The 60,948-nt window shown below is 38.0% G+C and overlaps 2 protein-coding genes and 1 non-coding gene across 3 annotated transcripts; 2 read left to right on the top strand and 1 right to left on the bottom strand.

Moving 5' to 3' along the window:
- Positions 1 to 3,009: 3,009 nt before the first annotated feature.
- On the bottom strand, positions 3,010 to 22,869 carry LOC106078771 (MOXD1 homolog 1-like). Its single transcript, XM_056042377.1, has 12 exons — positions 22,723 to 22,869; positions 17,600 to 17,798; positions 17,368 to 17,497; positions 16,116 to 16,217; positions 15,782 to 15,958; positions 13,715 to 13,881; positions 11,356 to 11,494; positions 9,191 to 9,298; positions 8,307 to 8,403; positions 6,516 to 6,679; positions 4,795 to 4,967; positions 3,010 to 3,489 (listed from the first exon to the last, which is right to left on the bottom strand). Exons 1-12 carry the CDS (start codon positions 22,755 to 22,757, stop codon positions 3,313 to 3,315), a joined length of 1,668 nt encoding a protein of 555 aa, XP_055898352.1. The 5' UTR covers positions 22,758 to 22,869; the 3' UTR covers positions 3,010 to 3,312.
- Positions 22,870 to 27,671: 4,802 nt separating this feature from the next.
- LOC106078772 (MOXD1 homolog 1-like) lies at positions 27,672 to 46,714 on the top strand. Its single transcript, XM_056041987.1, has 12 exons — positions 27,672 to 27,917; positions 29,488 to 29,671; positions 32,687 to 32,816; positions 34,461 to 34,562; positions 35,152 to 35,328; positions 36,857 to 37,017; positions 37,101 to 37,239; positions 40,075 to 40,182; positions 41,430 to 41,526; positions 44,194 to 44,357; positions 44,774 to 44,936; positions 45,521 to 46,714. Exons 1-12 carry the CDS (start codon positions 27,895 to 27,897, stop codon positions 45,816 to 45,818), a joined length of 1,746 nt encoding a protein of 581 aa, XP_055897962.1. The 5' UTR covers positions 27,672 to 27,894; the 3' UTR covers positions 45,819 to 46,714.
- Positions 46,715 to 60,431: 13,717 nt separating this feature from the next.
- Positions 60,432 to 60,540, top strand: LOC129928454 (U6 spliceosomal RNA). The gene has a single exon (XR_008779996.1). It is a non-coding gene; the product is annotated as a U6 spliceosomal RNA (small nuclear RNA).
- The last annotated feature ends 408 nt before the right edge of the window (positions 60,541 to 60,948 follow it).

Genomic DNA, 60,948 nt, shown 5'->3' with positions numbered 1-60,948 from the left:
CGTAACAATGAAAGGAAACAATTTCTACGCAACCTTCATCATGCCAGGTGAAATGCTCGCTTGACCCGTGACCTCCGTGGCGCCGCTTGAGCCAAGGCCATCTTCAATCACGAGGTCGCGCTTCACAAGTGGGTGAAAGGCGGTGTAGACGCGTCACTGGTCAGCACATTAACACGGCCAGCCCGTAACGTCTTGCCATCAGAATGCCTAGTTACGCTGTTGTCCCCAGCCCCCACCCCCATTTTTAACAAGAAATAAGCAAAATTATATTTTAAAAAATATTGGGTAAGAATTTTAGGAGAGTAGACAAAATTTTAGGATAATTCTAGCAATTTTTATTAGAATTTTAGGAGACTTTTCATTTTTTAGGAGATTTTAGGAGCGCTATGTCTACGAACCCTGGTTGTTACATTAGGCCTAAAACGTTGTTTTTTTTTTTTCATAAATGGTTTTATGTTTGTTTACTTTCTAGTTCAAACATCCCGAAGGACGACAGGATATGGAAACGGGCAGGGTTTACTTTGAACCCGGGACCATCGATAAATCTGAATAACAGTCCAGCGCTTAAACCGCACGACCAGGCAGCCATCCTGATTCTTCCTAAACTCTACGTCACATAGGCAATTAGATCTATTAATCTTGTTTGGCAAAGCAATTATAAGATCTACTGTTTGGATAGGCAATAAATGAATTATATCTAGATCTAGTCTAGATCTGTAGTCTTTGTAGCTTGAACTCTAATTTCTGATTGCCTATAAAAGCTTGGTAAAAAAAAATATCTTGATACAACTTCAGTCGATTCACATTGCATTTATAGAGCTATAATCATCCAAAATCTAGAAATGGTAAAAACTCTTTACTTTTTACAATACACTCATTACATTTTATTTTTTCAGATGAAAATGCAAATACAGAGCAGGCTACATCTTATCTTCACATTTTAAATTTTGCAGATAAGATATGCAGAGTAAATTCTAGCACTCTAAAGGGGCATACAGATGACCCCAACTACCATCTAATATAGCAACAGGCAAAATATATAAATAAAAACGGCATGTTAAGAACTACAGTTAAGATGTCAACAAGTTTTTTTTCCTTCTTTAAGGCAAGTGTTACTTACTATAATTAAACTATTTTAAAGTTAATTTAATTTTTCTTTCAACATATCCATAGTACAGTACAGGAAAAATGAAACTACTAATAAAACTCAGCAAAGCAAGTAATCCTCCTTTTTTCGTTAATATTAATATTAGACTAACCTATAAAGATGTCTGCCAGTGAGACATGAGAACCATAGGCATTAATAAAAGTATGTGGGAGAAGATAGCCCAAGATTGGACAGCATGGAGACAGACTGTGTGTGATTGTGCAAACCCCGAAGAGAGAATAAGAAATAAAGTTGCAGCCTTAGTCACTAAAGAAAAAGAAAACAGCACTATCAGCCAGCCCTAAAAGATATGCACTTGCATGTACAAACTGTGGCAAACTCTGCCGCTTCAGAATTATCTTGATCATTCAAACAGATTCTGCCCCATCTCAAGACGTAATTAAAAAAACCAGTGACTCATCTGGGTGCATCCGTTGTCTTACGAGACAGAAGGAGACATATACTATTGAAAATCAATTATATGGCTATTGGACAATAATTCAGTTTTAGATTAACAATTCAACATATGAAAAAAATTAAAGTTTTTCTTTCAGACCTTGCAATCTATAGGACAGATGAGGTTAACGAGGGTGTTATGTGACCAGTACAACGACAACCGCCTTTACTTTTCCCCAACTATTGTCAGGTACCCATTAGATTTAAAAAATCCCAGTCTTTACCAGGATTCAAAATTAGCACCTTACAGTTCAGAAGCCATAAGCGCTTTATCGCTCAGCTGCCATGCCACGCAATATTAATAAAATTTGTTTATAATTTCTATGGTATATTGTTTTGTATTTATAGAGACCACGTCCTCATTAGCACAAATTAAAATGCCCCCCCCCCACCCGAGGGTTATGTTTGGGGGGAAGAGGGGTATATACAGTAGTACCCCATTCCACCTTAAGTAATCAGCCAACAAACCAGAGCGGTGAAGTTATATAAAAATGGGTTAAAATAACACACATATTTAAAAAAAAAATTTTAAACTGATTTCTGCAAAAAAAATGAAACCGCCCGCCTAAGTGATTAGTTGGCCAACATAGCAAAGTGAGGGGGTGGGGTGTGGGTGGCAATAAAATAGAGAAATGGGCAAAAATATAAATAATTTATATATATATATATATATATATATATATATATAATTAAGAAAAGTATATAGTGTATTCAACAATTCGCCCTCCCAGCTGGGGAGGAAAGGGGGGGGGGGGGGTCGATTATTTGAGCTAGATCTACCAGGTGATTTGATATTCAATTATTATTATTATTATTATAACTTTTATATAGCGCTACTTTCATGCTTATAGCATGCTCAGAGCGCTTAGGTCCAATCTCATTTGTGGATCAGTGGGAGGGAGGGGGTATCTAGGAGTTGGTTGTGCTGCCTTTAGTCAACTCTGCCCGAGTCGGGTGTCGAACCCTTCTGGTAGCCAATCCAAGCCAAGTTCAAGCGCACTTGGCCTCTCGACCCGGCGCCTTCGACATTCACGGAGGTCACGCTCGACCACGCTTCCCACTGTCTTGTTTACTTTCTTCTGTTCATTAGAAAAAAAAAAGGCTTCGCTAGTTGAACTAGAATGACGAATGTATAGTGCAGAGTCCTATAGTTTAAAGTGGGCAACCATTAGATTTTACCAAACTACTACTAGGCTAATGACGACGAGGTGCTGCCCTTGCTGTCACGAAGCATTGCGATACCAGGTATTTAACATGGTGTGAAGACTCTTCTGTGACATACAAAACTCAAACTCCTATTTCATAACTGTATCAATTTTAATTACACACACACACAAAAATTGAAATAAGACAATCTTTTTTAAACAGCATTGACTTTTGCACAAAATATATATATATACTTAAAAATAAAACTATCCATATGAAGTAGTTGGCCAATATCGGCTTCATTATCACTATCAATATTCATTATGCATATCGACATTATAATGGTATTTATTTTTTCTTCAAAAAAAACCCACACAAAAAAAGAAAGAAGTAACTTATACCAATGTTATGAGTTGTGATTAGAGTCACTTTTTTCCCCTACTTTTTCATTATTCAACAGAGCTCACTGCCCATCACACCCTTTAAAGCATTTTTTTTAAAGTCCACATTTTCTCCACATTTTTTTAAAACAGTATCTGTAATGGGAAGAGAAGGTACCAAGATCAACATTCACATTGCTTGGGGCATGTCTCTGTCCCTGGTTGACGTATGTCTTCGTCTTGACAAGAATTGTAGCGCACTAAAAACTGAAGCCCTTGTTGTGTCCTACTGAAAACCATGTTGATCAGTTTGACAATTTCACCTTTCATGCATGGATGTTGCGCAATATCCCGGCGCACCTGTGGGGCACATGTTCATGTTGTTAAGTTAAAAGATGAGGATACATTATTTAAAACTAGTTCAATTGTTACAGTAACAATGGTTTAAACAGTCAACACTTTATGATAGTCTAAAATTTTAAAATCAAAGGTTACAGTAGAATGAGACAACATATGTACCGGAAGCTCAAAATTAGAACCAGTGAAATCTGCCCTTGTAGAGTGTCACCAAACAATACTGACCATGTCCTCCAAAACTGCATTCATTACCAAGAGGCCCGAGCAAGACACTGGTCTGGCCCCAAATAGAAAGAAAATTATATGAAGAGCTCCGTGATTTGGAAACCACTGCGCAGTTCATCTCATATATTGGTCTAGTCATCTGAACACTTCAACATAACAATGAGAACAAAAGAAGAAGAAAAGGTTACTGACATAGACATATATATATGTCTATGGCTACTGATTTCTGGCAGGAAAAGCCACCAAAAGTTGTGTTTTCTATCAGTCCGGCAATCATATTAGGATTTAACAAATTAAACCCATTTTCTACAACATCGTATTCATACTTGCAAGAAGTCTAAAGAAAGATAACCCTTTTGTTGTAAAAAAATAATTAATTATGGCATCAATTACTTTTAACATTTTATATAGGTCTGTGTTACATATAGATGCATTTATTTTTAAAAAAGGAGATAAAGTCCCATGCACGCCCATACATTATGCTTACTAGAGTCTTTGAAAGATTGCAGCCAATAGGGAAATACAATATTTTTGTCTTTTATGACGTGTACATTTTAATTTGAATTTATCAACTGAGACTAATTAAAAAGAATTAATAAAAAAGTAACAGTAGGCCTATATGTACTTTTAGGTGAAGCATCTACTTAGCCAATCATCTTAAAAATTTTTTTTACTTTCGTACTATAAAACCTAATATGCATTAATATCAGGTCTGGCTTTCAATAATTAATGGCCCTAGATGAAGTGACTTAGGTAGATCTGAATGAAATAAAGACACAAATTGAAAAGAAGCAGCGAAAATAATACAACTTCGCAATTACTAATTTTTTAATTTTCTTCAGACTTTGCGCAGCCTGAACATGCCGTATAAACATTGTGCTGGTATGTATAAATTACGATATTATTTGTTGTTGATCTTTTGTGAAAAGTACTTGAAATTAAGTTACGTAATAAAGAGAACCTTTAAAAAGATATACCTTTGTTAAAGATGAAGTATTTATTAATTCATTGTGATTATTAATATATATATATATATCATCAACGGGTTGTTCAACATTCGTTTTATGTATCGAGCCTACTTACCTGCTGACATTCGGGTCTACAAAAACCGTCCAGACTACAATTAGCCATCAAGCTTTCCACGAAGTAGGTGATGTTTGGACCTTTCAGGCTGGTAAAAGATAACCAGTCACAGCCTTCACACGGCTTGCCCGCCATCCTGTCACAGGCATTTAAAGGGCCAACTTGCATGCAGTCTGGCGATACAAAACATTTCTATTTATGAGAAACAGAAACTGAAATGTTTATTAACAATATTGTTGAACAGTTTGACATTTCTTTAGTTTCTGGAAACATATTGGGGATTTTTAATCATGGAGACATAATTCATAAATAGGAATTTGGAAGTATTGATAAGCAAGGTATGTTAATAAATCATATACCAATTTGAATCATATTTCTAAGTTCGTATGTTTATAAAAAAAACTTAACATAAGCATATGCAAAATTGGAGGTGCGGTGGCTGAGCGGTGAACCATGGGTCCCGGGTTCGAAACCTGCTGAAGATTGGGATTTTTTAATTTCAGGATCTTTGGTGACCTCTGAGTCCACCCAGCTCTAATGTGTACCTGACATAAGTTGGGGAAAAGTAAAGGCGGTTGGTCATTGTGCTGGCCACACGACACCCTTGTTAACCGTAGGCCACAGAAACCCTATAGGTCACTAGGTCTGAAAGTGGAACTTTACTTTTTACTTTACTTTTGTAGCACTAAGTAATTTTTCAAATTAAAATTTTGTTGGAAATAGTGATCTTTCAATGTGGCATCCTTGATACAAAATTTTGCACAATTATTTCTTGTTCCTGACAAAACAATAATCAGTAAAAAAAATAAATTACTAATTTGTTAATTAATTATTGGTACCGGTGGATAATTGTTTTGTTTGGTATTGAACAAGTTAAAGAAATTGTAATTAGCAAATTAGCCGATACTTTGAATTAATGTCCTTTATACTTTGTGTAGAGAATTAGGTCATCGCGTAAAAGTTCGAAACTAACAATGGATAGATAGCTCTGAAACCTATGTTCAGAAAGCACTTCGATGGGACAACGGCGAGTGTATTGGCTTGAGAAGGATTGAGCCGTGACCTCCGTATGTCGAAGGCGCCGATTGAGCCCCTTTCTTCTTTCCCCTCCCCTCCCCAACTGGTCCAGACAAGTGATTTGACCATAGCACATTGAGGAAGCTAAATGGATAAAATTGCGCTAAACAAAAATTGGCAAAATATTTCTTATCGCACAGATTTATTATTGCTAATCTAGATCAATTACAAATGTAATTACATGACTGGTCCAAACTAATTCATACAATTAGGCCTACGCTTAATTATAAGCTTAATTTCTTTTTTTTCTAGCACATATCCAGAGCGCTATGGTCTAGTCGCTTTCTTCGAGCAGTTGGGAGAGGGTGTATCTGGGAGAAGGTGTCCGTGCTGCCCCCATTGATAGGTAGCCAAGCGGTTTTTAACACTTCGACCCGTGAGGTGCGTGCTGGACATTTAAAATGCGCCTTCAAGCCGAGACCATTTGTTATAGAAGGCCTGATCACTGACCTGCAATGTCACAACCTGTGGGCAGTTTAGATAAATAAGCACGTTGCCACATCATAGACATGTAACGTGGCATTGAGCTATTGGCTTAAACTAGCCACAGGTTGTGACGTTGCAGGTCAGTGTTCAGACTTTCTATAACGATTTGGTGTCGTTGAAGCCAACAAAAAATGGACACAACTGATCTAAGTTCTTACTGTTCGCTTTGATGGCTTTAGCTGGATAGACTGTTAGAAACATGACGCACATCTCCTCTTGTGTGGACTCTCCAAAATACACATATTTGCTGGACGAGACAGAGTTGTAGACACACGTGGCCTTGAGCTCATCTCCTGGAAGTACCTGAATGGGTGGATTGTGTCTGGCGACACACAAAGACTCACAATTTATTTAATTTTCTATAACTTTTAGCAATACATAGATTAGTATCTCCTCTACTTTGTAGCCACGAAAGGGGGAAATGCATCTATTAGATTTGTGTAGTCTGTCTGTAGTCTGTCTGTCCCGTACATGTCTACTTTGTATGAAGTGAAGGTAGGAATGTAGCTGTTGATAGATTGTAGTTCTGATCATGACTTTTAAACCTGCATCGCTTACCAAAACAGATGACATGAGCCTCTGAGTTTGTGCTATCTTGTTGACACATTTGAGGGCTATGGTGTGTTTCATAATTATCTCTTTGTTATGGCGTGTGTGTATGTGTTTCTGTGGTAACGGTGAGAAAAAGATGTGGTTGGCGGCCATGCAGTGTGAATGATGCAAAATAAGCAGAATTATCGTAAGCTGTCTTAGGGTACGCCAGACGAGTCCAGGATGCCAGAGTGTAAAGAAGTGTTTTTGTATTTCAAGTTTAATACGTTAAAATGTAATACACCTGCAGAGGTTTAGTTGTCTACCAGCAGTTTAGTGCTACAAGTCAATGACCGGCAACAACACCTTTCATAACAAACTTTACTTGAAACAGACATCTTACTAAGAGTGATTGTATTTGTTAATTTTGACTTAAGAAAGGACTTTGCCTTTTTCTTTTTTAATATACTCTTTATTAAAGTCAATTTCTGTTTTCTTTACACAATAAAATTTGCATTTACAAACAAATATAAAGTAAGTTTATTTATATGGGTCAGAGACTTGATGAGCTACAAATAGTAGGCCTACAATTTGCAAGAATGACAAGTTACATGCACTCGCAAACAAATGATTGTGATATATAATTGATGTTTGATGGTCCAAAAAATATCTCTAACCATAGTATATGGGAATCAACCCTGCAAACATCAATAGTGGAAAAAAAAATGTTACAAATTGGACATACCAAGCAAAATAGAACTGAAAATATTTCAAATCGGGCTTTGGATTGGAAACTACAGGTTGGTAGACCAAAGCAAACATGGAAAAGGTCAGTAGAACAAGTGAAGATGGAAGGACGGACAAGGACCGAGGGGAACTGTCCTGAACAGAATGTAATGGGGAAGTAGGCCGCATGTTGCGGCAGCAAGTATAATATAAAGTCTTTCTTAAAGTGTTGATATAGAGATCTGTACGGAGAGCTGTGTGCAGTAAAGCGCTCCAAGGGAGATCAATACAAGCGCTACAAAGACACTCTCAAGAGCTCCTTCAAGGAATGCGATATCGACATTCACGGCTGGGAAGCACGAGCTCTCGATCGCTCCTCATGGCGTGAAACTGTGAGCTTCGGAGTCTCAAGATTTGAAGCAAGAAGAGTGGCCAGGGTGAAAGAGCGTCGAACCAACAAAAAGCTGAGAGAAGAAGCACGTCCATCTGCAACTGACCACACTTACCCATGCCACGTATGCGGCCGGCTTTTCAAAGCGAGAATTGGACTTTACAGTCATCAGTCCATAGGAAATGAGAAATGTGCTCATCTTCGACCATGAAGGAGGAGCTACATAATATAAAGTCTTTCTTAAAGTATTGATATAGAGATCTAGTTAAGTCTTTAGGCCAAGTTTTACACGCACACTTACACATGTGTTGTAGGGCTGTCATAGCTGTAATATGGGTCATAGGTTAGATCTGTCACCTTCGTTCCATTCCTGAACACTTCAACTTTACCGATTCTACCTAAGAACAGAGACATAAGAGAAAGAGATTTTTTTTTTTTTTCAGAGCTCTTTGGTTAAGGAAAAACTAGAATTTTTGAAAACTTTTAATCTCATTCTCTCTCTTGCTCTCTCTCTATCTCTCTCTCTCTCTCACACACACACACATACACACACACACAGTTAGTGCACACATTAAGCACAAAAAGAAAAATATTTGATATTTGTTTTTGGTCCCTAATTACCAAAGGAACGATACTCTAACAAATTGTTCTACATTTTCTTGAAACCTTCTTAATACATTTTTACAGTATACACATTCAAGATCGATTATTTAAAAAAAAAAGTTTTAAATAAGAACATTGGGTTCTGGTCGAGTTTTCTCTTAAATATAAGAGTAGGGTACAGCTATCTGATTACAGTTTCTATTAATAACCTGAATACAACGTGTTGTGAAAGAATTGAACACCATAACAAATTAATTTTAAATTTATAAATGTTCTTCTTGTAGCTGATAAAGAAAATGTTCCTAGTGTGGGACTGGGACTATAGACTTACCTATATAACATGCATATCTTAATATGCACTCCACTTTTTAAAATGAATGATTGAGTGTGACCTGATGTAGACTGACCTAAAATAGTGCATGTGATTCATACCAGTGACAGTATGTATGCCCAGATATAGACTAACCCAAATAGTGCATGTGATTCAGACCAGTGACAGTATGTATGCCCAGATATTGACTAACCCAAATAGTGCATGTGATTCATACCAGTGACAGCATGTATGCCCAGATATTGACTTACCCAAATAGTGCATGTGATTCAGACCAGTGACGATGTTGATTGGTCTGTAGAAGATCTCTGAGGTACAGCTTCCAGGACAAATACCTTGATGGACTACATTGGTCTCACCTTCAAGAAAGATAACCCAAAACACAATTATACATTTATATTTTGACAACTTTCTTTTCCCACATTCCTGTGCTAAGTCGCTTGAGTGCCCTGGCCTGGTTCAACACATCTCTCCATTCAGGTCTCCTGTGCTAAGTCGCTTGAGTGCCCTGACCTGGTTCAACACATCTCTCCATTCAGGTCTCCTGTGCTAAGTCGCTTGAGTGCCCTGGCCTGGTTCAACACATCTCTCCATTCAAGTCTCCTGTGCTAAGTCGCTTGAGTACCCTGGCCTGGTTCAACACATCTCTCCATTCAGGTCTCCTGTGCTAAGTCGCTTGAGTGCCCTGGCCTGGTTCAACACATCTCTCCATTCAGGTCACCTGTGCTAAGTCGCTTGAGTGCCCTGGCCTGGTTCAACACATCTCTCCATTCAAGTCTCCTGTGCTATTCGTCTTCAAGCACGAACCCTAAGTTGTTGTATGTCTGCTCTACTTCTTCAATCCATCGTATTCGTGGCCTGCCTTTTGGTTTTTTGCGGTATACAATTTTCGTTCCTTTTTTCTGACATTCTTCCAAGATGACATGCCCCATTTAATCTGTTCTGACATTCTTTCAAGATGACATGCCCCATTTATCTTGTCTTTTTGAAATAACTATATAACTATAGAGGGCAAGGGAGGACTGGGTGTCTAAATCGTCCCGGGCATTTCTATACCATCTAGCCCATAAATTAATTATCATTTGATGGGTATTCAATTATAGGCAAAATCATTATGTTTGAGTATCGATAAATGCATAGAGTGAGCTCTATATTTTATAAAGCCTTAAGTTTCTCATTAATCGCTCAGTGTGTAGCCCCTAAAAGGATGAAGCCCACTACTAGAAACACTGTCTACGGATGTAGACAATTACATTATTTCGGAAAATTTGTTACATTCAATTAGTATTACACTGTTGAGAGATGTCTTTTAAAAACAATGTTCAAAAGACCCATGTTATAAAATAATATTTTAAAACCTTTAACAATTTAATACATAGCGCCATCCATGTAGCCCTTTCGGTGGCCCTACCGGCTTTATTGGGTACGGCCCATATTGGCCTGAAAGCCTTTACAGCCAGTCCGCCCCTGATAGAGGGGAAGTTGAACATTAAAATGTTGAAAGTGCGGAAACACAGTGGAAACGATAGAGCATCTAAAGGCAGGATGGTCAACTAGGTCAGAATTGGCCACCTAGATCGCCATAACCAAAGTGTAAAACTAATTCACCAACGCGTGATCTTGACACATAATCTCAATGAGACAAATACTTTTTCATACCGGCACTTTAAGTACTCACCATAAAAGATTAAATAACTACCTGCTGTACTGGGATAGACCTGTAGGGCTACTAACAGATAGGGCAGTGGACTTCAATCGACCACATCGACAGTTTATTGATAAACATGAAAAATGTGCAATAATGCCGGACAATGCAGTGCTGCTATCCCATAATGCTAAGAAAAAAAAATCCCACGAAAATGTCAAAAGAATAAAATATATAAGGTTAGTTTTGAACAATGTTTCCAAAACGTTTTCCTTAACACTTCGCTTATTTTTTAAGGCTAAATTAATTAATCTGGTGGTCTACTAGTTAATTATTCCATTAGTTCATGGAACATCTATTCAGGCCTCGTGGAACACTTGGGTTCCGGGAAATAGAGTTTGGGACTTAGAGATTAAATGACGTTCCTAATTGTGATATCAGCCGTAGGCTTGGTGACAAATGACCTCGCGGATCTCATCATAACATTTCTTTAAACATTCTCATTGCCTGTCAGAGGGCGGTACTGCTGCAGACCTGCCATATGATCAGAAAATTTTTCTGCAAACACCCCTAAGGGGTCTACAATGAAATTTGTTTCTTTCGTATATGGTCTCACTCCCACACCGTCCGAACATTTGAAACATGTTTTATAATAATAATAATAATAATAATAATAATAATAATAACTAATAATAGTAATAATAATATAATAATAATAATAGTAATAATAATAATAATTAGCAAAGGTTTAAAAATGTGGAAACAAATTACCTGGAGGTATTTCTAGAATCATTTGACCAACCATGAACATAGCGAGGTCTGAAATATTTGTATTAGCAGGTTGATAATAGATCCGCAGTCCACTGGAGTCTGTGTAGTTCTGCACAAGTCTTGGGTTATTCCAATGTATCTTAAAATTACAAGAGAGACAACTCGTTTTCATTAATATAGATGAAGAAATAAAATTGAGTTCCTTCCCTAGAAACACTAAAATAAGCTATAATAAATAAATGGAAATAGACTATACCCAGGGCCGTTGCTACCTATTGTGCAATGTGTGCCTTGAACGCAGGCGGCCGAATCATTATTCCAAGATTCCTTTTTTTTTTATTTTTGGTTTTATAATAACAAAAATTACTTAAATATTTTAATTTTAACGATTTCATTTTCCTTTGAAAGCTTGAAATAAAAAAAGGGGGGGGGGGGAAACGATATTCGTACAATAAGAAGTTATTTTGGAAACTTTAAAAACAAAACAAAAAAAAAAAAAAAAAAAAAAACGCCGCGCGAGGAGCACTCACGAATGTACCATTAGTGCCGACTCTCTCTTGGCCTTGAATTTTCGCGGGTTGTTTGTAATATTTGTTTAGAGTCAAATAGCCCGCCCTGTAAGTAGATTGTAAACCATTGTCACTTTTATTTGAAATGGCTGTTGGTTGAGAGTAAAATATTTTGTGGCTGATTATAGAGCGTAGATGTAGATCTACATCATCTTCATTAAGTTCATTTGTGTTCTAGTTTAAATTACATTTTAATTCTCTTCTTTTCGTAGTAAAATCAGTTAAAAACGGAATCTGTTATAAATATTTAATATTAGAACGTCTTAATATTTAATTATAATTAACGGTATTTGTATTTTTAGAGTTTTATTTTAAATTGTGCAAGTTTTCCATATTGGATGATTATTTATATTATTCTGTTTTGAATTATTGATCATATGTATCTTTAATGCAGCGTTTCTAAGACTTTGGGTCCCCCATGGAAAGGGGGGGGGGAAAGCTACTTCCTGGCAAAAAGGGGTGTTTAAAAGTGGGTGTGTTTCCTAGGCAACGGTAAGAAGAGGTTAAGCAATTAATTGGTGGTTATGCATGTTGGTCTCCTTCAGCCGTAGAACGACTATGGTTCCTCTCGCACACTTCATGTGGCTGTGGAGCCCTATTTGGGAGAGACACTCCCGTCCACAAATATCGCAGGTTAAGGTGGCTTTTGCTTCGGTGGTAGAGGAGCTGGCCATTTTTCGTATTGTACGTTTTTCTTCCTGAGCTGAGACCCAAGTTCTTTCACTGTCCATAGCTTTCTTGGTCACTGTCTTTCTCCATCTGATGCGGTCTAGAGCTATGTCTTCCCAATGGTCAGTATTGATGTTCACTGATTTGAGGTCCCGTTTTATTACATCTATGTAACGGAGGTGGGGGCGACCAGTTTTTCTTGAGCCAGTTGCGAGTTGACCATAGAGGATGACTTTCGGGATGCGTTTGTCCTCCATACGGCGAACATGTCCAAGCCAACGCATGCGGCGTTGTCTGAGGGCTGTAAAGATGCTGGGAATACCTGAACGCGCAAGGATCTCAGTATTGCACACTTTTTCTTTCCATGTGATTTTCAAGATCTTACGGAGACATCGCAAATGGAATGAGTTTAGTTTTCTCTCTTGCTTTGCGTAGGTGGTCCATGATTCACAGCCATACAGCAGTGTACTCATAACGCATGCCTAATATTAATATGGCCCTCGAATTTTTTTTTTATTAGGATGAATAGTGCGTTCAATATTAGCTTTTTTTTAAAATTCTCTCTTCTAACTAAGAAAAAATAGCCAGAATATGCCTAGCGCCGAGTCCCACCCAGAATCAGACCCCTTGCCGACTTGAACGAAAACCTGCCGCATTTTCAATTCTATCTTCAGGAAGAAACTTAACACTATTTCGGAAAAAAAAAACTTGTCAAAGTGGCCGTATATAGCTGAATCATTTTAGTAAAACTTCATTACCTAAATTTTGATTCTATACATAGTCTTAAAAATATAAATGAAACCTAAAAATTGTCTTATAATGAAGACTAGGTTTCTTTTCTTTTTCATTACATTGTTTAAAAAAAAATGCAAAATTAAAATAAAAAATAAAACATCTTAGAGGGCATGGAGATAAGACAACGATGCGAATATGTAAAGAAAACGGAATGGTACCAAAATAGATTTAAATCAAAGAGCGCTTTTGGTACAGTGTTCAGCTCAGTCTTAATTAATATTTATTTAAAAAAAAAAAGAAAGAGGGCGGGGCGGCATTTTTAAACACACAACCTTCGCGGCGGCCCTGTCTCTACCCGTTATATATTTATACTACAGTATTTTTACCTGCATCAATGCTCGTTGGTAGGACGTGTTGCCCATACGATAGCCAACAGTTTCTGGGAGACACATCCCTGGCGAACCCACAGTCCACGCGCCGATGATGTCATAGCAGCCCAAGCTCTCGGCATTCATACCACAGGTGGTAGGTTGACTGAAACGAAGTGGGCTTTCTGATCAGACCAAAAAAAAAAAAGAAGACATTTTAAAGTTTTGTAATATGTAGGTCTTAAAAATATCCACTCTACAATGGTATTTTAAATACTCATTGAATGTTTGATTCATGCTATTTTATGTATAGTATTATAATAATCTTTATTACAATTGAGAAATTGTATGTTACGATTCTGTCTTACACATAGTAATACATTATAAACGCAAAACAATTATACGATGGCACACAATGTATACTTTTATACCACAGTTTCTCTTATACATGTTTTTTTTAATGCTTGATGCGTGTTATTGCTTGCAATATGTGCAACACTTCACAGCCTCAATACTTCACAGCCTCAATACTTCACAGTCTCAATACTTCACAGCCTCAATACTTCACAGCCTCAACACTTCACAGCCTCAATACTTCACAGCCTCAATACTTCACAGCCTCAATACTTCACAGCCTCAATACTTCACAGCCTCAATATTTCACAGCCTTAATACTTCACAGCCTCAATACTTCACAGCCTCAATACTTCATCCTCAATATTTCACAGCCTCAATACTTACCAGCCTCGATGTGGTGTTCATTTGGAACAGCGTTAGAGGAGACCATTAGGCCAATAGGGAAGCAAAAGAGAACCCCCCCCCCCCCCCCCCCCCCCGTTTAGTTGCCTAAGGACTGAGTCCATTGCACTAGCTGGGATGGAAGAGAGTTCAACGACCGTATCACTATTTACACACCGTTCCTCAAAGGGCGTCTTATGGAATACACATGCACGGGTTATGTGGTACAGAGAAGAAATATGCAGAGGTTGCCTCGGTGTGCTCGTCCTTCAGCCTCGCCTCTAATCCGAACATTTTGGGATACGAGCCATCATAATAAGGATGTACAAATTTACACCTGCTAGGATCTTCCCCAGACAGAACAGTTTGTTCCAACAGGCATCTGGAAGGGAGCATCCGTGGCCCAAGAGTTCCAGGAGCCTTCGACTAAACACTTTATGCAATTATAAAGAAGAGGAAAGTCTAGTACGTATCATTTTTGAAATGTTAGGTAGAGTCTACATGTTATTGCATGTTTGGTATATATTAGTTTGTGGGATTTTTTTGGGTACATGCTATATTTTGTCTTTTCCTGACAATAGTTGGGGAAAAATAAAGGCAGTTGGTCGTTATGATGGCCACATGACACCCTCATTAACCGAGGGCCATAGAAACATCATCAGCCCCATTGATCGCAAGGCCTGAGAGGGGAACTTTACATACTGAACATGTTATGTCATGTTTTAAGCATATTGTTACGACCCTATTGGCGGCGCAAAAGGGTTAACTATAGGCTCAGCTGACACACACGTGAATCACTCAGGTCAGGGGGGCCATGGACAAGGGACAGTACTACGATTACACAATTACACGCAAATATGACCAATGTTATGGTCATGTGATCGAAAGCCTGCGGTACGAGTGACACAGTGTGTAAGAAAGCGGCAGTTCAAGACCGGAGAGCGTTGAGACCAGGACTGTTAGTCTGCCATGAAGTCGGTCCTGGTCGAGTCCTCAAGTGTTATGTACGAGTCCAGGAAGAAATTGAGACAGTAGAGTTGTGTACGGTGATGTACAATGTAACATTTTAGTTGTTGATGTGTTGCTATTTGTGTCGTATTGGCTGTCTTCTACTTATTTACTCATTATTAAAGTACCAGATTATTGTGGAGCTCTTGTTGTCAGGTTCTTGATGTGTTGATGTGTTGTGTTGTGTTTAGCAGTGTTTACAGAAGGCCTGATTAGGAGAGAATCGTAACAATATTATGTTTGATACATGGCATCGAATGTTCTGTACATGTTTTCAAATATTTGTTACAAAGTCAATGATCGTGTCCCACAAGAAAAAAAAACAAGCCTGGTACCTACTCGAGTTACATCCATACAGCAAGATGTGGTGCATTACGTCTCTATTGTCGATGACTGGTTCATAAGCAATGATGTGGTAGTCCTGGTCTCTGGGCAGGTCAAAGCTCATACAATAGTAGCTCGTTTCCTTGGCAGGTATCGCATTCTTCGGGAATCTGAGAGTCAAGTTTTGAACACCTGTAAATAAGAAGAGTCAAATCAACCAAGACTTTATTAATGAAATTTATGCATTCGAGGATTTTGATATTTTAAAAATGCTCTTGGAAATCTTAAAAGAAACAAATAAAAGACTTAACACAAGTTGTTTCAAAATGTAAAAAAAAAAAAAAATTACCTTCCACTTTAATGCGGCTACAGTTTTCGAATTCTTGCAGGTGACAGTCTACAAAGTTATTTTGTCCTTGACATTGGGGAGAGCCTATTGGTTCACATACACCTGGAAAAAATCTATCAATACATTGTCTGGTCTCTAAATTAAGATATCAAGATGTTTTCTCCCTTAGTTAGACTGCAATCTACTCAATGCATTGATTTCCAAGTGGTATGTTTTCTCCATTTAGCTAGTTAAGTCATTTGTCAGACTCTTATATAGCCAATGCATTGATTTCCAAGTGGTATGTTTTCTCCATTTAGCTAGTTAAGTCATTTGTCAGACTCTTATATAGTCAATGCATTGATTTCCAAGTGGTATGTTTTCTCCATTTAGCTAGTTAAGTCATTTGTCAGACTCTTATATAGTCAATGCATTGGTTTCCAAGTGGTATGTTTTCTCCATTTAGCTAGTTAAGTCATTTGTCAGACTCTTATATAGTCAATGCATTGATTTCCAAGTGGTATGTTTTCTCCATTTAGCTAGTTAAGTCATTTGTCAGACTCTTATATAGTCAATGCATTGGTTTCCAAGTGGTATGTTTTCTCCATTTAGCTAGTTAAGTCATTTGTCAGACTCTTATATAGTCAATGCATTGGTTTCCAAGTGGTATGTTTTCTCCATTTAGCTAGTTAAGTCATTTGTCAGACTCTTATATAGTCAATGCATTGGTTTCCAAGTGGTATGTTTTCTCCATTTAGCTAGTTAAGTCATTTGTCAGACTCTTATATAGTCAATGCATTGGTTTCCAAGTGGTATGTTTTCTCCATTTAGCTAGTTAAGTCATTTGTCAGACTCTTATATAGTCAATGCATTGGTTTCCAAGTGGTATGTTTTCTCCATTTAGCTAGTTAAGTCATTTGTCAGACTCTTATATAGTCAATGCATTGGTTTCCAAGTGGTATGTTTTCTCCATTTAGCTAGTTAAGTCATTTGTCAGACTCTTATATAGTCAATGCATTGGTTTTCCAGTGGTATGTTTTCTCCATTTAGCTAGTTAAGTCATTTGTCAGACTCTTATATAGCCAATGCATTGGTTTCCAAGTGGTATGTTTTCTCCATTTAGCTAGTTAAGTCATTTGTCAGACTCTTATATAGTCAATGCATTGGTTTTCCAGTGGTATTATTACAATAAATGCAACTGACACCTAGTTATAAAGATTAACTAGTTAAACAATAAAAGGATGTTAAAACTTTTCCAAGACAACATTGTCACCTGGATGGGTTATATCCATTATGCTAGCAGGAATTTGTCCTTTGGTCCATATGCAAGATGGGTCCCCCAACTCCTGGCCATTAGTTCTACCATCGCCATCAGAATCTTGAATGCATAGATCATGGGTCCACTGTTTCAATTAAAGTCAGAATAAAATAATCGCAAAAAAAAAAGTAAGATCCATAACTCTAAGTATAATTACGTGCATGATCATTAAAACAGAGTGCTCTACCTTGTATCCAGCTTTTTGAAACGCTTCCCCAAAAGGATTTCTTGGTCCTCCACCATAAGGGTTAAGGTGACCCAGGCCTGGCCATCGATAGTTCACTTTACATGGGTGGGGTACATTGTCACCGTTTGGTAGCTCCAGTTGGTAGAAGGAGTAACATGATGTCAGACTGCTCACCCACAGTAGCACCAGGAGCCGTAGCCTGTCATCAAGACACAAACATTGAAAACAAAACACGACTACACAACAGAAATAGTATGGTAGCAATTGTTTAGCTATTTGATAAGTAAAATTAAAAACTGTTGACTTTTGATAGTAGGAGGCGCCGTGGCTGAGCGGTAAAGCGCTTGGCTTCCGAGTCTGGGGTCCCTTTTAATTTCGGGATCTTTGAGCGCCTCTCACCACCCAGCTCTAATGGGTACCTGACATTAGTTGGAGAAAAGTAAAGGAGCTTGGTCGTTGTGCTGGCCACATGACATCTTTTTATAAAGTATGCTATAGAAACAGATGATTCTTACATCATCTGCCCTATAGACCACAAGGTCTGAAAGGGGAATTTTTGATAGTCCGACGTTTACGGGATTGTCGGATTACAAAAAGTTAGCTGTTTTTCAAAGAACTTCACTTTAGGTGTCCAGAGAATGTTATGATATCATAAGATGTTCTGCAAACCTGTAAAGAGTAAAGCAAGAGACAAAAAAAAAAAAAAAAGGAAAAAAATTAAAATTTAAGCCTAATGACATTCTAAAAGTATACGTTTTACAGAATACAGTATAAACTTGAATTTAGGTCGGCGCCGGGTCGGATTACTGAATGTGTCGGACTATCCAGATTCAACCGTGCTCTACACATCTCATAGTAGTGTGTTAAACCCAGATCAACTTAAATATAATAAAGTATAAGCACCAAAAGTCAAATCGAGTTGACGTTTTAAAAGAGAGAAATAAAACAAAAAAGCAAAAAATTATCGTCTGCACGAACTAGAAGCAGATTTATAGAAACATGTATTCGTTTATAACCATCTAGCTAATACATCTAGCCAATACATCTAGCCAATACATCTAGCCAATACATCTAGTCAATACATCTAGCCAATACATCTAGTCAATACATCTAGCCAATACATCTAGTCAATACATCTAGCCAATACATCTAGCCAATACATCGAGCCAATACATCTAGCCAATACATCTAGCCAATACATCTAGCCAATACATCTAGCCAATACATCTAGCCAATACATCTAGCCAATACATCGAGCCAATACATCGAGCCAATACATCTAGCCAATACATCTAGCCAATACATCGAGCCAATACATCTAGCCAATACATCGAGCCAATACATCTAGCCAATACATCTAGCCAATACATCGAGCCAATACATCGAGCCAATACATCTAGCCAATACATCGAGCCAATACATCTAGCCAATACATCTAGCCAATACATCTAGCCAATACATCGAGCCAATACATCAAGCCAATACATCTAGCCAATACATCGAGCCAATACATCTAGCCAATACATCTAGCCAATACATCTAGCCAATACATCTAGCCAATACATCTAGCCAATACATCGAGCCAATACATCTAGCCAATACATCTAGCCAATACATCAAGGCAATACATCGAGCCAATACATCGAGCCAATACATCTAGCCAATACATCTAGCCAATACATCTAGCCAATACATCGAGCCAATACATCTAGCCAATACATCTAGCCAATACATCTAGCCAATACATCTAGCCAATACATCTAGCCAATACATCTAGCCAATACATCAAGGCAATACATCGAGCCAATACATCGAGCCAATACATCAAGGCAATACATCGAGCCAATACATCGAGCCAATACATCTAGCCAATACATCTAGCCAATACATCTAGCCAATACATCTAGCCAATACATCTAGCCAATACATCTAGCCAATACATCTAGCCAATACATCTAGCCAATACATCTAGCCAATACATCTAGCCAATACATCTAGCCAATACATCAAGGCAATACATCGAGCCAATACATCGAGCCAATACATCAAGCCAATACATCGAGCCAATACATCTAGCCAATACATCGAGCCAATACATCGAGCCAATACATCGAGCCAATACATCGAGCCAATACATCTAGCCAATACATCTAGCCAATACATCTAGCCAATACATCTAGCCAATACATCTAGCCAATACATCTAGCCAATACATCGAGCCAATACATCTAGCCAATACATCTAGCCAATACATCGAGCCAATACATCGAGCCAATACATCTAGCCAATACATCGAGCCAATACATCTAGCCAATACATCGAGCCAATACATCGAGCCAATACATCGAGCCAATACATCGAGCCAATACATCTAGCCAATACATCTAGCCAATACATCTAGCCAATACATCGAGCCAATACATCGAGCCAATACATCTAGCCAATACATCGAGCCAATACATCGAGCCAATACATCTAGCCAATACATCGAGCCAATACATCTAGCCAATACATCTAGCCAATACATCTAGCCAATACATCTAGCCAATACATCTAGCCAATACATCTAGCCAATACATCTAGCCAATACATCGAGCCAATACATCGAGCCAATACATCTAGCCAATACATCTAGCCAATACATCTAGCCAATACATCGAGCCAATACATCTAGCCAATACATCTAGCCAATACATCGAGCCAATACATCGAGCCAATACATCGAGCCAATACATCTAGCCAATACATCGAGCCAATACATCTAGCCAATACATCGAGCCAATACATCTAGCCAATACATCTAGCCAATACATCTAGCCAATACATCGAGCCAATACATCGAGCCAATACATCGAGCCAATACATCTAGCCAAAACATCTAGCCAATACATCTAGCCAATACATCTAGCCAATACATCGAGCCAATACATCGAGCCAATACATCTAGCCAATACATCTAGCCAATACATCTAGCCAATACATCTAGCCAATACATCTAGCCAATACATCTAGCCAATACATCGAGCCAATACATCTAGCCAATACATCTAGCCAATACATCGAGCCAATACATCTAGCCAATACATCGAGCCATACATCTAGCCAATACATCTAGCCAATACATCTAGTCAATACATCTAGTCAATACATCTAGCCAATACATCTAGCCAATACATCTAGCCAATACATCTAGCCAATACATCTAGCCAATACATCTAGCCAATACATCTAGCCAATACATCGAGCCAATACATCTAGCCAATACATCGAGCCAATACATCGAGCCAATACATCTAGCCAATACATCGAGCCAATACATCGAGCCAATACATCGAGCCAATACATCTAGCCAATACATCTAGCCAATACATCTAGCCAATACATCTAGCCAATACATCTAGCCAATACATCGAGCCAATACATCTAGCCAATACATCTAGCCAATACATCTAGCCAATACATCGAGCCAATACATCTAGCCAATACATCTAGCCAATACATCTAGCCAATACATCTAGCCAATACATCGAGCCAATACATCTAGCCAATACATCTAGCCAATACATCGAGCCAATACATCGAGCCAATACATCTAGCCAATACATCGAGCCAATACATCTAGCCAATACATCTAGCCAATACATCGAGCCAATACATCTAGCCAATACATCGAGCCAATACATCGAGCCAATACATCTAGCCAATACATCGAGCCAATACATCTAGCCAATACATCTAGCCAATACATCTAGCCAATACATCGAGCCAATACATCGAGCCAATACATCTAGCCAATACATCGAGCCAATACATCTAGCCAATACATCGAGCCAATACATCGAGCCAATACATCGAGCCAATACATCTAGCCAATACATCTAGCCAATACATCTAGCCAATACATCTAGCCAATACATCTAGCCAATACATCTAGCCAATACATCTAGCCAATACATCTAGCCAATACATCTAGCCAATACATCGAGCCAATACATCGAGCCAATACATCTAGCCAATACATCTAGCCAATACATCGAGCCAATACATCGAGCCAATACATCTAGCCAATACATCGAGCCAATACATCGAGCCAATACATCTAGCCAATACATCTAGCCAATACATCTAGCCAATACATCTAGCCAATACATCGAGCCAATACATCTAGCCAATACATCTAGCCAATACATCGAGCCAATACATCGAGCCAATACATCTAGCCAATACATCGAGCCAATACATCGAGCCAATACATCTAGCCAATACATCTAGCCAATACATCTAGCCAATACATCGAGCCAATACATCTAGCCAATACATCGAGCCAATACATCTAGCCAATACATCTAGCCAATACATCGAGCCAATACATCTAGCCAATACATCTAGCCAATACATCTAGCCAATACATCGAGCCAATACATCGAGCCAATACATCTAGCCAATACATCTAGCCAATACATCGAGCCAATACATCTAGCCAATACATCGAGCCAATACATCGAGCCAATACATCGAGCCAATACATCTAGCCAATACATCTAGCCAATACATCGAGCCAATACATCGAGCCAATACATCGAGCCAATACATCTAGCCAATACATCTAGCCAATACATCTAGCCAATACATCGAGCCAATACATCTAGCCAATACATCTAGCCAATACATCTAGCCAATACATCGAGCCAGTACATCTAGCCAATACATCTAGCCAATACATCTAGCCAATACATCTAGCCAATACATCTAGCCAATACATCTAGCCAATACATCGAGCCAATACATCGAGCCAATACATCTAGCCAATAGGTCAGTTGTTCTGAAAGTAGGTCTAAGGACTAGTTTTTAATAAATGTCTGATGGAAATATCTGATACCAAAGGGAATAAAATAAAAAAGCCCTTACAGTTTCTTACTATTAAAACAGCGTACAATCTACACGTAATTAGTTTAATTTGCTTAGTTTGACAACTTCCTGAAAAAGTTAAGCAATGTTTTTTTTTTTTTAAAGAAACGTGTAGCTGTTTTTAATTTTAACCTCTCTACCATAAAAGTCACAGCGTTTACTCAATGCATACTTAACTAAAAACGTATCATAGTAATCTGTTCTACTATACATACAGCAGATAGTCCAGGAAGGCACAATCCATTACCATGATTCAATTTGTATCAACTGATGAACCAATTGATTTGTTAACCGAACAGGTATTTTGTCACGTGATGAGGGAACAAGATTGATATATAGGTTTTGTTTCTGCAATAAAAAAAAAATATATATTTAGAATCGTGTTTGCGTCTGTTTATTGTAACTTATGGTCGAGGCAATCGCTAGACATTTCTTAGGGACAAAAATGATTTCAAACATAATTGAAGCGAATGAGTTTCTAAACACGCAACTCTTACAAACACGGCTTGTTTTTCAAAGGCTTAGATTGTATGGGAAAGAACTCCTGTCAGGCAGCTTTGTGTTGTTACATTATTCAAAGGCGGCACTCGAGTTTTAAAGCATGCAGTGGGGTCATTCCAAGGGGGGCGGGATGTCAGCAGACATAAACAAATAAAACAACTCGTATTAAAAACAAAGTATCAAAACTGAGGGGTGTCTGGTCCTCTCATATTTCCGCCGCTGATATTTGTTAACCTTTCTGTAGACTTGACCAAAGATATATAATTATGTTTATAATGTATGTGCAGATTCTATTCAGGCTTGTGCGTTGGCAATACAATGCTACATACTGAATGTAACAAAGAGCCATTTGAGCTGGATTGAAGTCCCGGACATAGCTTTCCGCTAAATCTCTTTTATTTCATAGACCTCTGGAGTCGATGTGTGGATACTAGAAAAGGGTGGGGTGGGGGATATGTTAGCACAACTGGGATCTGTTTTAGTCGTCTTAACCCATTCACCTCCATGATGATTCCTAAAAGCATTACAAATAGAAAGCTGGGAAAACTTAGCCTAGAAAATTTACAGTACAATAAAATAAAGCAAAATGTAGCCTAACATTATATGAACAATAATATATATATATATATATATTTGAAATACTATCCTGTGTTTTCATCCACTATTTACAAATTTACCAATTACCAATTTACAGAGGCAAGTTAATTAACGTTATAGAAAGTGTTCTCAAATAATTTCGAATCATGTATATAGATCTAGTTAACGGACTTGATAGATGGTTGCCTGGCCGTGCGGTATGCGCACTGGACTGTCGTTCGGTCGTCTAGATGGGTCCAGGGTTCATACACTGCTCGTTGCCACCCTCCGCCGTCCTGCGGGAGGTTTGGACAAGAAAGAAATTGACAAGAAAGAAAGAAGCCAGAGGTAGAAAGTCGGTTTTCCCACGAAAAACTATTTGTCATTCTGACGTCACTGTAACATGTTACAGTTTCATAGACAGCTTTTTTTTTTTTTTTTTTTCAAAGCACAACGAAATATTTCAGTTTGACAAATGTTGACATTCTGTGTAGACTCCGAGGACCGATTTAGTAGACTATCATTTTGTCACTTTTTTTTTTACACACACACGCAAGCAAATCTTGAATGTTTGAAATGCATCCGAGCCATTCCGAGGAATGGACGGGCCATATCATTGACTGAGATTTCAGTCAGGGCGAAAGACTGAGAGGGATGAAGAGAGACGGTCGACAGATCATCTGTGTTCCCCCGACTGTCTAACAGACTAAGAAGGTGATAATTAATTTTACATTTGTTGTACAAAGCTCGTGTCACTAGTTAACTGATGGCACCTTTATGTACTTTGGTGAATGTAGTGAATACTGAGCGATGTGAAGAAATTTGGGGCGATATAGTGTAACCAAGAGAAACAAGACAAAATAAAAAATAATGTATAAAAAAAGAAAACAAAGCTTATATTAAGTGTAATTGTATCAATTAGTTTGGAACATTCATATAAATAATTCTAAAATATTTTTGCCAATTGTTTTTGTTTAGCGCTACTTCATGCTTTTAGCTTTCTCAATACACTAAGATTCTAATCACATGTCTGGACCAGTTGGGGGGGGGGGGCGAGGAGGGGAGAAAGAACGGAATATTTGGGCGAAAGTTATTAAAGTATAACTTGAACTCAAACTCGAGGGATCTAGTCCATACACTAACCACTGTGCCGGCGAACTGCTAATGAAAAATAGAAAGTTTTATAGCTATCTTTTATTAGTTTCAAACTTTAAGCTACTAGTTAAGTCTGGTTAATTTTGTTTATTGATTCTTAAGCTGTTAGGTACAAGATTTGATTTGATTTGATTTTGATTTTAGGCACATCGGCACAATTTAGGCCATGTCGTGCCTGCAGTCCCTTAAGGACTACTCTCTCTATAACCGTGCAAAATTTCCACTCGATCCAAGATAGGGTGTGGGAGAAACATTTTTACCAGACAGACAGACGGACAGAGTGAGTTGATAAAAGCTTTGTAAAAACGTAAGAAGGTGAAATGATGACGTTTGCTTATCAAATACTTCCGTGTTCTGCACACCGGATACACCAAAGAGCTTGCTATTTATAGATTTGCCCCAACGAATGAAAATCAATATGAAACTTATGCAAATCAAAATGAATGCGTTGAAAAAAAAAAGTCTTAGAAACTTCCCATGATAGGCAGGCAATGAAATTCCAATAGGGAAGAAGAGGAAATCGTGTCTCGTATTCTTTTTGACAGCCCCAGACTTGCTGATATTTGTCTCGACAGGTCTGGGAAGCCACATATTCTTGACCAGTAGACATACGTGCATCAGGCACAACAGCATGGCTTTTAAAAGAGATGATTTGAGCCAGAGAAGCCCTCACTCTAATGAAGTTTGAAGATAATGATGATAATGATGATGATGATGATGATGAAAGTGATGATGATGATGATGGTGATGGTGATATTGATGCTGATGATGGTGATGATAATAATGATGAAGACGATGATGACTATGATGATGATGATGATAATGTTCATGATGATAATGTTCATGATAATAATGATGACAAAAATGATGATGATGATGATAATGATGACGATGATGATGATGGTGAGGATGATGATAATGATGGCGATGATAATAGTGATGATGATAATGATAATAATGATGATGATGATGATGATGATGCTGGTGATGATGATAATGATGACGATAATAGTGATGATGATAATGATAATGATGATGATGATGATGATGATGCTGGTGATGATGATAATGATGACGATGATGATGATTATAATGATGACGATGATGATTATGATGATGAAGATGATGATGATGGTGCTGCTGCTGACGATGATGATAGCACTGCTTTAGACTTTAGTATAAAATTCTGAAAAATAGATTAGTATTCAGGAATATTTTTTTAATGTTGACATATAGACACACGAATGTATAAGTAACCACACATCACAAAGGCAACCGGTTAGTACTGTAGTGCTCCTTGGTTCAAGTATGTATGTATAAATATTCAGATGCTTCATTGGTATGCATTGCGGGTAATATATTCCTCCTATGTCACGTGATTTAGCAGCTAGACTAACTCTTACAGAAGAGAGTTAACACTTGAACTGGGCCTCAGAGAACAAAATGTGTAGGTCAGGTTACGTTGGGCAAACACTTCGACCCATCCCGGACCATTCTGATTTGCAGGCGTTTTGTTGACTTTTCTTTCTACTTAATGGAGTCTCGTGAGGAGATTTACCATGGCCATGACTCCACATTACAAATAATACAAACCCGACTATTTGCTGCAGTCAGAGGTGTCAAGGTAGAAGTCTTTCTACCACAGGCTAAGTCAAGAGAAAAAAATACATTTCAAGGTGAAACAAGCTAAAAAAGACTTAATATATATAGATAAGAGCTAAGTGAAGCCAATCCAACCCGTGACATAATCTAATAACTTAATAAAGGGTGAGAGGCTTATTTTGAAGGTGTAAGAGGCTGATGTTAAAGTGATAAGAGGCTGATGTTAAAGTGATAAGAGGCTGATGTTAAAGTGATAAGAGACTGATGTTAAAGTGATAAGACGCTCATTTTAAAGAGATAAGACGCTCATGTTAAAGTGATAAGAGACTGATATTAAAGTGATAAGAGTCTGATGTTAGAATAAGAGGCTGATGTTAAAGTGATAAGAGTATGATGTGAGAGTGATAAGAGGCTGATGTTAGAATAAGAGGCTGATGTTAAAGTGATAAGAGTATGATGTGAGAGTGATAAGAGACTAATACTAAAGCGATGAGAGGCTGATGTTAAAGTGATAAGAGCCTGATGTTAAAGTGATAAGAGACTGATACTAAAGCGATGAGAGGCTGATGTAAAAGTGATAAGAGGCTGATGTTAGAATAAGAGGCTGATGTAAAAATGATAAGAGGCTGATGTTAAAGTGATAAGAGGCTGATGATAGAATAAGACGCTGATGTTAAAGTGATAAGAGGCTGATGTTAAAGTGATAAGAGACTTATGGTAAGTGATAAAAGGCTGATGTTGAAGCGAGGCCGATGTTAAAGTGATCAGAGGCTGATGTTAAAATAAGATGTCAAAATAAGAGGCTTATGTTAAAGGTAAAAGAGGCTTATGTAAAAGTGATAAGACGCTGAAGTTAAAGTAATAAGAGGCTGATATTAAAGTGATAAGAGGCTGATGATAAAGTGATTATTTTACAATGGTATTCGTGTATGTGCCTTTTTTAAAGACCATGGCCTACTGATGACTTAGCGGTTTAATACTTAGTGGAACTAGTTCCAACTAGATCTAGTTTCATTGCTTACCGTACGTTAGGATTGAAAGATTCTTTCCCCTGAAATCTAAATCTTTTTGCCCCGTGAGTGCCTAGGACAAAAGAAGTCCATGAAGTCTAGAGTCAATAAAGGGGAAACGTAACGACTGTCCAATAATAGAGCTGCCCTATGATGTTAGTTTACACAGAACAAAAGGAACACTCTACAATATAATCTAGTCTTAAAAGTCTCCCAATTAAAAGATAGATCCCGAAACAGGTAGATTAAAATCTTGGCCCACATTTAATGTACTTAAAAAAAAAACTTATGGTGGGAGGGGGAACTATTCAAGAGTCTTCAGTAGCCTTCCAGCAGCAAGTCATGCGGAAACGGAATGGTTACTGCCCCTACAATTTTCTGAAAGGTAACTCGCGACAAACTCAAGTCATTTGGACAACGTTGTTATGTCCGTTTGATACTAATCAATTACTAGTGTGCTGAGTTACTTCTTTCTACTTTTAACAATAGTGAATTTAGTCACTTCTTACTACTTCCACACTTTGGACACGATAAAAGAAGACTATGTTTCTGAGGTCTTTTTTCGGGTGAGTAACACCAGTTATCTATGAAATAGTGAATGTCACTCACAGTTTTAAACAGTATTTTGTTTTTAAATACTAGTTTAACAATTTATTCCACCTAATTAGCCGTGACAATTCGATAATCCTTACGTTAGTAATAAACAAAATTAAATATAAAATTTTGTTTTCAATGCTTATGTTATCAGCAGAGAGCGAGATCCTGGCATTTTTAGAAATATTTTTACCATTCCGTACTTTGCCTTGGCATTCTGTTAGGCAATGTAGAAAACGCCTTATTTTTATCTAGAAATAAAATATAGATAAATGAAAAGAAAAACAAAATGAAAACAGTATGGCTTTAGATAAAAAAAAATAGCCTACAAAGCTTAATGTTCAGATTATCAAATAATTTTTGTGTAAAGTTTACTTTTCCCCAACTAATGTCAGGTATCCATTAGAGTTGGGTGAACTTAGAGACGCCCTAAAATTCCGAAAGTAAAAATTATAGTCTTCACCAGGATTCGAACCCGGACCTCCCAGTTCGAAAGCCAACCGCTTACCGCTCTGCCTCCGCAACGATTTATATTTTAAAATACATTAATTACTTTTATAACACATCAATTTGTTAATCATTTAGTACCAATTAATTCATTTTGTTTTATCTAGCAGAAAGGAAGCTAAACCCTGTAATTGTCAGATAAATGACAGTAATTAGCGGTTCTTTCCCCCAAGAAAAGCTCCGCTGTTTAAAGTAATTTTTTTTAAATTTTGCTTCTTCTTTGTCTTTGTCCTGGTTCTGAACACCGGATAGGATGAAGGCTTGTGCTGGGAACTCGCTCTAAAGTGTTCACAAAATACGACATGATGTTTGATATGCAATGAGAATATTTAATCTCAATGTCGCGATACAAGTTCTAGTATTTGACTAAATGTTATTCCGACATTTTATCTTAAACACTGATAACCTGAGCGGTAAAGCGCTTGACTTCCGAACCGGGGTCCCGGATTCGAATCCAGGTGAAGACTGGAATTTTTAGTTTCGTAGTCTTAAGGATGCCTCTGAGTCCACCCAGCTCTAATGGGTACCTGACATTAGTTAGGCAAAAGTAAAGGGCGTTGGTTGTTGTGCTGGCCACCGTGGGTCATTGAAACAGTTGACCTTTACATCATCTGCCCCATAGATCATAAGGTCTGAAAAAGGAACTTTACTTTTTCTTTACTTTGTTAACCATAAGCCCTATGAGAGTCGTATAACGTGACAAACATTACAGGCATCAACAATGAAATTTAAGCATGATCTAATTCGTCATAATAACATATCATTATTTTCTTCTATCTATTATACAACACAATAGGGACATTTTAACTAGTTTAATAAAGTTGTACACAGCATATACACAAAGACAGTCTTAATTAAATGAACTATACACAACACAACTGTTCAGATTACTGGCGAATAGAAATATTATTCCAAGAAAGTTATGTCACTTTCTAGTATGTTAACTTTGGTTGTAAGCAAGCTTTTGTTTTGCAATGGTTAATCTCGTTCTTAAAATAAATATTAACCCGGTCATTTCACTGTATCTTATTTCAGCCTGTTGATGCTGGTACCTGTATCCAACGCCTATTCAGGTTATCAGGAGCTTATACCCAACGCCAACAATGTGCAGCATCCATGTATTCCAAACTACAGGTGGCCTGGCGTCGGACACGAGAACAGAAATGGAGGAGGCACGAGAAACATCTTCGGACAGGATTTCGCAAACGCTGGTCACCAGGTGTCATTACTTTGTCATATGTTTCATTTTACTGCATCTTTAGATTTTCATCTATAGTGGATAACTGTTTATAGCAAGTCGTTGCTGTATCTGGTGTGCAGGATATGTATCGGGTTATATTGAAGACTTCAGTGTGGCCCCCCCCCCCCGTTGAAACGTCTGTTAGGGGAAACGGGTGGGCTAACAGGGATAGAGCACTGCCTCCAGTCGGCTTGCACAGAACGTTCTAGAGAACATGCAATGCACGTGGGGAGGATGTGAGGAAGGCTCACTAACCAGTCCCATCCGTCACACCGTTCCCCAGCGGGAGTCATACGCGAGGTGATGGCATTCCCATTGGGTAGTGGCGGTACCTTATAGGAACACGAAGGAACCCCTCGTGTACTCGGCCTCCAGCCTTCGCATGGTTGGTGGAACCCATGACGTTATCTCGAGGAGTCGTGTATCACTATATCGGATGTGATTAAATGATCATTAATTGATGGGGCCAAACGTAGCCTCTGGATACAATTCTTCCCATTGGTCAAAGGGTCAGATCAACGAGGTGCACAGAATATAGAAAGTGTTGATGAGCAATGCGCTTTAAATTGTAGGAATGCTTATTCTAATGCCTAAACTATCAATATATAAGAACTATTAAAGATTCTCTCTACGACGGTATTGCAACGTAGGTAATATTTAAAAACCAATTGGTAATCAACTAGCGGTAAAAAAGCAGAGCTGATAGGAAATCAACTGCCACTTCTGAGATATCTAGTCGGCAGGAGTGTGTCTAGTTGGCAGGAGGGATCTTTTAAATTACCATCATTACCATTGTTTATTATATCTATTTTTTTTTCATAATATTACCTAATCATCTTCTTATCTTCTTCTCATTTCCTTGCATCATTCTCTAAGTTCCCCAACAGTTCACCATATTGCTTTCCCTTTTTAAAAAAAAGAAATTACTAATACTTACTTAAAAAACTAATTCTAAACAAAGAGAAGATTATTGAGAATCAAGTTTATTGTGAACATCTCTGATAAATCAATAAACAAATCCTTTCAGTTCCTATATGCATTTATACTCTATACATATAACAAAAACATATCAGGACCATTTGTCTCATTGACTCAACTGACACAATGTAAACATATCAGGAATATTTATTTTATTAACATGATGCAAACTTATTTCTACTTATACTATGCAATGCACATTTAACTCGACAATATATCTTTTTGGGGGGCGCAGTGGCTGAGTAGTTAATCGCCGGGCTTCCGTACCTGTAGTCAGGGGTTCGAAACTCTGTGAAGGCTGGGACCTTGAATTTCAGGATTCATAGGGCGCTCCTGAGTCCCGAGGTCTGAGTCGCAACTGTAATGGGTTTAGTTGGGGAAAGCAAATGCGGTTGGTCATTGCGCTGGCCTCATGACACCCTGCTCGTTAACCGTTGGCCAAAGAAACGGATGACCCCAACATCATCTGCCCTATAATTGGCAAGGTCTGAAAGGGAAACCTGACTTTACTCCTGCTTTATTGACACTATCTGCATATATTAAGACCATCCATCGTATTGAGATGATGTAAAAATGTTAAGACTATTGATTTTATGGACATGGCGTAAACACAAATATTAGGACAAGTTATTTAATGGACATGATGCATATCATGTCGTTTTTTGTGAACAATTCAGATTGAGTTCCCAGCGCAAGCCTTTATCCCATGTTCAGAACCAGGACAAAGAAATACAATAATAATAATCTTGTCTTTGAGTGCGAAGACTACATAATTAAGTTATATTACAACCGTCACAGCTTGTACAGACGAATACGTTGAAAGCAGGGGGTCATTTAGAAAACAATGGTCTCTTGGTAGTCCGACACCTTATAAACCAGGGGTTCTCTACCTGTGGGTCGCGACCCCTTTGGGGGTCGATTGACGATTAGCCAGGGGTCGCCTAAGACCATCGAAAATGTGGATTGTTTTTGTCTACTCTTCTATTGCTGCATGTGTGTGTGTGGGGAGGGGGGTCGCGGCAAACTGGTCGAGGGGGGTCGCGGCAAAGTGGGGGATTGTAAAAAAGGGGTCGGCGAGCATAAAAGGTTGAGAACCGCTGTTTTAAACCGACACATTCAGTAATCTGACACGGCGCTGACGAAAATTCACGAAATTAATTCACACGTATACTCTTTAGTATGTAGGTAGGCATACAATGTAATTTACTACAGTAGACTAAAATATGATTTTTAAAATATTTTCTTATATCAATTTTTTAAAATAATTTTTCGTCTAGTTTAGAAGCATTACCCCACCGGCTACGCCTTCGATTCTTTCCAAATCGACTAAATGTTTTTTTTTAGGACGTAATATCCTTTTATTTTTTTAAAACTTGGATGGCTGCCTTAAGTATAGGCAAACCAGGCAGCTGTATAGGGCCTCCGATTGGTGGGGGCTTCGCACAGGACTTAAATAATTTTTTTTTCTATGTCTACTACAATAGCTGTAAGTCGCAACTATAATTCAAGGGTTATTCACAAATGTTTAATTCTACTTGTTAGACTACATATGTTACAAGACCATTGTTGCTCCCTTATGGTGAAATGTCGAAACATTATTTCTAGTCTACTGATCATGAATCGCCCATGCAACCCATTCGTGCTATTGCTGCTCTATGAAGTTAACTTTGTTGATTTAGAGATACAGGAAGTTTTCTAATTGATTGCATATTTTTGTTCTTAATTTTCTGTTTTTCTATTTCATTAGGAGCCACCTTATTTCTTTTACCTAAGGTCTAAAATAACCTAAAGCCTGCCCTGTATTGAGATATGTAGATATGCGCTCTGGACTGTCGATAATATTGTCCATAATTCAAATCTTGTCCACTAGCGAGGATGTAATAATCAATTCTAAAGGAACAGACAAAACTTCACTGAATAAGAAACTTTAGAGTCTGATTAAACTTTTATGGTTAGATTTGTTTTTCTTTTTTGAAAATGGTAGAATTGATCAATAACATTTCCATCGATTTCCAGTGGACTAGATCCTTGTGCCTTCAAGACTCTGATGGGGATGGAAGAACCAATGGCGAAGAGCTCGGTGACCCGTCATGTGTTTGGTCAGAAGGTCAAGTGCCATCGCGAACATTTAACATCACACATCCAGGTACTAACAGTTGATTGAACACACACACCCAGATAATTGTGTAGATTGTAGATGTTCAAACACTTAGGAAATCGTGACCTATAAGAGGTGAATCTGCTAGCGATGACATTATCGTGACCTATAAGAGGTAAATGCTTGTACTTATGACATTGTGATCTATAAGAGGTAAATACTTGTTTTGATGACATTGTGATATATAAGAGGTAAGCACTGCATGCGATGACAGATTGACAGATTATCGTTAGCTAGAAGAGGTAAGTGCTGTTGACAATGAATGATAGTCGTAAGCAAGAAGAGCTAATTGCTGCTAGCGATAACAGATAGATCTGAGCTAGAAGAGGTAATTGCTGCTAGCGATGACATATAGTCGTGAGCAAGAAGAGCTAATTGCTACTAGCGATAACAGATAGTCCTGAGCTAGAAGAGGTAATTGCTGCTAGCGATGACATATAGTCGTGAGCAAGAAGAGGTAATTGCTGCTAGCGATGACAGATAGTCCTGAGCTAGAAGAGATAATTGCTGCTAGCGATGACAGATAGTCCTGAGCTAGAAGAGGTAATTGCTGCTGTCATCATAAGGCTGGTGAGTCTCTGGTGCTTGCGAGGAAACATGAATAACTCTACTACATTTTTTTTTTGCACAGAATTCCAGCAATAGTTGCTTTTTATCTTATTTATTTTCTGCTCCTTCTTTTTCAATTCTTTTGCATTTTGATTCCAATCATCACATTGCTACACTGTTCAAGATAATAATTGTAATTTATGAAGGACTTCGTAGTGGGACAACTTGAGATCATGCGACAACTCCACCAAGCATGTTATGTCAGACACGGACATGCCATCTATAGGACTTAAAACGTCGTTGTTTGTCCCTCTTTAGATTCATCTGAATATATTCACTATATATACACTAACGTTGATCACTCTAACAAATAAAGGCCTTAAGTTTCTCGTTTATCTTTTAGTATGTATAAGGAACTGACGTCTACTAAAAGCACTTTTAGACGGATGTGACAATGCTTTTGATTAGTTTAAGACTTTAAAAAGTGTATTAGATTTTTTTTTAAAATCACGACGCAGCTAAAGAGAATATTTTAAAATCTTAACACAATTTACTGGCATTCATGAAGCCCTTTCGGTGGCCCTACTACCGGCCCAATAGGGTACCAGCCCTAATGCTCATATAGCCAGTCCGACGTCCGAGCCTGCCATCAACTCAAGAAAGCTGGAAGAGACATTAAATAGAGCAGTGAAGGTAGCCAGCCAAGGTTAACAAGCCCCACCTGTCCTAAGCTTACTAGTTGAGGCGCCAGTGTTCGATAAGTGATTACAGTTCCGCCGAACCCAATATATCAGATACATGTAAAGGTCAGTAGTTGGACTGGTCAGAGGCTTAACGCAATCCATTGGAAACATTTTATAAGTAATGAAGTGCTTATTTCAATTAACGTTTTCTGCAATAACAACTTTACTGAACCAAATAAGGTTTACAATTTATACAAGACTCCAAAAAGTCTAAACCAATTCGTGACGCTTTTACGCTGTACATGTAACCTTTACTTTGAAGACGTCAACAACTCAATCCCATCCCAGAAACCCAAAAAAGAACCCAATGTAAGCACTTTATTGTTTCGTCTGTCTCCAGGTGTGTGTGAGCCATTGACAGATGCCAAGTGTCTTGGGAAGAATACATTTGTTTCATGTCAGCTAGAAAGTTTTGATAACTGCAACGTAATAAAAAACACAGGTATCTAGGAAGCAATGAGACTTACGTAACGTAGAGTCTATTGTCTGGATTTTCTATTCCCCTTCACCTGTCCCTTAGTCTGTTGGACCGTTGGGGTACCACACAAGAACTGTCAACCGTCTTTCTCCATTCCTCTGTCCTTCGCCTTGGATAGAATTTCATTCACTACCAGGTCTTTCCAATCTTTGATTTTTTGTCTTCGATTTCTCTGTCTTCCTCTTCTTCTTCCCGGTACTGTTCCCTGAAGGAAGGTCTTTGCGAGACATGAGGACTTTGTGATGTGGCCATAGAGTTTGAGTTTACGGTTTTTGACAGTGGTTAGCAGATCATCGTCTGGTTCAATTGCTGTATTAATCCTGTTTCTAATTTCATCATTTGTGATGCGGGGTGGTGGGACTTTCTTTTAAAATAGTCTAAAACTTTGTCTTTTTCTTTGCTTACCTATGTTTTCTCTATAGTTAAGCCTACTTGTAAATTATGGTAAAAAAAAAATTCCTAACAATGCAAAAAGTATTTTAAGTAATGTTTTTAATACTTCTTGAACTTTCCAATTTGAATGCCATTAAAATATTTTTTTTTCTTCTTGAAGACATCAGGACACTAGATCTTCGATTTCCAACATTCAGTGTGCCAGCGAGCGAGACCAACTACGTTTGCATGTCCTTCGATTTACCCCAAGATCAGGATTACCATGTAGTCGCAGACCAGGCCATAATCAACAACTCCAATGTACTGCACCATATGTTGCTGTATGGTTGTGATGACGGTAAATTACAAAGTTACTACATTAAGAGAGGCGCGGTGGCTGAGCGGTAAAGGCCTGGCTTCTGAACCGGGGATCCTGGGTTCGAATCTTGGTGAAGACTGGGATTTTTAATTTTGGAATCTATGGACGCCTCTGAGTCCTAAGTCCTATGGGTACCAGACATTAGTTGGGGAAAAGTAAAGGCGGTAGGTCACAGAAACAGATGACCTTTACCTCATCTGCCCTATAGACAAGATCTGAAAGGGGGACTTTACTTCACTTAGAGGCGTGTACTAGAAGTTATAAAGTGCCTTGCATTCTTTCACCCAGTGACAAAGACAACTTGAGAGATACTAGCGTAAAGTTCTACAATTCTTTGTTATGTATAGCAAGTATAAAAAATGTTTTTATTATTCAAACCTTTTGCTTTAAAATGGTTGTATACATAATAAGTCTTATCTTCGAGTCCGAAGATGAATGAGGAATGCAGTATTTCCCGTGGCTGTGCAGCCCCAGCATAACCATTGTCCGCCGGTAGTCGATTAAGATTTTCTTTTCGAAGTTGTATACAGTGTTATGTATGAAAACATGCATTGTGTCAGAGGCAAGTTTTTGGGTTGGCGTGTGGGGCAACCTCACCAGTAGAGCCCCGTGATGCTTTGTTGTGTTGTGTACATAGGACTTAAACATCTATCGGATTCGCCTATAAAACTTACCCAGGACCCGTACAGTACAGTAAGAACTACGAAGGTCGTGTCTGCTATCACTATCAAAACATTCTCTCCTTGAATCATTGAATCTATTTATACTTATCAACAGTTGACCTAGATTTAGTCCAGTTAGTCAACAGGTCAACATCGGCATGCTTGAACTAGTTATGCTCACCAAGACTTAGTAGTCACCTACATATGCATCCAACACTACTCAGACTTGCCTTACTATTAAAAAAACTGTAATTAAGGTTTTTTAAGTTATTTGTATCTATATCATTAGAGTGGATTTTGATTATCCGCACTTCGGTAATCCGAAAGTCCTCTTAATCCAAAACCGAAATAAGGATATTTTCAAAAATAAAAATAAATAACGGAATAAGTTTATTAAAAATGACAGTCCGTTTTAAAGATAGTGTAATGAACAAAACAGAAAAAAAAATTCTTCGTAGTTCTTGGTTTAGAAAAGTATGTTACATTTTTTTTTTGTCGAAAAGAAGAAGACTTTTCTTCTGAAGCAAAGTTATGCCAACGCCTCAGAAAAAAAAACGCACAGCCAGGACTATTTTGTAACAGCTCCGGCACCTGTACGACATTTGGCCTGGTCAAAGTTTATTTCAGGATTTTTGTCAACATGTGTTTACTTATAAGATCCCCATGTACCAGTATATGTATTTACACGTCCTATTTCATAATATATGTTTATTTTAGAACTAATTTCGCTTAATTCGAAATATTCGTTAACCCGAAAACGGGTCCGGTACCAATTATTGCGTACTATCGGGACTCCACTGTATAAGCAATGCTATTTCCCCGTTTTGCTTTCTTATACTCAACAGTAAACAGTACCTTCTATTCCACACCCACACTTTGCGGGATGAGTGGCAGTGTGTGTAACGCTATCATAGCTGGATGGACAGTCGGGCAGAGTGGACAGTGCTTTGGGGACAATGTTGGCGTCCGAATTGGGGTCACTGGATATAAAAAAGCTCGACTTGAGGTAGATTAAAAATCTTTTTTTTGTTTTGAAATGCTAAAAAATAAGACTGTTTTAGATTTCATTCTATTTGTGCATTTGTCTAGATCCACTATAATAACCCCTCAATGGTGTCTACATATAGAGACTCTAGTGGTCTGCGCCTCTATTACCGTCCAGCCAGATCAGATGTTCAAGATCTGTATACACTTATGACTGGACAGACGATGCTGGAATTACCACCAGGTATATATCCAATTAACTTTCGTTTTTACAATTTTTTAAAAGAATTTTACAACACGTCAGATAATGAATAAAACTACGCAAAGACGCTTATTAGCGCTCTAGATCTGAAGATATAAACACATTCCGTTGCAGACAGACGATAAATTAGAACTGACATATATTAAAACATGTTTTTATTAATTTTGTTCAAATATTTAGGTACCGGTATTATAAAATTAAATTTATTATTACCGGTATTAAATTTATCTAGCGCTACTTTCATGCTTATAGCATGCTCTGAGCGCTATGGTCCAATCTCATTTGTGGACCAGTGGCGGGAATGTGTATCTGGGAGAAGATTTTCCGTGCTGCCTTTAGGCGCTCAGTAAAAACAACTCTGCTAAGCCTACCGTCATATCACGACTTTCACCTGCATCCCGCGTGATTAAATGTTTCCGCTGTAGACATTGGAAAAAAATCGAAATTAAATAACTTATTAATGTCGTTATTTTAATAAATACCTTAACTTATAAATTAAATACAAATTTCATAATTAGGATTAGACACCGGCTGATTTGTTTCCAGACTTTATAGTGTATAGTTTGGTTGGAATCGCGTCTCCTTTACAACGGGCCACATCCTGTCTAACATAATTGTAATTTGAAGCTTGGGAAGTCTAGTTTCTGTTTGCTCGGCGTTCCAGTACCACCTCGCCGAGTGAACACCCCGCTCTTTCAGAGGGGTGGCCAAGGGTACTGGTTGCTTGCCGCTGATGAATGAGCAGCAGGCAAGTGTAAAAGTCCAACCAAAGGAGTTATGTCCAGCCCCCCCCCCCCCCATCCTGTGGGGCCCCGGGGCAACGGTGATTAAGAGACCCACAGGTTCTCCGAAAAGCGGATAGCGATGGACACCAACTTGAGGGTTGGTCGGGTTCTCCTGGAACTCGGCTGATTCGCGGGTCTCTCTAATGGGCAAAATTGGGCTGACTGGCGCGGGCTGAGTCGGGCGGCCATTTTGCGCCCATGAGCTAGGCTCTATCTAGCCCGTCTCCTGAGGTCGTAGTAGAGGAACACGTCGTACCCAGTGACAGTTCTGTTACTCTCTGGGGATGTCAAAAATATCTTCTTCACACGTCTCCCCATTGTGAGAAACTCTCAGCATCTGTTTGAATTGAACGTCTAGCCTTTTCCTACTCTTTCTTTATCTCATTCTCTCTCGTTCTTTCTCGTTCTTTCTCGTTCTTTCTCTTTCTTTCTCTTTCCCTCTTCTCTCTCTCTCTCTCAAACACACACACAAACACACACACTATTTTTTGCACCCTGAGCAACATAATGCACTACCATTTTGGCTTCAACGTTTCTTAAAATTCTCAAATCAATATCTAAATATTTAGAAGGTTCTAGTTTGATTTTCGTCTCCAAATACTCAGAAAGACACAAAGATAAAGGCACAGTCCTCGTCCCATATGCTAGGACAAATTTGTACAAATACTCCTTCTTCCTTAGTGCTATTAGAGAATGGAATGGGTTGCCTGAGCTAGCCAGGAAAACCAGTGACTTGGCAGAATTTAAGTCATTGGTTAATATGCATGACTAAATGCATGACGCGTAGGACGTAATCATCTTCTTTTTTGAAGTAACGTCTGTATTATATAATGTCTCTCGAATTGCGGAGTTCAGATTGCGAATAGATTAAAACCTTTACTTAGGGAGCACCAAAAAGGAACATGTGCTCGAAATTTCATGCGAATCGGTTCGGCAGTTGCCCGAGATCTTTTGATAGATCAATGAATCAGTCAATGTATTTTTTTTTAATTTTTCGTTTATAACGTACTAGCCTGACATTACACGCGGCCTGCGGGTCTAAGTTTGTGTTTACTAATCTAGTGGATTGGATTTAGATGTACGTTAAACTTAGCTAATGATCCTTTCAAGTTTTTTTCTCTTTCGCTACGAAAATAAAATTAGGTTTGCGAAAAATGGGTTTACCGGGTACCGAAGTCGATACATTCTTATCTATTAAAAATGAAAAGAGCGATAGCTTTGTTAAATGAATGGGATTATAAAGTGAACAATTAAACGAAATAACTTTTAGTACGCGATTCATGAATGAATATAGATCTAGGCCTATCTCAACTCGGCTTCGCAGCTTATGTAAACGAATGTAGTCTCTTAAAAATGCTTTAGAAAACCAAATTTGAATGTTTATTTGATCAAAATATGAAATGAATGGACTATAATTAGTATGTTTATGTGTTAAAGTATAAAACTATCTGTGCGAAGAGAAGTTTTATCATCTTAGAGTTGAATTAGAGTTTTAGATCTAGGGATGGGATTATAAAGTAAACAATTAAACGAATAAATATTTAGTACGCGATTCATTACGGTATTGTCTAATGAAAGAATGTTCGCTAGGGAAATTTGTAGTCACAGATATCAGAAACTAATTTATGTAAAAAATGCTTTTGAAACACAAATTTGAAGGTTAATTTTATTATATAATGAAATCCATGGATCTTCTTTTGTATTTTCATGTGTCAAAGTAAAAAACTATCTGCGCAAAGTGTATTTCTTAAAATTAGATCTAGATCTAAATCCTTTCGATCTTTTCTCATGTCAACATTGTAGACATGGCCTAGATCCATAAAATGATATAGCTGTAATAGAATCGGACAACTTTATTTTTTTTAGGGTCTTAAGTTTGTTTTAGGGCTACAATACATACACTAAGGTCTAAGTTGGTACCTAAGAAACATTCCTGCCAAGTTTTATCAAGATTGGTCAAGCGGTTTTGATGTCTATAAGTAGCATACATACACCTCACATTCTACTTTATAGTATAGATTTACATTTTTAGGTCAGGCTCGAGTGGAAAAGGTTGGCATCTGTAAAGGTTCCTGCACGTCTTTGTTGTTCAAACAGCCTGTCTACCTGATGAGCGCCTTCAATCACATGCATTACCTGGGTGAGTATTCTTTAGTCACGTGATTCACAATAAGAAACGATTTGGTGCCGTTTCTTTTACGTAATTGTCGTGTTGACGAGGCAGTTTTTATCTTAAATGTTGCTGATTAAAAATAGTCAATATTGATTTAATTATGCCTTTCATGTTTGTGTTTGTGTGTTTCTATTATTATTATGTGTTTTCACAGTGTTGAATGTATTCATTAGTCTTAGGATTAAAATATTAGCGAGTCTAATGTGAAGAACCCCTTTCAAACCTTGCGATGTATAGGGCAGATGATGTAAAAGCCATCTGTTTCTGTGGCCCACGCTTAACGAGGGTGCCATGTGGCCAGCACAATGATCAACCATCGTTATTTATTTTCCAACTAATGTCAGGTACCCATTAAAGCTGGGTTTACCCAGAAGCGCTTTAAGGATCCGGAAATTAAAAATTCCACTCCTAACCATGATTCTAAACCAAGACCCGCAGGTTTAAAAGCCAGGACTTTACCACACAGTCACCACAACTCCAGGCTAAGTAGGTGTTATAATATTAGTCCGGGATTAGTATTGTATTACTTTATAGGGGACAGCATCTTAACAGCCCTCAGACAACGCCGCTTGCGCTGGCTTGGACATGTTCGCTTATGGAGGACAATCGCATCCCGAATGTCATCCTCTACGGACAACTCGCGACTGGCTCAAGAAAAACTGATCGCCCCCACCTCCGTTACATAGATGTAATAAAACGGGACCTCAAATCAGCGAACATCATTACTGACCATTGGGAAGACATAGCTCTAGACCGCACCAGATGGAGAGAGACAGTGACCAAGAAAGCTATGGACAGTGAAAGAACATGGGCCTCAACTCTGGAAGAAAAACGTACAATACGAAAAATGGCCAGCTCCTCTACCATCGAAGCAAAAGCCACCTTAACCTGCGACATTTATGGACGGGAGTGTCTCTGCAAAATAGGGCTCCACAGCCACACGAGGAAGTGCGCGAGATGAACCATAGTCGTTTTACGACTGAAGGAGGCCAACAAACTTAAGCGTTGTATTACTTTATGGGGGACAGAGAGATGGAATCAAGAATTAAAGGACAAACATTAGTGTTCTATTTAGTGTTCTATTTAGTGTTCCACTAATTACTAATTTTCTATTTAGTGTTCCACTAATTACTAATTTTCTATTTAGTGTTCAACTATTTACTAATTTTCTATTTTGTGTTCAACTATTTACTAATGTTCCATTTTATGCCAAGGACGCTCAATGAAGATCGAACTTTATCGAAATGGAATTCTGGTGGCCAACATAACAGATGATGAGTATTACAGTTACGACTCTCCGAAGACTCACAAGTAAGATATGCGTTTTATGAACACAAATTTAGATTCTCGCCCATTAAGCTTATAGAGAATACTTTGGTACACTTATAGATATTCACTATAAATAGATATACATATTGAAAAGAAAGGTTCCACAAAGCTGTTATTGCTGGATGTGGTAATGGATACAATCAGCCCACTACCTATGAAATGCGTCATAATGACACACGTCTTAAATAAGCTCTGACAACCTGTCCAACTCTGCCTCCCCTTGCGGCTCTGATGTTGGGTCTGGCGGAACTGCTATCACTAATAAGAGAACTGGCAATGGCAAGCGAGTAACTGGCGCCTAACCCAATAAGCTTTGGACTGACGGGCTGATCACTCATGATGTTTGTTGCCTTGAAGCTATACCCAAGGACCCAAGCACGGGAAAGGCTACATATTATGCCACATCCAGTGCAGACATAACTATTGTTTGCTGCAATCAATTTAGATTCTCTTTTCGCTAATCCACGTTTGTCCTCGGCAGTGGATTTTCTTTTGCTCTCAAAAGCCTTTGTAATTGACCTCCTGCTTTCTCGTTCCAAAGCCACCTGCAGCCAGATGTTCTCAACTAAAGCAAGTTGGCACCTAAGTTGGACTTTTAACACTAGACCACATTCTTGTGAATGTCGCGTTCGGCACGGAGGTCGAAGAGGACAACGAGATGAGAGATAAGGCTACCTTAAGACTCACTGTCCGAGTTCTTTCTATAAGGCTACCAGGCTATCTTAAGACTCACTGTCCGAGTTCTTTCTGTAAGGCTACCAGGCTATCTTAAGACTCACTGTCCGAGTTCTTTCTATAAGGCTACCAGGCTATCTTAAGACTCACTGTCCGAGTTCTTTCTATAAGGCTACCTTAAGACTCACTGTCCGAGTTCTTTCTATAAGGCTATCTTAAGACTCACTGTCCGAGTTCTTTCTATAAGGCTACCTTAAGACTCACTGTCCGAGCTCTTTCTATAAGGCTACCTTAAGACTTACTGTCCGAGTTCTTTCTATAAGGCTACCTTAAGACTTACTGTCCGAGTTCTTTCTATAAGGCTACCAGGCTATCTTAAGACTCACTGTCCAAGTTCTTTCTATAAGGCTACCTAGCTATCTTAAGACTCACTGTCCGAGTTCTTTCTATAAGGCTACCTTAAGACTCACTGTCCGAGTTCTTTCTATAAGGCTATCTTAAGACTCACTGTCCGAGTTCTTTCTATAAGGCTACCTTAAGACTCACTGTCCGAGCTCTTTCTATAAGGCTACCTTAAGACTTACTGTCCGAGTTCTTTCTATAAGGCTACCTTAAGACTTACTGTCCAAGTTCTTTCTATAAGGCTACCAGGCTATCTTAAGACTCACTGTCCGAGTTCTTTCTATAAGGCTACCTTAAGACTCACTGTCGGAGTTCTTTCTATAAGGCTATCTTAAGACTCACTGTCCGAGTTCTTTCTATAAGGCTACCTTAAGACTCACTGTCAGAGTTCTTTCTATAAGGCTACCTTAAGACTTACTGTCCAAGTTCTTTCTATAAGGCTACCTTAAGACTCACTGTCAGAGTTCTTTCTATAAGGCTACCTTAAGACTCGCTGTCCGAGTTCTTTTTATAAGGCTACCTTAAGACTCGCTGTCAGAGTTCTTTCTATAAGGCTACCTTAAGACTTACTGTCGGAGTTCTTTCTATAAGGCTACCTTAAGACTCGCTGTCCGAGTTCTTTTTATAAGACTACCTTAAGACTTACTGTCCAAGTTCTTTCTATAAGGCTACCTTAAGACTTACTGTCCGAGTTCTTTTTATAAGACTACCTTAAGACTTACTGTCCAAGCTCTTTCTATAAGGCTACCTTAAGACTCGCTGTCCGAGTTCTTTCTATAAGGCTACCTTAAGACTTACTGTCGGAGTTCTTTCTATAAGGCTACCTTAAGACTTACTGTCGGAGTTCTTTCTATAAGGCTATATTAAGACTCGCTGTCCGAGTTCTTTTTATAAGGCTACCTTAAGACTTACTGTCCGAGTTCTTTCTATAAGGCTACCTTAAGACTTACTGTCCGAGTTCTTTTTATAAGACTACCTTAAGACTTACTGTCCAAGTTCTTTCTATAAGGCTACCTTAAGACTCGCTGTCCGAGTTCTTTCTATAAGGCTACCTTAAGACTTACTGTCGGAGTTCTTTCTATAAGGCTACCTTAAGACTTACTGTCGGAGTTCTTTCTATAAGGCTATATTAAGACTCACTGTCCAAGTTCTTTTTATAAGGCTACCTTAAGACTTACTGTCCGAGTTCTTTTTATAAGGCTACCTTAAGACTCACTGTCCGAGTTCTTTCTATAAGGCTACCTTAAGACTCACTGTCCGAGTTCTTTTTATAAGGCTACCTTAAGACTCACTGTCCAATTTCGTTCACGAGCTCTAAGGGAGCACTTCTCAGCATATCTATTACTGAAGGGGTTTCTATTACTGTCTTTAAAGCATTTTCGTGGTGACTTTGTTTTATTGGGTAACTTATGGAAAAATGACTTCTGTTTTTCCGTGATTTATAGTTAAACCAAAATAAATTACTAAATTTGTATAACAATTGTCGTGCTTCAAACCATAACTCCAGTAACACACACAAAAAATGCATTTAATGTGTGTTTTTATTTGTTATCTATGTGGTTATTTTAACAGTCACTACCCACATTTACAAATTCTGCCAGGAGATGAGATCGTCACTAAATGTGTCTATAACACAATGGCTTCAAAACGTTGGGTGTACTTCGGGGAAGCTACTTCAGATGAAATGTGTTTAGGTTTTCTGAGTATTTACCCAAAGAGCGCCCTGAATTTTGCTAGTAAGTAAACTAAAAGACCTTAGTGGAGTTCAATCTAGTTGACAGTTTCTCGACTGTTCGATCTAGTTGACAGTTTCTTGACTGATTGATCTAGTTGGTTTTCTGATGATTTATCCAAAGAGCGCGCTGAATTTTGCAAGTAAGTAAACTAAAAGATCTTAGTGGAGTTCGATCTAATTGACAGTTTCTCGACTGTTCATTCTAGTTGACAGTTTCTTGAATGTTTGATCTAGTTGACAGTTATTCGACTGTTCGATCTACTTGACAGTTTCTTGAACGTTTGATCTACTTGACAGTTTTTCAACTCTTTGATCTAGTTAACAGTTTCTCACCTTGAAACAAAACATGGACTCATTGTATTACACTTAGTGATATTAACACAAACTATTATTTCTTTGTTTTGCTCTTCCTTATAGAAACTTTGTGTGTGGCTAAATCCAGCTTGTCTTACTGTGAACTGGCTCAAGGGACTCCTCTCAATGGCTGTGACTGGAAGAAGCTCTTGACCCCTAATAATCCAGAAACCATAAGGATAGCAACAGACCTGTACAAGAACTGTAACTTAGATGGTTTCTGCAGGTATATCAAAAATGAATTACATTCAAGTAATTTTTACTTTAGTTTTCATTTGTAGTAATCCGAAGCTCTCAAAAGCTTAAAATGTTCTCACTTTGAATGTTCTCATTTTGAATGTTCTCACTTTGAATGTTCTCAATTTGAATGTTCTCACTTTGAATGTTCTCACTTTGAATGTTCTCACTTTGAATGTTCTCAATTTGAATGTTCTCACTTTGAATGTTCTCACTTTGAATGTTCTCAATTTGAATGTTCTCACTTTGAATGTTCTCACTTTGAATGTTCTCAATTTGAATGTTCTCACTTTGAATGTTCTCACTTTGAATGTTCTCACTTTGAATTGTTAGTTTCGGATGTTCCCTTAGGATAGAACACTATGACTTCCTAGCCCAGACCTCCTGCTGGACGGAGTGACAGACAGAACGTATACTGTTTATGTATAAGCCATGGTCCATGGCAAAGTCTATCCACTGTTTATTTACATAATTTTCTCCATCCATAAAGCTAAATTATATTTTTCTTGTACATTTCACAATTCATATTCAATTCATTAAACAATATCAAAATGTTGACTTTTTGTTCTCCAGACCAGAGTGTAAAGAAATAGTTCGGAATATTTCATCCAGTCCATGTTTTCAAGGAGACACAGGCAAGTTTGTCAAGAGCTATTTAGCCATGAGTAAAGAAGGTCTGGACCTACTTGGTCGTCTGCAGTCCTGTCCAGTCAGCTCAGTGCAGAACTGTACAGTCCAACAATGTCCTAACAGATGTGATGTGGACATCAGTGGCAGTGCCTACGCTGGAGTCCCTGGTGTCAGCCAAGTCTCCAGTTACCTACTTGTTGTCCTGCTCGTGATCTCATGGTCTCTCTCACACAAGCATTAAATGTAGAAACACATATACATACAAGTAAATACATTCAATAGTAGTGAAATCAAGAAAAATCTAAAGAAAAAAATAAACAACTTGTCTTATTTGTGTTTTTTTTGTTATCAGAACATTTGTCCATTAAGTCAATGGTGGCATTAAAAAAAAACAATTCTCTTTAGAAAATACTTGTTATTGCTTAAAATGCTAGTTTAATTCAAACAATGCTATCTAGAAACACTGTGTGCTCTAGGCTCTAGAACTTTGGAGAACATAACAGACATTAAAAGTAAACTTAATGGACAAGGTTATATGAATTACTGTATATTATTTTCAAGGATTGGCCTCTTTATTCACACAAGAAGTTGCAAAGGGAAAAGATCGTTTCTCAAGACGAGATAATAGAGGTCTTACTGTAAACCATAACTGTTGCATCACAATAGTTAACTTAGAAACGTAGATAGTAACTTAAGTTAAACAGTCAAAACAACAAAAAAAAAAATGTCCTGTACAACGCACTAAAGTCTATATTTTTAAATTAATTTGTTGTTTATATGCATTAAAAGTTTAAAAGTAGAGTTCATCATATTTTATAGACAATATTATATATATTTTCCTCTGAAGTGTTCATATCAAATACATTCCTGCAATATGTAGGTGCACGCCTTTAGCATCTTGGTTATAAAACGTATCCCCGTTATAAGGACTAAGAAATAAAATTGGTGATTTAAGTTGAATAACCAAACGACATTTTTATTTATTTAATTAAAAGAAATTAATGAATATAAAGAGCATCTCATTATGTTTTTATGTTAAATAGATACTATATTCGTGCTTTTGTTATTGATACTTATAAGTAATGTGTATTGTGTATATTAAAGAGACTTTTATTTTTGAGAGTTAAAAAAATTCCATGAGTTTTACATTTTTATTATTTTGCCCACATTTTATTCATCATCATATCTACACCTGTCTCCTGACGTTTGTCCTAAGGATGCTGTGACTGTTCACGTGACCAAATCCTTCCACTTATCCGGGTTAGCAGCTGTTCCTAGCAGTATCTCAAGAGAAAGACCGGTCCATTTTTATGTGGTCCAGCCAGCCTTTTTTGTTGGGGGGACGGGGGGGGGTAGACCCTCTCATTCTGCTCCTTAGACTGTAAGGATGACTTTGGACAATGGCTCACGTCTTACAATAGGACCAAAACAACTCCGTTTTCGTCTCTTCACAGCATTGAGAAGTTGTTTCTGTTTTTGCCAGCCAAAGTGTTTGCTTCTGTTGCATATACTCTCAAAAGCTTGAAATCACTAGCGAAGAATACAGTTTTAATTGACTCTTATCCATATTTTCCGCAGTTCGCTCATGGCAGCGGATGCCAAGCTTAAACTGGGTTTTATCTCTTGTATTGATCTTCCATCTCTTGCTATGTTTGACCCTAGGCATTTAAATGAGTCAACTGCTTCTAATGGTTGGCCAGTCAACTGTATGCAACATCTAGCTCGTAATATACATATTAAACAACTGCTTCTAATGGTTGGCTAGTCAAGTGTATGCAACATCTAGGTCGTAATATACATATTAAACAACTGCTTCAAATGGTTGGCCAGTCAACTGTATGCAACATCTAGGTCGTCATAGAATAGCTCGTACTATACATATTAAACAGTAGTGAGGGGCAAGTTAATTATTATTCAAATTATCCCATTGGATTAGTTGGCTTTTAACGAAAATGTTATTGTAATTATATATACAATTTTCATCTTCCTGTTAACCCCAGGGGTCCGCTGACAACAGTTTGAGAACCACTGCTCTTGAAGAACTCCGTTCACTGCCCTCACATAAACTTACAAACTTTCGGTCATTCTCTCATTTCATTTCAACTGACCTATACACGCAAATTTTAATTTTATACAAATACCCAAACTGACAGAAACAATTATCTGAAATGTAAACAGTTTTCCAATCTTTTGACACAGCCAACATTGGAAAATGTTACTGCCCCTGGAAAATGATATGATTCTAAATGTCAATGAAGGAAATTGTTTCTTTAGGTCACTAAGTGAAAGTCAAAGTTGAAAAAGTTTTTCTATCATCCATTCTCTCAAGATATTTTTTTTTATAAGCTACTTTTAACAAAATTGTTTTAAAAAATGTAACCACAAAACATTGAGTGTTCCAGTTTGTTTCTTTACAAACTGACCGAGAACTAATTTAGTTGTTTTTTTTCGACAACTATATGGCATACATCATGGGCGTAGCCACCCCCCCCCCCCCCCCCGAAAAAAATTCTGGCTACGCCCATGGCATACATATTACATCACTATATCTTTTATAATGAATAAGTAAAAAAGTTACCCATTAGGACCTTGCGATGTAAGGGGCAGATGATGATCACCTGTGGCCAGCACAACGACCTACTACCTATACTTTTCCCCAACTAGTGTCAGGTACTCAGTTGAGCTGGGTGCACTAAGAGGCGCCCAGAGATCCCGAAATTAAAAAGCCGGGTCTTAACCAGATTTCGAACAAGCTAACTTGTTTGCTTCTCCCTGTGGTCCGAACGTAATCAGAGTTCAAAGGCTAGCAATAATGACTATTTACTCAAATTAGATTGAAGAAATGTAACACACGGGTTACTGACTTAAAGAGCAGTGCAATCTTTTTTAGCAGAGGTAAGTAAATAGAGGTGTGTCGCCGAGCTCCTCTCTCATAATTTTTTAGCTAGTTAATAATGTAGAACCATCGAAGGATCTTAGCGGCGCTGCAGTCTGGTAAGCTGAGCCATAGACACATCGGAGCGACTCATAGAAAGAGCGTGTGTCACCCCATGCTTACGGACAGGTCAAGCCACCAATTATTTTTTAGTTCCATGACCTTTGTCTCCAGAGTGTGACACGAAGCTTTATAGAGAGTTCTGGCTGCGTTGTTATTAGGGTTCGCAAGAACAGAGCGATAGTCTTTTTGCTTATTCTTTAACAGTTCTTGAATTGCGGTAAAGAAAATCTAAAATGACCACCTGCGGACAATGGTTATGCTTGCCCTGTGTGTTGCAAAATATGTAGTTCACAGCTGGGGCTGCGCAGCCACGGGAAATAATGCATTCACTAATCTTCGGACTCGAAGACGAGCCTTATTGCCTTATAATGTCACATAATTAATTTTCATGATGTGAAACATATGGAAATCTAGCTCAGAAGCTCCAGCCGACTAGGGTGTCAGATAAGTATATTATTACACCCTTATTCTAACCTCCGGCGGGACGGCAGGGAGAAATCGGTGGGAAGGGCTTAAACCCTGAATTGTCCTGACAACTGTCCTTTAGGCAAACCACATTATCAATTCTCTTTTCGTGCTTCTTATTGAGAGCGAACCATCTGTCTCAAGTTTCAAGTCCCAAGATGAGATTAGAGTGTCAAATTAGAAGAAGGATAAAGATCTATATTATCTGCTATGTTATGATATTTTTAGTACAAAGCTTACATCAACTCACCCTGTCTGTCTGTGTGTCTGTTTGGCAAAAATTTTGTACACGTTATTTCTCCGACACCCAATCTCGAATCAAGTGGAAATTTTGGACAATTATCTCTTTTACCCAACAACACAAGAATCAATAAAAACAAATTTAACCAATTAGTTAATTAACTATTGGTAATAAATAATTTGTTTGTTATCTCAAACAAGGGAATGAAATAGTACTTGACTGAAGTGGTGGTATAAGCTGAGTTAGTCCCCTTTGTATTATGCTGCCTTCTCAGGCTTAGTGCACACAAACATGAAATAGAAACAATACAATCTTCCTTGTTCGTTGACTCAAGCTTTCTTTTATAAAAAGTAATTTTTTTGTTTTTCATGTTTTAACACTAATTTATCCATAGCCCCTTTTAAACCTATTTCTACAAACAATATAAATAAAAGAAACTCAACCATATCATTGAGATTTATGAGGCTGGGTAAATACAAGAAACTCAACCATATCATTGAGACTTCTGAGGCTGGGTAAATACAAGAAACTCAACCATATCATTGAGACTTATGAGGCTGGGTAAATAAAAGAAACTCAACCATATCATTGAGACTTATGAGGCTGGGTAAATACAAGAAACTCAACCATATCATTGAGACTTCTGAGGCTGGGTAAATACAAGAAACTCAACCATATAATTGAGACTTATGAGGCTGGGTATTTTGGAAAGTCAAGTTGAAAACCAGCAACAAATTCTCGGTTTTACATTTGTACTCCTCACTGAAAATGTCAAAGAAGTTTCTCAATTATTTCAACAAAACTTTAGCAGTGAATCGTGATATTTTTTAGTCTAATGTTTGACTTTCAATTTGCTGTAAGACTCGTAGCAAGTAATTACAAACAAAACTGAAAGGGTAATTATTTACAATGATACAAGAGGGTGGTTTTCTAAAGCTCCAGGTAAATGTATATAAACATTTAACGCTTCGAGACCTGATGAAGATTCGTACAGAAGTACTGTCAAGTCGTATGTTGACTTGGAGTAAGTATTTTAGTTTTCCACTTTGCTGAAAAAGAATGTGCATTTTTATATTTTCGTTTAGACATAACATTACTTTTGGTAATCAAGATTTTTTTGTTTTTGTTTTTTTAATATCGAGATATCTCAATGTTATCTTAATAAACACTTTTTGTTCTTTATTTAAATTAAGTTGTTCTTAGGACAAGAAGAGATCTTTATACAAGACAATAAACAATAATAAAAAATATTAGCAGACTAATGGAAGCAAATGCTACGTGCAGTGAAATAATATAATAATAATATTTCATATTCCAGAATGTCCTAATAGTCGGCATATTGATTGGAGGAAAATAATCAACAGTGCAAGCATGTCTAGCAAACACTCAGTTGAAAGCTAGACTTGAGACAGTAGAAGTAAATTAATTATCTAAAGTACTCACCCAAATTATATTGACTGCAGTGCTGGAAAAAATCTCTTCACACCAAAGGAGCCTATAATAGTTATGGATTTCATTGATTCCTGTTTGTGTGGTAAGAGCTGACGTCACAACAACCTCGTACCACTACCCGTCTTCATTCGCTGACGTCCCGCTGGATGTTTAGACTAGGACGTAATGATCGTCATTTCTGAAAGAACGTCCTTAACTTATGATAAAGACAACTACAAACCAGCAACAATTGTTACATTTCCCCTGTCTAGATTTGTTTCAATAGCGCAATTCATACTTCCACTGTTGGCTACAGAAGTAGATGGCTTTTACATCATCTGCCCTATAGAACACATTGTAAAAAATTATAGCCTTTATTCTAACTTCGGCCAGTAGGTTTATGTCATACAATTGAGAAACAAATATAAAGTATGATTTTCACATTAGCCGTACGTCGTTTCACAAAGTGAACAAAGATAACTATATTTTAGGAAACTCAAATAGATGAAAATTTATAATCATATATTATGTAATCTACTTACAAAGACCGCATGACGAATGAAGAATTTAAAAGCAGGATTAATACAGCAATTGATGACATGCTAACCACTTCAAAAAACGTAAATTCAAACTCTCAAACACCACAAGGTCTTTAGGTCTTGCAAAGACCTTCATACAGGGGATAGTACCAGGTAGAATAAAAGGCAGACAGAGAAAAGCCAGGGGGAAGACAACATCAAAGAATAGACAGGCCTGTCATTGAATGAAATTCTAATCGGGGCAAAGGACATAAACGAATGGAGAAAAAAAAAGGGCTGACAGATCCTGTGTGGTGCCCCAATGGACTAAGGGATATATCATATGTGCAATGTTATGATTCTTTACCAGACCGTGTCTTCTAAATTTTAATAATTTTTGTATTCTCTCCTACGAAATGGTTTACAGTAATACAACTACTGATCTTATATCATCCCTATTAGACATTAATGGTTTTATCAATTTAACAAGTGACGCTATAATGTCCACACTGAGGCTCAGTGACAACGCTACTGACAGCCGTTTCAATGCTACATCCAGCTTGCATTCACTGCTACACCCAAGTGCTAGTCTAAACAAGGCAGGCCAATTCTTGCTTGGTCTGACAATGTTAGTTTATTTCCGGTGCCTTAAAGTTCTACAACACATGAATTACAATCTCGTCTCCTTACTTTACTTTATTGAAACTTTGGAAAATAAAAAGATTCTCATGTCTCCTTATTACAACGCCCTGAGCCCGGCACTAAACTACACAAATGATACTCTCGCGATACTAATAAGACAAGAGACATGCGGCTCGATGACCCACTGGCCGCTATCTATCGCGGAAAGTTTTCTGGAGATACTAAAGCATTGGGTAAATCCTGCATTGGCTGTAGTTGGCCTGGCACAAAACCTATTCTGTGTTGCTCTACTGAAAACTGACGGATTGATGAAGGCCTCCAACATTCTTTTACTTGCCGTGCTCGTGGCCTGCATCTTTCAGCAGCTTCTTTCCTTAAATGTCATCGACATTATTGAATACAACTTAGGGGGTAGAATGTATACAAGAGCTAATCAGTTTTTCTGCGTGAAAAAGAAAATCGATTCTTTAATTGTAATTAAATTGCTCTTTGCTCTGCTTGGAACTTGGGGCCAGTACATGTTTTCCCTGACATTTCTGATGATCACTTCTGAAAGATTTGTGGCCGTCTTCCTGCCGCTTAAGGCTAAATCTTTAGTCACCAGTAAAGTGGTTTTAACATGCGTATTATCCTGCTATCTGGTCCTGCTTCCATGGGTAGCTTTCAAGACATTTTGCTTCTATCTGTTTGAGGTGTTGCTGACCAAGGCAAAAGCAACTGAGACATTCACACTAAGTATTCCGCTCATGTTTTTTTACTCCCTTCCTGTAGAGCTTGTGGCTCTAACTCTATGCAAGTGTCTTCCTCTAGTGCTAGTGCTATCTGGAAGTATCGCTATATCTCTCAGAGTCAAGCATTTCATGTCTAGACGCCGACGTCTGACTTCTGCTGAGACCAAATCCTCATGGTCAATGAGAACGACGAAGACGCTACTGGCCACATGTCTCTTTTTCAGCCTCTCCGAAATGTTCTTCGTCACTTTGTCTTATGTCGCATATCGATTGGTCCATCAGACGCATACACGTATCATGATACAATCTGAACTTATCAACTTATCATTCCTGATCACTAACTGCAACACGCTCCTCATTTTTGTTTTAACGAACAAAAAACTCTGGAAGCATTTCAAAGCTTTGATTCACTCATTTCAAAGGCGAATGTCCAAGAAAACATCACAAAGTAATTAAGTCCTTTTCTTATTTCTCAAAAGGAAAGAGGATCATCAAACGTGTAGGAAAGCGGTCACAAATCTTATTGAAAATGGGATTTTGAATATCAGGATCTTTCAGAGTCCTTTCAACTGGATTTAGTCCTTTAATCCGAAAAGTTGTAGAGCTCTTTTCAATCTTCTTCTTCTCGTCTTCTTCTTCTTCGTTCTCATTTAATCCTAGATCTAAGATGAACCACGCAGTAGTTTCCAGATCAGGCAGTTCTCCGTATAGTTTTTCTTCTATAGGAGTCTTGTTCGGCCCCTTGATATAGTGTGCAGCTTTGAAGGAGATGGTCAACATTCTCTGGTGATGCTCCACAAGGCAGCTGTCGCTCGTTCTGACTTTAAGCTTCCGAAACATATGTTGTCTCATTCTGCTGTGTCCAGTTCTGAGTCGGTCATTATTTGGACTTTTGGGGTTAAGGGTTAGGGTTTTTTAACCGGTAGAGTTCTCAGCACGAATGCTTTCTAGTACCTTAACTTTGCTAGGACTAATCTGTAGAAATTCTCCTTCTTCCGTAGTTCTATTAGAGCATAAAATGGGTTGCCTGATTCAGTCAGTAAAACCTATGACCTGGCAGAGTAAGTTTAAGTCATTGATTAATGTGCATGACAAGATTGCCCTACGCAATTGTAGTCAATTGTAGTCAAACTGAATTTCCATTTGATTAGATCAATACAAATTATCTTATCTTATCTTATCTATGCGCGTAGGACATAATCATCTTCTTTTTTGAAGTAACGTCCGTATTTTATAAGATGAGATTTGTTTTCATGGTGATTTTTTTTCCATTCACAGACGTGCGATTTAGTCTACAGTTATAGTTATACTTATAATTAGGGCTTTTAGAAATTATTAGAGTTATTCTTTTATGCAAACTTTACAATTTCAAGCTTGAGAACTAGCTGGAACAGTTTTCGACGTTCCCGTGCAGGTTTGTTCTTAAAAGGGTTTAGTTTTTGTTTAGGTGTAGGACACTCGGTGAACTCAACAATTTAAAATTTAAAGCATCATTTCAACAGTATTTGTCATTGTATATATACTACATAACTTATAGGTATGTCTATTATATAAAAATAAAAAGAAAATACACATTGTTTTCCGAATCATGCTATAATATTAAGATAAATATAATTAAACTATTGTTATAACCTTGCCTTGCACACGCCATTCAAGCTGGTGCAGAAGTTGTGCACTGTTAGTGACCAGACGTAGAAGGATGTTGACATTAGTATTAAGAGAATAACTTCCGCCCAAGTCTAGAGCCGATATGAAGAGACTATGCTAAAGGCAGATGTTGTTTGATGTACTTGTGATGTCCAGTGAATAAACATCGTTGCCTCGTTGAGTTGCCTCCCTTAAGTTATTACACTATAATTATGAAATAATTAGAAATTATTTAACAAAATTATTTGCATTAAAATACATATTGTTTGTTGTAATTTTTATCTTCATGTTTGATAAAAATGTGAATAGGATTTTGTGTATATATAATTTATATATTCTAAATACGGATTGAAAAACAACAACATGTAGTGACTATATTGTTTATTAGTTTTATTTGGCTTCCAATACGCTGTTGTAGTTAACTATTATCGATGACTGTTATACAATACAGTTTTATTTTATTAACATCAAGAATGAAATACACACATACCATGCTAATTAAAATAAAATCAGACAGACTTTCAGTGATGAGAGAACACCGACAGAAATACATTTAATCAAACACTATTTTATGTTCGAGACAATTTTTTAAAATTACCTTTACTGTGAAGTCAGTCTTCTACAGAAATCTAATCTAGAACAATGTCATGGTAAGTCTTTTTTTTTAAACTCCTTTTCTAAACAAAGTTTTTTTTTGTTTTTTTTTAAAGACAAACATGGAAAGTTTTTTAATTTACGTCAAGCCCATAGGAAATGATATAGGAACACATTTATTAAGAATATGAAAGAGCTACTTCTTTTACACTGCCCTGAAAGCGCAAAGATTTCTAGACACATATTCGTTTCTGGGTAATTTTTTTCTTCTGTGACGTTAGAGTTCTGTATGATAGGAACATAATCACAAAGAAATGTTCGTGAATAAAATGCTGGAAACTTGAGACTTTCTTTTTCAATAATATTAGCACAGACTAGCTCGATAAAAGACTCGTCTTCAAAGAGTGAGTCTACGCCATCCTTTCTAATAAATGTAAAATCAAATGTAGCAGTTCTTGCTTGCTCCTTCAACTGGGCCAGGTGTCCCTCTTTTGCTAACACGCTGGACCTAAATGACTTTAAAATGGTCATGACTTTAGCAAGGCGCGATAAGTGACCCAAGATTTCTGCCTCATCCCAAATATTTATTAAAGTGTCCGAGTAAATGACCAGCTGTGTGGCGTAGAAAACTTGTTGCGAACGTTTATCATAAAACAATTCGGAAACTGGCCATCGGTTCTTGACGTTGTAACCAGAGTACTGGTTCAAATAGCACTCCAGGAAGTTGGGCAATTTAGTTAGAAAATTATTTCCTATAGACCTTCCGTCGTACGGTATAGCAAGCTGAAGAATGTACATGTTTTGACAACGACTTGAGGAAATTTTCTCAAACGTTTCCAAGCATGAGACTATATAACAAATTGAGCCGTTTCTTTCACTGTTTTTCACTATGGGACAATGTATTTCTTCCCACAACAGAGCTTTCCTCGGCTTATTTCCTTGGGCGAGGAATTTCACTTTATCGTGTTCTAAAGTTGCCATTACTGGCAATTCTTGCCTCTTCATGTCTATATCCTCCACAGAGCTACTTTTTTGATAACTCCAGTCACACAAGCTACACAAACTTTCGAATCCATGCAACAGGGGTGTCATGAATTTAGAAGTGTTTTTAGGCACCATTTTAAAACCTTGCAACATTTCTATGTCGTTAATACATAGTGTGTTTTTGGAAGAATCTGTCAGTGGTAGAGGTGCCAAAGAATAGGACATGTTTTTGGATAAAGATTCAAACGATAAAAATCCCTGTTTATCTAGTTCTATTGCTTCCATGTAGATATTCCAGAATAAGATATTCTTTCCTGGTAGTTTATTACAAACATATATACTAGCATTCCTAAATGAAAATCCAGAATCTAAGTCTGTAAGCGGCGTATTTCCAAAAAGCCAAGTGTCCAGGCCTTGACCATTAATGACCTTTTGTAAAGTGGCAGAAACAGGGATAGAACTTTGATCCGTTTGATCCTCCCTAGGATGTAGTTGTTCATCAGCCTCCGGAGGACATGTGGATATAAGTAAATAGTGGTAATGTTCACACTCTCCTATTCGTTCAACGAAATGCTGAAACTCCACTTGAGACTTTCTAACTAGTGAAGGACACGCTTCTCGGAAATCCTTGCAACAAGTTCCGTGAATCTTGCAGTTAGTTTGGCAAGAACATGTGGTGTAGTTGCCACAATTATTGTGACAAGTTCCCTTTGGTACGTTGCCTGTAAGATCTTTCCCTGTGCGTTCCTCGTAGCGAGAATCAGGTTGTGAATTTACAGACAAAAGTCTGAATATTAGCAAAAGTAAGGTCCACATGTTAGCTGTTATACTTTTCACAGTATCTTGTTTATATTATAGATGTAGATATATTTATGAAAGAGCATAATCCGCTAGGTAGAAAGAGAAACGCAACTGCATCTAGTGAACTGCTCTTATGAATTAAAAGGGTAATGTAAAAGTTGTCTCCCCTAAAAATCAATGAATATAATCAGTTCTGTCTACCTGCCTGTAAACTGTTGAAGTCTCTGGCGAATGCGTTTGTAATTATATTTAATGAAGAAATATTATATTTTAATGAAGTTTTTTGTTCACTAATATGTCATTAGATTAAACAAATGTAAATGAAAAGTAACAAACTTTTGTAGTAAAAGAAAAATGAAAACGAGTCAGTTTCAGAGGCGTAACGCGCAGGATTGGCGCCCAGTGTATTTTATTTGAACCCCCTTTCCCGCCTTTCCAGAAGCTACAATAAAAGGTATAACATATCATCATCATCATCGTTCCTCATGAAACATAAGGCCTCAGTAAAAACACGCCACTCTCCACGGTCTCTTGCTAGTTCCTCATAGAACATAGGGCCTCAGTAAAAACACGCCACTCTCCACGGTCTCTTGCTAGTTCCTCATGGAACATAAGGCCTAAGTAAAAACACGCCACTCTCCACGGTCTCTTGCTAGTTCCTCATAGAACATAAGGCCTCAGTAAAAACACGCCACTCTCCACGGTCTCTTGCTAGTTCCTCATGGAACATAAGGCCTCAGTAAAAACACGCCACTCTTCACGTTCTCTTGCTAGTTCCTCATGAAACATAAGGCCTCAGTAAAAACACGCCACTCTTCACGGTCTCTTGCTAGTTCCTCATGAAACATAAGGCCTCAGTAAAAACACGCCACTCTCCACGGTCTCTTGCTAGTTCCTCATGGAACATAAGGCCTCAGTAAAAACACGCCACTCTTCACGTTCTTTGCTAGTTCCTCATGGAACATAAGGCCTCAGTAAAAACACGCCACTCTTCACGGTCTCTTGCTAGTTCCTCATGGAACATAAGGCCTCAGTAAAAACACGCCACTCTTCACGGTCTCTTGCTATTTTTTTTATGGCTTCCCAGCTCTTTCCGGTCCTCTTCCTCTAGTATACTGCGTCGCCATGTTCTTTTTGGTCTTTCTCTACCTTGTTCCCTGGGGGTCCCACTCTAAGGTTTGCCTAGCTCTGTTGTTGGTATCTTTTCTAAGGGTGTGACCAATCCATCTCCACTTCCTCTCTAAGATCTGCACTTCTATATTTTTCTGTCAGTTAACTCAACCACTCGCTCGTATGGGCAGGGTTTAATCCACGAAAGTGGAGTGAGGCAGGAGACCTTTTTTTTTAAAGCCACCAGTTTAGGGTCCACAAATTTTGATGGCTTGACCCTCCACTAGTCTCCAGGGCGGCGGCTGATCAGTTCAGCATTAGCTAGAGCCCCGACAGACACAAATCCCTACACAATACGAGCGTGCAGGGGTTATGTCGATCAGATCTTAGCATTACCCAGACCTCACCAGCAGAACTCTGCACCAGGAGAGCATGAGAGCCTGCTAGGAAAGTTGGGGCTCCCGCAACGTTAGCCTTTTTCAGACCACCCTGAGAGCAAAGGGTGGACTTACTCCAGTTACCAGGGAACACCACGAGGAGGTCGCCGGGCACTGTCCCCCCACTGTCCTGTTGGCTCATATTTCTCGCGGCTATGGCCAAATTTCGATTCACGGTGCCCTCGCTGCGGGGAAGAAGAGGAAACCGTGCCTCATATTCTGTTTGACTGCCCCAGACTTGCTGATCTCCGTCTTGACACGTCTGGGAAACCCAAAATTCTCGACCTGTATGGCGACATTCATGTACTACGCAAGACAGCAGGGTTTCTGTCCAGGGCTTTTGCAAGAGAGGATTTAAGCCTCTCAAGCCCTCACTCTAATGGAGTTTGATGATGATGATGATGATGATATTTTTCTGTCCACTCATCTGCCACAGTAGGGTGTTTTCTAATTTGTCGTACCAGTGTATTTTTAGGATATTTCTCAGGTATCTGTTGATGAAGGTCTGCACTTTTTTTTTGTTGTTGCTTCAGTTGTTCTCCATGTTTCAGAACCATACAGTAGGACAGCCTTGACATTAGAGTTAAAGATTCTTAGTTTAGTCTTGTTGAAGATGTGAGGAGATTTCCAGGTTGGTTTTAGCTGTGTAAATGTCTGACGTGCTAGATTTATACGACGTTTGATGTCTTCGTCTGTTCCACCTGATACACTGACTACACTCCCAAGGTATATAAAATTATCTACTCGGTCTATGGTCTGAGAATCCAGTTCTATGTCTCCAATTTATTTGTTGTTTACTTTAATTTCTTTTGTTTTTTGGTGGTTTATTTTGAGGCCTACTCTTTTTCCTACTTCACTTTAAGCTGTGACCTTTTCTTGCATATCCTGTAGTTTGTGTGATAATAAGGCTATGTCATCAGCGAATTCCAAATGTTTTAGCCTAACATATCCTAAAACTCAATATTGTTGACAAATGCCGAAAATATGAAAATGTGGGTGAGTCAATTGAACACATAATGGCAGGATGTTCAGCCCTATCGGGAACTGCCTACCTAGGTCGCCATAACCAAGTTGCAAAGCTAATACACCAGCACTTGGCTTTGACACACAATTTGATCGGTAACGATACTTCTCCTTATTACAAATACTTACCACAAGAGGTTCTTGGATCATCTCCTGTACTGGGATAGGCCTATTTTGACTGACAAAACGGTAGATTTTAATTGCCCTGATTTGCTGCTCATCAATAAAAAAGAAAAATCCGCTACCATTATTGACATCGCCGTACCACTATCTCATAATTTAAAAAAAAAACAGAGCTGGAAAAACAACGAAAATATGTGAACCTTGGCTTGGAGATTAAACGTTTATGGAAGTTATCTAAAACAACAATATACCCCATTGTTATATCAACCGAGGTGATAATAACAACTGACCTCACAGATACCTTCAAGGCCCTTGGCATTCCTAGGAACATTCTCGTTGCCTGTCAGAGGGCGGTACTTCTGCAGACCTGCCACATCACCATAAAATTCCTCAGTGGAAACTGTTAAAGGGACTACGATGAATTTTGTTTCCCTTTAACGAAACTCGACCCTGGCAGCGCCAGAGAATGACTACTCGTTCTTTTCTAACATAATTATAATAATAATGATGATACATAGCCATCAAAAACCATTAGAAATCCATAGAATCAACCCAAGAACAAAGGAAAAATACTGAGAGAATGTAAGAAAGTAAGAATAATTGTTAGATAAACCTTCATCTTAATGGTAATAAATTAGGTTCATTCTGTCCATTAGAAGATAGGTATATTTCAGGTGATTCTCCTGGCCATTTACCACCTTATCTAAACTATTTCATAATACTACACATGGATGCAGGATTGACACTAACTGGAGAAAAATTGTTTCATACAAATTGTACATAGATGATCTAGAGCTATTTGTAGAAACGGAATAAATAATGCACACCTTATTTAAAACGATAAAACACAATTGAAGTGCATATTTCAAAGAGTATTGTTCGATCGAGCAAACGGACCGATATATATATATTAACACGTTAACGCTAATGCTCCTATGCTCTGCGACTGACTTTATAATTGATGAACTCCAGCGAGTATATTACATTGAAAAATGTAAATTATCATGAACTATATACAACGTCTCTATAACCATGACAGCTCCACGTGGATGCGTTAACCAGCTTGTCTTGTGTGTTATTGTTAGTGAAAGTATAATCTGGATAAACCATTATTAAAAAAAAAGCAGTACATCTACCAAAATTGGAACGCCACTGAGAAGATTAGCATGGCCCCTGCGCAAAGATGACACTCATATACGTAAAGCGTTCCATACTTTTGGGTTGACGACATGTTAACATCTGAAAACCGTAACGGTTTGTCCACTTGTAGAGTTCCACAACGTGATGTCCAGGAACATTGTTGATTAGCCCAGCTTTAAATGTTGGACATAAAAACATCAGATCAATAGGACCTCAGGCTGATCTGTCAGCTGGTAAACGATCCAACAAAATCATTAACTAGGAACAATTCGCTCTTTGTAATGAACATGAAAAACTGATCTTGATTTGACCACTCTCTAATGCTCCTATCTGCGACTATGACTTTACAATTGATGAACTCCATCGGGTATATTACAATGTCCAGTGTATTTGATCATGAACTATATACAACTTCTCAACAACATTGACTGCCCAACAGTATTATATCGTCTGGACGTGGATGCTTTAACCTGTTTGTCTTAAGTA

Source organism: Biomphalaria glabrata, chromosome 9 (genome assembly GCF_947242115.1).
Source record: "Biomphalaria glabrata chromosome 9, xgBioGlab47.1, whole genome shotgun sequence".
Classification (NCBI taxonomy): domain Eukaryota; kingdom Metazoa; phylum Mollusca; class Gastropoda; family Planorbidae; genus Biomphalaria; species Biomphalaria glabrata.
The sequence above is the reverse complement of the archived record's forward strand: the minus strand, read 5'-3'. Positions and strand labels throughout refer to the sequence as shown.

Excerpts from the sequence above, each read along its gene's own strand:
- LOC106078772 (XM_056041987.1), top strand. The coding sequence starts at position 27,895 with ATGTTTCTGAGGTCTTTTTTCGG. Across the intron at positions 29,672-32,686 it reads TCGCAAACGCTGGTCACCAG|TGGACTAGATCCTTGTGCCT; the intron begins GTGTCATTACTT and ends ATCGATTTCCAG. Across the intron at positions 44,937-45,520 it reads AACTTAGATGGTTTCTGCAG|ACCAGAGTGTAAAGAAATAG; the intron begins GTATATCAAAAA and ends TTTGTTCTCCAG.
- LOC106078771 (XM_056042377.1), bottom strand. The coding sequence starts at position 22,757 with ATGGTAATGGATTGTGCCTTCCTGGACTATCTGCT. Across the intron at positions 17,498-17,599 it reads TTCAAAAAGCTGGATACAAG|TGGACCCATGATCTATGCAT; the intron begins GTAGAGCACTCT and ends TAATTGAAACAG. Across the intron at positions 4,968-6,515 it reads TAAAGCCATCAAAGCGAACA|ACTGCATGCAAGTTGGCCCT; the intron begins GTAAGAACTTAG and ends TTGTATCGCCAG.